The 58,126-nt window shown below is 34.3% G+C and overlaps 1 protein-coding gene across 1 annotated transcript; it reads right to left on the reverse strand.

The window, feature by feature from the left end:
* Positions 1–8,566: 8,566 nt before the first annotated feature.
* On the reverse strand, positions 8,567–46,815 carry LOC149790298 (uncharacterized). Its single transcript, XM_089973442.1, has 24 exons — positions 46,781–46,815; positions 43,377–43,468; positions 42,810–42,884; positions 42,305–42,434; positions 39,648–39,742; positions 35,238–35,303; positions 33,066–33,174; positions 32,378–32,410; positions 31,544–31,627; positions 27,798–27,889; positions 26,377–26,451; positions 25,431–25,560; positions 22,740–22,834; positions 21,421–21,483; positions 20,654–20,765; positions 19,389–19,421; positions 17,553–17,738; positions 15,564–15,646; positions 14,970–15,041; positions 14,100–14,187; positions 13,324–13,424; positions 10,180–10,251; positions 9,709–9,859; positions 8,567–8,712 (listed from the first exon to the last, which is right to left on the reverse strand). The coding sequence occupies exons 1-24, from the start codon at positions 46,794–46,796 to the stop codon at positions 8,708–8,710; spliced, it is 2,058 nt and encodes a 685-aa protein (XP_089829568.1). The 5' UTR covers positions 46,797–46,815; the 3' UTR covers positions 8,567–8,707.
* Positions 46,816–58,126: the final 11,311 nt, after the last annotated feature.

Raw genomic sequence — 58,126 nt, forward strand, 5'->3', positions numbered from 1 at the left:
TACATTCCCTCTTGTTATAAACGGATGCCTGCTTTTCTTCCTTACTTATCTCTGTCCAATTAGCTGATGCCTTTTCATGATTATTTCCATTCTGATGTAGCAGTTTTCTCTGCATACGTTTGAGCCATGACGATAGAGAGCAATACATGCATCTTATCTTGATCGCGTTCTCAGCCTAGATCATACTTTGTTTAGCAGTATTAGAATGTTAGCTTTTCCTCGGTCATGTAAAAAGCAACATAAGATTATTGTTGAATTTTTTTAAATAGTTTGGAAGATGTTAATACAACATGTGTACTAAACTCGGTCCAAACATGAGACCTCACTACTGTTGTCGGTGATGGACTGTATTGTCATGGAACTGATTTGTCAGCTCTTCTAAGAAAGACTCCGGTAAGTACGCAATAACGGCAGCTGCTTTTTCTACAGCATCTTGATACTTGAGCTCTTTAAATGACAGTGTAAGTGTAAAGTGTAATTGTAAGTAGTCATTCTAAACCTTCTGGAGGACATTTTGTGGTTAGCTGAAATAATAGAATAATCTTCATGGCTCTTTTTTTAGCTGATCTTGACTCTTTTGATGCAGAAGGTATTGGACAAGAATCACTCACACCCTGTTTGAAATCATTCAGGTGTCCTCTGATGAACAGATTCTCTGAGTTTAATGGAAACACAACGTCGTCTTTGCTTGTCGCATTTTCTCTCATGTGAAAGGTATATTCTCCTGATGCCGGTAGACGACTTAATTTTGATTTGACTAGGCTCTCTCTCTCTCTCTTTCTCTCTCGACAAAGTTCCTCCTTACGAGAAAACATTAATTTATTTTCAGTCTGTTTAGATGAAAGATTTACAGGAGATCATGGTTCTAGGCAGAAATATAGTGTCAATCGAAATTCTTATGGGGAAACTTCAGACTATTTATCTCGATATAAAAGTCAGGATACATGTTATGTCCCTCAACAAAAAGGGCTTTCGGCGACAGATTATCCAGAACGTTCAAGTAAATGGAATATCCAAGACATAACAAATCAGTGAAAACAAAAAATATATGCCATCAGTGCCAAGATGTAGGACATTGATCTTAGACTGTTACCAGAGAGTGAAAGAAGAAAAAAGCGTGTTTCGTTTGGAAGACGAAAGTAAAACAGCGCACAAACTGAAAGCATAAAACTGGAAGAAACAACCGAAGAACCCATTCGAGTAAATAATAGAGAGATAGAGAGATATATTGATAATACTGATAAAATATTAAAATATTAAACATATATTTTTGTGATGGGATTTCCTTGGCTTGATTTTTCAATAGATGTAGGAAGAGATACAAAATATATACTTCTCAATCATTACCAGATATGTATGTCTCTTATTAGTCTATGTCTTGCCCCTTTGTCTTTCAGAACGGAAACTAAACCTCCTCTCCACTCTTCTGTATTGAATCTGAAAGAATGATATCATTATTGTACATTTATCTAAATATCACCCCTACTCTTGTGTGTGATGGTACATCGGTATGTATGTATGCTTATTATTGGTATGTCCCTACCCTTTACACTATTTACACTTCACTGCTAATATCTTGGGTGCTAGAAGGGTGGTAGGGGCAAGTAGTTTTGAATTTCAGGGCATGGTAGGGAAGTTTTAGAGAGATAAGAGAAGTAGTGGAAATTTTAGTTTTGTTTATAAGGAGTTGTATTTCCACTTCGCTTATATCTTACTATTTGAGCGAGTAAATATAAGTGTTGATCTGCAACAGTGTTGATCAGTCCAAACTTCGTAATGTTGAGGCTTTGATCAGTAGATCATTTGTGTATTGGTCAGTAGTATGGGGTTTGACTAGTACAAGTGTATTTTAAACCCATTTTAATTGTTATTTGCAATATTTGATCTTAAATCTTTCTTCAACGTTGTTAGACGGCGAACTTCATGCGCATGTATGCTTCCATTTTGTCCCCAGTGTCATGACCTCAGAATATTGCTTCAACCGTTACTAATTATATAATTAGATGCTGCTAGTTTATTTGGACCTCCTTTCATATAAAGTTGTAACAGCGTTCCACATATTTCCTGGTAATACAATATCTTTATACCGTAATATATAGGTTTTATTTAAATGAATTCAATGGCATAACATCCGTGTTGAAAGCCTACTTAAATTGGTTTGTATCAATCAATACAAGAATCTAAAACAAGAGGTTGGTAAGTTAGCAGTATTTAAATATGATTTCATATATTGAATGTATTCATATTCCTCTAGTGTGTAAGTTTCGGGTCTTTCATTCCTTTCAAAAACATCAAAGGGCTCTCCACCTTCAACCATTTTCCCGTATATCTAATCGGACAGAATCTATAGCTAGATAACTGGACAAAGTTAGCTATAAATGTAATTCGAATTCTTAGACTATTTACATCAAAGCATCAAAGACGTAACATCTTGTGACCAAAAATAATTGTCCATACTTGGAGTATCAAAAAGAGGAATCTGAACTTGCTATTTAAAAATCAAACAGAGAACCAAGGAACATGTATGACTGAAAAGGAGCTAGAATATATAGACAAGAGACAAAGCAGCAGACTTACCAACTACGTATCAATGTCAGAGTCATTATAAGGTGCTTTAGTGTAACGTTCGTAATTAGCTAATTATTTCAAATCGATTAGCTGAATCGTTTATAAGATAACATGAATGATTAGTGTGTAGCTTCAAATATATCGACTTTTGTTGTTGTTTAAATTGATATTACTTTTATATGTACTGATTACTACTTGGATTCCATTCAAACATTTGTTTCAAATAGTCTCAGACAGAATTTAAGGAAATCAAAATTCAAGACAAAGAGAAAAATAAAATAATATAAAACTGTATATTAATACACAGTGTAACATCGGCAAAGCATAATTGAATATCATCTCTGAAATGAACGGGAATGGGTTGCGTTGTTGATTACGCATTCGAACGTGCGACAAATATTTTTATATCAGCTTTTTTGTGAGTGTACTGCCTGCACACAATAAAGTCGATAATGAAAAACAGACCAAACAATAATCTTAAAATTGCTCACATGTTGGTTCAACTTTATTATTTCTTTTGTTCAAAGGGTTTTATCTTTCGTATACCTGTTTTCAGATGTTAAACATCGTTTAACATTATCTATATATACATCTTCAAAGCTGCCTCCTTCAGGTTTTAGCAAAAGATAGCTATCTTTTATATCAATAAATGGATGGAATGCCTCGAATTTTCTATGTCTTGTCTGATTTAATGTTCTGTCTCCGTGGATAACAATCATATTTCTTGCCATGGGTAAACTCCTGGTATTATCATAACCATGCCACTCTTTTCTCGTGCTTTAATTATACAGTACTGTTTTCATCTCTCCATTTTGTGTTGTATTGTTCACGACTCTCTTTATTTCCTCTATAACATGGTTCGTTACTTTGGACATGATCTGCATTTATTTTGTTGTAAATGACCTTAGACATATCTTTGACTATTTGGTATTCAAATACATTTCTTGGAAACCATTAGCCTTTCTTTACACATTGAAATTCAAATAATTGTTCACAAACCAAATAAACCATACACGCGAGTTGAAAATAATTACTGCCTTGCTTTACATTAATATTAAGACAACATTTAAATTTCCTTCCAACTAAATGAATGGCTACCAGAGTGCAAATGAAAAATAATCTCGAGGGTAACAAAGAACCTGTAAAGGTAATTTCAGAAATCCACATGACCGACGTAGCTCTGACCTTGCAGTCAACATCAAAATCGTTCTCAAAAGTAAATTCTGCAGGCTGACATTTTGAGGAAAGAACAAAATAAGTCTAGAAAATCATAAGATTCTGCTTGGACAATACGTAAAAGAAACGAACGTAGTCAAACGTTGCCCAGTCTCCAACGTTTAACTAGCATTATATATTACACCGTGTAACAAATTTTGGTTTTGTTCCCGGGTAGTAAGTGTTATTTCCTAATTGCTTATGCCTCAAAAGTATAGAAACTGGTTATTATTACCCACAAATTTTGCTTTTGTGACCAGGAAAGTGATAGTTTGAAATTTACCTTTCCAGAACATTCGAGATAGATTCAGTACTGAGTAAACTTGGAGTAATTTCTAGTACTTTCCAGTAATATAAATATTAATATAAAGACAAGGTCCTTATGCCCATCAAATTCAGTTTAGTTCCAGCTGCCTAAGTGGATATTTATCTGCATTTTTCTGAGATGGCATCAAGAGGCTGCAAGCATCCTGCAGGCGCATTTTGCTATGTCTGCAGCCAATTTATCAAGAGCGAAAAGGTACTCAGTGGAAGCATCTGCTAAGATGTGTGAGGCCTACAGGGCATATTTCGGGGTCAAGACAAACCCTGAGCACCTCATTTCACCTGCAAGCACTGCAAAAGCTCTGGAAGGTAAGATGGATAATTGTTGCTCTGAATTTCATGTTATAAAATTTGTTAAAAGTTTAATAACTGTAAAATATTTAAATTATAAAATGTTTTAAAATTTTCAATGTTATTGAAAAATATGTCATATATGAAAACTTTTGCGAGAATATCTTACACGTTAGTCATTGGTAAAATAAATGTATTTTTGTAGGATGGTACAGAGGAGAAAACAGAGTCACGAGGTTTGCCATCCCAAGAATGTGGCGGGAACCCACTGACCACTCAAGCAAATGCTACGCCTGCATGGTGGACCCTTCCAAACGTCCGACTGGCATGATGCACCTGCTATCACGTATCCGGACCTTCATTCATCATTCGCCCCGTGCTACCCATACTACCCCAACCAAAAAGACCTCAACGAATTGATCAGAGATCTTGGTCTCACCAAGTCCAATGCCTAGCGTTTGACGTCTAGGATCAAGCAGGGGAACTTGTTGGATGATAGTGTGCTAGTCGCAAATCAGAGTAAGCGTTTCCAAGCTTTTTCTAGCTTCCTTACCCGTCAAGATGGGCTCTGTTTCTGTCACAATAGGACTAGCCTGTTTGAGGCAATCGGAATCACCTGTAACCAGAATGAGTGGCGCTACTTCACTGACAGCTCAACAAGGACCCTCAAAGCCGTGCTGCTCCATAATGCGAACACGTACCCGTCTCTTCCCCTGACTCGCTCAGTGCACCTCAAAGAGGATTACAACGGCATCAAGACCTTGCTGGACGCGTTTGTAGCATGATGAGTACTGCTGGTAGGTCATCGGAAACTTAAAAATGGTGGCATTCCTGATGGGTCTGCAAGGCTGTTTTACCAAGTTTCCCAGTTATATTTGCCTTTGGGATGGCAGGGACACCACAGCGTACTACCACAGATGGTACAGGCTACAGAGGACTGAGTTCTCTGTTGGGAGGAACAAAGTCAAGTGTGAGCCACTGGTGGACCCAGGAAGGTGCTGATGCTACAACTGCAGATAAAATTGGGCCTTATGAAGCAAATATGTCATTATCACAGCTCTAGATAAGGAATCGGCAGCCTTCAAATACCTTCAAGACTTATTCCCTAAGCTGTCTGAGGCAAATGTCAAAGCCGGTGTTTTCATCGGACCACATATAAAGAAGATCCTGGAGTGCATGAATTCCCCAAGAAGATCAATAGTAAGTAGAAAGCGGATTGGAACAGATTTGTCACATTGGTTCGGGGTTTCCTGGGTAATCACACGGCCGAAAATTATGTGGAGCTGGTTGAGTCTCTGGTGAAGAACTACTGCACAATGGGCTGCTGGATGTCCCTCAAAGTCCATATCCTCGATGCTCATCTTGATAAATTCAAGGAAAACATGGGAACGTACTCGGAAGAGCAAGGCGAGCTCTTCCGCCAGGATATACTAGACATTGAACGTCACTGCCAAGGATTGTTTTACGATTACATGATTGGAGACTACATTTAGGGGCTGATTCGTGGAAGTGATTTGCAATATAATCTTTAATCTGGATAACTACTCACTTCTAAATCTTGCGTGGTCATTTTTGTATTACTTTAGTATAAATACATGTTAATTTTGACTCATATGTTGTTTTTTGTCTGCCTTTTTGTGAACGGAGAGACACAAATTCCTCCGTTTTCTCACTGGAAATAGGTAAATTAAAAAATATCACTGTCGTGGTCACAAAAGCATTTTCTATACTTTTCAGGCATAAGCAATTATGAAATAACACTTATTAAAAAAATTGTGTTACATAGTCTTATTTGATATGTAGGTATACCTATTTGGGGTATATGCTTTAGTTTTGCAACAAAAATGTTGTCTTTTCACAGTCTTCAGGATATAATCATAGTTATACACTGTTAAAATGCACAATGAACAATCAACAAGAGCACACAAAAAAAAATTGTGTTGGAGGCAAAATCTTTCAGCACAAGGCCATAAATGCTTTAAACGTTTCAGGTATTACGATCGATAATTTTTGAGTAAACGAAGCGTCATTATCTGTACTTACCATGCATCACTTAAATTTACTTTCATATTTTCATGCAACACGTAATTTTGAAAAAGTTTAAAACATCAGTTTTTTTAACAATTAGCAATATACTTTTCACGTTTAGTTTGCATTGGCTTTCCAGCAAATGATATCAGTATTTTCACTTTTTTACGTGCATCAACAAATATGTTTGCTAGTACTAGTTATTCAATATCTTTTTCAGGTGTACCTTTCTGGACTTTGCGGTTTATTTAAGCTGCAAAATTAAAATATTCTCGTATGGTGTTATCGGTTTTGCTTCCGTGTAATAATACCATATTTGCAGGTAAGCGATTTTGATCCAGGTAAATTACATGGTAAAGACATTAACTTTGATCAATTCTTATAATTTTATTATTTAGTGACAATGACGTGAATGTCACATATTATACTCGAGTGTCTTAGCTTCAATATGCATGCGTGCGTCAACAATATTCATATTGATACTGCTGATAAACACGCAGAACCTTAGGAACGAACGAACAAGTTAACAATACCTTTTTCTTTTTCATCTTGTTCTGAGTCATTTCATGTATTGTCTTCTTGACATAGTTGTTACAAAAAAATAATGATATGACATGGGGAATAATCTATATCCATTTAAAATGCAATAAAATAACCCCTTCTTCAAAAATGTCGTTGAAACTAGTTGTCATTGCATCAGCAGTTGAAACATTGTGAGATCAAATTAGAAAGTGGCTTTAATCTTGGATTTATTAGCTGTAGAACTGTAGCATGTCACTGTAAATGGGATTAAGTTGAAACAAACACTTAACGCATATCGAGGATGGCATGAGGCAAGACTCACTCGCTAAGGACAAACTTATATCATCAAAGCAACAGAATTATGAAATCCATGACTGCAGATTATAAAAGACCTCAGCTTAAACTTCAGTTTACATTCGTTTCTGCTGACAACTGTGTCATATTCCAAATGCTCGTGGGACTGTAAATATCCTTTTTCATGTTATAAAAAGTACGGATTACTTTTCCCCAAGATGAACCGTGACGACGTGAAACTACCAACCAATCACAGCATACATGGGGGACGTTTCCAAACAAATTGGTATGCGAATGACACCACTCGTGTAAATTTCGTCACTGACTTTTACTTAGGAAGACACAGATTTTATAAGTTAGCGACCCATGATATTTTCGTGCCAGCTTATACTGGATTCTTGTGTTATGCAGATCTAACAAAATTTAATTCCTCGTGCATGCTTTTATTTAATTGTTTTAATTTGATTCATGGCTGTTAATTGTAATGATTATCTAAAGTAAGATTTTTCCTACGTTACTAGAGTCCATACAAATTGCATAGGGTCTATAAATAGAGAATCAAATATGTGTTAGCAATTACTAATAATTGTCTTATTGATAAGACTTTTTACGACCTTGGGTTAAATTCTCATTGCTTCATAGGGTATGGCGGTTCTAGACAGTGGCGTCACTAGGGTTGGTGTCACCCCCATGGAACTCCTTCCGTAACAGACCATACAGAATCCTTGGTAATGTTTTTATAGACAGTCATATTGGTGTCACCACCTCTGATGGTGTCATCCAGTGCGGTCCGCACCCTCGTAGTGATGCCACTGGTTCTAGAAGATTTTAATAAATTTGGTAGGGTTAGGTCACATGTCCGAGATAAATTGATTAGTAAGATCTGTCACGTGGAGTATGTTGCGAAATATAGTCGTAATAAACAGCACAGATACAAAGAGAACGGAGCAATCATATTTGACTATAATATTATCCTGGAACTGTTATGAATTATTCAAATGAATTCTGAACAACGCCATATTGACAGCGTTATGAATCCTGGCGGACTAGTAAATTTCACGTTTAACATTTATACGGAGCTTTATATTCCCTAGACCTTTCATAGAATTTTTTGAGGATCGAATTGGATTCACTTCATAATACTTTAAGTTCCTCTAACATTTTAATTTATAACTTTGATATTAAACCAGCGACACTTTCATTGGGTCAGAAATCACTTTACATTTAGAACACTTCTTGATTGGCTGATCATATATTTTTAAACTTAAATGCAAATTTATTGTTCTCTATAGCAGAATCATGACCCACTGATCACAATAACGAACATGTTTTAATTCAAATACAGGTCGGAGTACAAGGATACTGTTGAAACTAGCACCGTGTGATGTGTGATGACCTTTCTACAGAGTAAACGTGGTCAATTTGCACATCCTTGAATTTTCGTCAGCGGCTGTAACGAATGCACTTAACCTATAAATCATGAAAGAGGAATTGAATATGAAATATATTTTTGTGTGAAAAAAGTATGATAAACATATGAACAAAATAGGTGCAAGAGGGTATGTATCAAACGTGTTATAAATTAATGAAATCAATAAAAATAGCATGTCATGGAAATTTATACGATTCATCAATATCTACAAGTCAACTTTCACATGAAATTGTAGATGCCCAGGACATGTTAAAATGTATTCATAAAGCAATGCCTTTATTTGGATATGCCAAAAACCTTGACAGCCATATTTGTTTGTCTATATATAGTTGTTTTCCAGGAAATAAAAGTAATCAATCTGGCAGCAGACATGGCTAGATTACATATAGATTTCATCCTCCCTCGCTCGCCTATATGTAATATAAACATTTAATATTTCTAGGAATATTTTTCGAGGACGTCAATGGTATTAAGTGTTTACTTTTAAAGAATGTTAAAGATTTAAGTGTGAATGAAGAGCAGATTTATAGAGGAAAACTTGTACGTTCACGAAAGAATAAACCGTTGCACGTAATGAAACCTTTGAAATCAAAATTAGAATAAATTATGTCTCCTTAATTTACAGACTGTTTATAATTTCACTCTTTAATTTCCCACACATATGTCAATTACTAGTCAGTATGATGACAAGGTTGAACAGAAAAGGTAAGTAAATAAGTAAATGATTCATGAATAAAGCAGCTTTCAACTAGACAATACAATTGTCACTTTTTATTACATTTGAAAGAAAAAATTTCATTTGATAATGGCCACCAGTTTGTTTAGCATTATCGTATAAACAATTCCTGGATGTTTGATCCAATCAACGAATTCTAAAAATCAGATTTAAGAAATAACTTCTAAGGCCTGTTCTCGATATTGATAAAGAAAATTGATAACCACCACTACAGCTATCAACTTAAGGAAAATTAATAATCCTTTCTGGCATATATGCATACATACTCACATGCAACAATACTACCATGTGTTCGTACCTGTCAAAGGGATAAGACTGGTTGTACAGTTAAGATTACAGAAGTCTTCCTCACAGCACCTACTGCATGTTGGTGTAGATCGCCCTATTATAGGGGGTCGGGCTGTCCAAAAGGATCCAACCACAGGTTGACTGGTAGATGTGGTACAGTGCTGGCAAAGTATGGAGTGTCCATTAAATACGGATCATATTGATTTATAGACGTTCAGCAGACGCATATACTTGCATATAGACATTAAGCATGTTTAGGCACACACGTGTATACTATCGCATGTGTCCATCCAGTTTTTCATACATGCATACTGATATAGGTCAACACTCATATGGAACAACAAAATGTGTCTACTTTGGAGAACAAATATTAAAACGATATATGAAGCCAAAGTATACCTTAATAGGTGTATACTACAAGGGTACCTGCATCTTTTTTAAAGATCAGAAATATATACAGGGTAACTGTATATTTACTTACATCTTTTGGCTTGCACCCCATTGTATAGAGCCTATCATTTCCACCCCATGGAAATTCTGTGATATCACATACCTATAAGTAAACAAGAATCCTAGAGACAAAAGAAGAAAAACCATTACCCGTTCAGTAGCAATTCAACGTGGATACAACAATCCCACAACAAGACAATATGAAGCTTAATTACCGTTTGATCAAAAGGCCCTTGAGCATACATAAAATCATCGACACATTTAATATTTAATAGCTGAAGTGTACACACACATACACACACACCCTATCTGAAAATGATGCAAGTCCGATTCTGCAATGCATCACAGCGGGTTCATCATTCATTCTTGTCAAGGGGAAAGAATTTGACAGAGATGCGAATCGAGTACGTTCTAATATACTGATCACATGTAAAATATAAGGATATATTTTTCACATGTGAAAATTAAGGAATGAAAAATGTATGAAAACTATATTTCCAATGAGGCTCTTCATATTGTAACTGACGAAATATTGCAATATAACAGTCAAATATTATATGAGCATTGCCAAAATGCAAAATATGGAAACACCAAACATGACATGTCAAGAGACGTTATTTTGTTGCTTATTTAGTTCAGGACACTGAAAGGAAATATTTGAAATATGTCTGCAGTAATACACAAGATCCAAACGAAACTAAGTTTGGTTTAATACACGTTAGCTCATTTGCACTAATGCTTTGTAAGCGATGATACCCATTGATCCAATAGGAATCGTATACTGGAGAATATCAATGTCTTATCAAAATAGAACATATGTCCTTCGCCAGTATCTGTTTGATATATAGTTTCTAATTTGACAAGCAAATACAAAATTATACTCATCCTCAGATTCCATGTCAATTTTACAATATCCCCTTTCATTGGATCTATTCAACAGTTCAATAATATTCTTTGCAGTTGTGTATTAATACAGCTTATCAAATAATAACAACGGAATAATGACGCAGACAAATATTGCATGTTAACCATATTATAAAGTTCGGAACTGTCAAGGCTTTAGTTGTAGTGGTTCACATTATTGTCTCATATGCTGATTATATCTGTCACATTTTAAAATTCTGAATGTAAATTCAGTGAATAGGGGAGGATTGTCAACAGAAACAATTAAAATGTTAAATCCATTATTAGAAAGTGTCATTCCAGTTTTATAAAGGCCTTGCCAGTATCCTTGAAATTTGAAATGGAATGAATATTTCTCATTTTGTAGCCACACCATTCATTCGGCAACAAAATATGATTTTCACCAGGGATATGACAGATTTATTATATTGAAAACAGATGAATGTTTTAATAGCTTTGGCTAATTTATTAAAATTAACTGGATTTATTGACGTTTAAAATTTTTTGCAACTGAATTTATTTGTGGTAACGTTCCTCTCCATTCATATGATTCTGGAATATTTATGTCATTTCCGCATATTCGTTTAAATATTATCATATTATACATCTTTATTTGCATGTCTTTATGCGTGTCTTTATGAACAGCTGTTATGAACATATACGTTGTAACAGGTATATCAAATTCTGTATACGCAGGATGTTGGACACGTGACACATATCGAAAATCATTGCTATGTAAATCAGGACACCACATGGTCTGTTATATCCATGTTTTGGGTATTTTGAAATCTTGTACAAAGCAGAAATCATACTGGATATAGGCAGACAAAAAAAAACTTTAAAAGATTCCACTAAAAGCAAACCCGACACATGACATATAGTTATCATGCACTGACACTTAAAGCTGATACACTGCATACAAACAAACGTTTCAAAATGTATTTTTATTTGTTTTCTTCTGGCTAAAATTTATTTTTAAAGACTTGCTTTATTAATAACATCGTAATTAATGGCATTCCATGCATTATGTACAGGTGTTGTTCTTAATTTTAGTTAATGACGATTAAGTAATTTTAGTTTAGTCAAATCGATTGTGCATAAAACAATATGTTATTTACAAATTGTTAAATAGTACTTTTAATTAGATATGCATAAGTGCACAAATATGTATTCTTGATTTAGTAACAGAGGTGACTTCTATCAGCTATCCACATTATGTGCATAGATGAGGTTTTCATTAGTCATGAATATAAACTGTTCTAACTGACGCGATGTAAGTGTGACGCGAGGAAAATTAATATCGATCTAGAGAGCACTAGCATATGAAAATAACTAAACACAAAGCTTATGCAAGGAAAAATAATACTCAAGTTAAAAATGGGGTTGGGCACGAGAGCAGTCTATACGAAAATGTCAACATGTTACGGCAAAACAGCATGGGGACAAGTTTAGCGGTTCTATTCTATCATAAAGTAACAAACATGCTATGTTGATCAAGAACGTTTGAGCGATTCAGAAATGATAATATTTTACATTATTCCGGCCCTGCTGTCATTCACCATCACAATTTCGTTAATGTACTTAACATCACATCTTCGTGTATGTACTATATTAAAAAATATCACAATTCATCGTAACGAAGTTACAATAGAAAAATCGAAATTTTAGTTTGTCATAGGACAAATAGCTATTTATAATGACTCTGATTGATATAATACGTTTTAACCTTTTTACAGCGTACAATAAGTAACGTCCTATACCTCATCATCTTTACCTTGTACAATAACATGTATTTCCTTAATATTTTCCTCAGACTAAATTAACTGCATATATGGATCTTAGTTTGGGATGTTGCTGGTCTGAAATAGTGCAAAACTTGAGAAAATTATTTTCTACTGTTTAAATTTAACTCGTGGACACGAGCATATTCATTTGTCAGCTGACATTTCTGATACTGTAAACCTTACATGCTCTCGTTAAACATTTGTATTGCGCATTTTCAATCCATCAATATAACTGATCACACAATGGTGATAATTCTAAACAACTGTGGTCTATTTTCTATGTAGCGTTTTCCCTCTCGCAATGAAGATTTATTTTTCGATCGCTGGTTCAATTACGTTTTTAAAGAGCATGTGAGAATCATATTTACAGTTATACAGATATTATTTTATTTGGAGTTAAAGACAGGGAAAATCTTGAGTTGTCATTAAGTTAAAGACTGATCGCATATGTTGCTTGATATTTTAATACAACAGAAATGCATGCTTACTTCCTGTGGTGGACACATCTGTACGTTAAAGCATTCCAGTGGATTCCCCAAGTGGTCACATTCATAGCATATTGGGCCCCGTGAATCTCTGCTATCGAGTCCTTTGACACATATAAAGATAAATAACTGTTTTGTGGATTCGATATGACAAAGATTACTGACATCTGTATTAGCTCTCTACAATACAATACACGTACTAGAACAGGAGCAGACCAACCAAAGCCATCGAATCAATATCAAGAACAGGAGTAGACCAACCAAAACCATCGAATCAAATTCAGACATATCAAGGAGTCCAACTGGCTTTGACTGAGAATGGTATGAACTGCGCACAACTGGTCGCCTGTTGGGAGAGCTAATCACCGAGTCAAACAGGCAAATTTATTGAATTCCACAGCAACAACAACAACCATAAAAGCAATGATATACCGGGATCAAGTTTTCTCTTTCAAATATGCTATTCGCCGGATATTTTCTTCTTTTTTGAATAGATACAGATTTAAATAAATGAATACACCATTCTTTATTAATAACAAAATATGTGGTATAATTTCAAATATTAAGTACAATCAATGTTGGTGGGAAGAAACAAAGCCATAAAGGAAAGAAAAGAAGCGGAAAACAGTTAGAACAAATTACTGAGAAGTCTTTTTTAGAGGACAAAAATTAATGTAATCTTTTCTTAATATCTAAATATGTAAATAAATCGCAAGTTTTATCTTTCTATGAGCGTATTGGGTGATTTATGCAGAGAGAAAGCGGTATGATTATCTTACCAGGGTCACCACAACCTTTGCTGTTGCAATAAGGAGAATTGCAACAACTTGTACATCTACCGGATGCATGATCTGTGTAGTTACATCGCTATAATCAAATGACAGAAAAGCAAACAATCGTGATGTTAAGATTCATATATGTGAAATGACAAATGTGACAGTGTATAGAAAGTAATTTATAATTAAAATTTCCCTCGATTTATTCTTTTCGTTTCAATAGCAAACCATATCAAACATGTATAATTCGTATTTATTGCTGAGTGATCGACAGGCGATTCATAAACCTTGCATAATTGTGCTCACATTTCCGTATATAGTTTGTACACGCGTATGTTTACAACATTTCTCCAATTCCTTCCAATTTTTAAATTTGTGAGTGTGTACTCCTGATACCTTTGGTATCATAGGAACATTTCATCATACCTAACTTGTAAATATCAATCACAGGGTTTCTGAAATGTAACTATACAAATATTAAACTTTCTGTGTATTCGTGGTCAGGAACTTGCACTGATATCGATTCACATATACAAAAATAAAACAAGTTTTCAAAGAGTTAGAGTAACATAACACACACATACACGCAGCATAAAAATATATCTGCCATTCGTATTTCCGCAAAATATTGGGGAAGCCAATAATTATTTTTGTCAATTCTTGCCTTACAATGAAAAGAACATTAAACTTGTTAATATGATCTAAATCACGTTTCGAATTGTTTTAAGTCATGGGATTAAGAGTCTTGTAAATTAAAACCCATCGTTCTCATTTTAGTTAATTTACGATTTAGAACAATGTTACATTTTATAAATGCAAACAGTACATCGTTTCCAAAGAAAGCATCTGCATTAATGAATTAGAATTACTCACAAAGTTCGCTTTCAGACATCCTGAGTTGTAGCGCACGTGGGTTCCAACGTGATATTGTTCAACGTAGCATCCCTTTAATTCGAAAAGAAATAAATATAGGATGTAAGTAACATTTTTGTGACTGATACAATACAGAATGCCTGATTAAATATTTGGGTTATGAATAGCGCTTGTATCCTACCCTTGCACACGTACTATCCCAGAATGCATTTCCTGATCCGGTACAGCAAGAATGTGGTCGCTCATCATGATAGTGGCTTCCGCGAACAATATGCTTTGGTTCATTAAATATATATATTGCTAAACAATTGTTCATCGAAACGCTGAACTCTAAACCATAACATACTGTCGAAACATGGAAATAAAGACACAAAGATTTACATACTTCACGTTATCTGAAAAAGTAAGCTGGACGTTTGTCTTTGAGGGTTGTTTGGGAAGAAGATCCATGGACACAAAAAACGTTAACTTTAGGAATTAAAACCAGATGCAGAATAAGGTCAGATTAAAAGTAATCAAAATATACGTTTCATCTTTGAATATCCAAATAAAAACTATTTTCCTTAAATTTCAAGAGTTAATCTCAAAGCTTACCCGACTGTCTGGGCAGAGGTCTACCGTGTTGCAGTATTTCAAATGAGTCATGGCAGTACAGGAGAAGCAGACATGGTTCCCTCCTAGATAGAAGAATTGTATTAAATATCGTATATATGTACTATACGCCTCTAAGTTTTTGTCCAAAAATAATGTATTCACCTGCGTATAGCCATGCTGCCCATAGACAGACCAATATCGACGTGATATTATGCTTCTCGCAGCCGCCAACTGACTGTCGATTTCGTATATATTTCTTATTTTTTTGTTGTCTTTTGGCACCCCTACATTGGAAATTGTATTATTATCCTCTTATGCCATTTATAGATGTATGAAGGAGTAGCTTTTTTACTTTATTCATTAGTCTATTGTCGTAGCAGTTTTTTACGGTAATAGCTTGCTTGTCAAATTCCTTCAGACAACCTCTCTCGAATAAATAATGTGTTAAAATTAAGGTTCGGAAATTGTTGGAATTACGCTCTAGTTAGCGTTTCCACATAAGATTTGCAAGTTGTTTTATTTTAAAGACATAACAGGAAAGGTACTGATGAGCTGATAATTTGAAAATATGAGCAATTGCCTAATAATCATATCAAGCACCAGAGCTAAATACATATATGCACGGAGAGTAATAAGTTGTATTCAATAGTAGATATAACTTAAGGAAGTGTAAAGAGGTGTGTGGATCTCAGTTTTGGACATTGCTATATACATAAATTCCTTAATGACTATCAGTGGTCATAAGTTTCTTGAGCCTTTGCAAACCTTCAAGCTCTCACCATTGCATTCCTAATATCATGATTGTATTTATTTATTTTGTCATCTATATTTACATTTACATTCACCACTAAAGGTAATGAAGAATTCGATACGTCTAACTAATCTAGTGTGGTTTAATCGTCTATAGAACATTATGATATGTTGAGGACGAAGGACCAACACGAAATACATAATATTTACCAAATATTGCATACAAGACAGTTACACGATTACTTTATGTGCATTATGTTATGGAATGACAGTTACAACCGTGCTATTGTACATTATATTATTGGGAAAGAGACAGTTACAAAGCAGTTTATACATTATATTATTAAATAAGACAATTACAAAAGTACATTATACGGCATTTTATTGACTGAGACAGTTACAAAAATGCTTTGTTTACAACGTAAATGATATGGACAGTTGCCAAGTATTGTATACATTAGGCTTTTGAATAGGAGAGTCACAAAAGTAAATTGAATATTCTGCTATTGAATAGCACAGGTACAAACGTATTTTTCTCTTTATGTTTTAAACAGCTAATACGTATTTTATATTTTATGTCATTGAATAGAACTATTACGAAAGCAAATTGAACATTATGCTATCGAACAGATCAGTTGAAAATTCACTATGTTTTTAAATTGAAAAGTTCCAACGTATTGTATACATTATGCTTTTGAATATAACAGTTGCAAAAGTACTTTGAACATTATTCTATTGAATATCACAGCTATCAAGTTACGGTAAATAAGGACCTGCATTAGTATTCGTTAAGCATTTTATCCAAGTCATCGATACAGTCCAAAACAAATACAGACACTCAGCTGAGCTAGTTTAACACAAAAAGTGTATTGACAAGTAAACCTTAACATTGCTCATTTCATCCATGATATGATTATTATTATTATTATTATTATTATTTTTATTATTATTATTATTATTTTATAAAAGAAATAAAATATATAAAAGCATTACGCATGTGTGTAAAAGTCATTCTCAAAGTAAGAAGTAAAGATATTATGAGTTGCAAATCACTATTCGGTGTAAAGTGTAGTATACAAATGATTTACAATTCAGGCAATATTTTAATAAAATGTAAAATGTGACGCAAATCTGCAAGATATATATATATATATATATATATATATATATATATATATATATATATATATATATATATATATATATATATTGTGTGGGTCATAACAACTTTATACATACCTTCACCTGACGTTATCGTGACGGATTTTGCTGTTGTGTGTGTTGGCGGCATAGTGAAGGATTTTGTTGTTGTATGTCTTGACGTTATCGTGACGGTTTTTGCCGTTGTAGTTCTCACCGTTGGCTTGGTTAAATGCGTCATCATAGTCGATTTAGTTGTATGCATCAGCGCGTGTGTTGTTGAAACTTACCCATGGAACAAATTCAATTTTATATGCAGACTAATATTTCTAATCTACTTAGTTTGTTTTTCAGTGATAACCGTTAGTATATTGCTCTCACTTCTACTGACATCTAAAACATTAAATAAAAGTATAAACCCTAATATTTCGAAGTACTGCTACTACATACAGGATCTCAAATGGGTAATAATTCATAAAGAAATCAACAAACGAGTTGAACTGTGTCCAGCTTTTGCGACCCTTGGCGAGGAAATGTTGGACTTTATTCAACGAGTTTCATAAATATAATATTAAACCATTACCCATTTGAGATTCCTTTCATCACAGAGCGTTTATGTCAGTGGAAATTATTTAGATAGAAGGAAGAACAAATAATTTCGTTCATTCTTACAGACGTTGCACCTTTCAATTTTTGTCCCTAAAAATAGTCCAAAACAAGCGGAAATAGTATTAACGTGTGAAAGTAGATTATACGTTTCTTACAATACATAAGTCATAGAACAAACGTACTTCATAATAAACATAAAATTTTACACAGACAAAATCAATTTTCAATATAGAATATCCAATGTGCGTGATATCACATTGTTTGATGCAGTACCCCGTTAGATTGCAGAAAACGATCCATGTTTATTCAACCTAATATGACACTTTCACAACTGCGCAATACATTGTTGCAATATTCATGTGAATGAAGGTTTACTGGATGCAGACATTCTCATATCTGCTGCAATGTATTTGTGACCGGATATTTGCATTACGTGGAACAGCAAACTACAGAATATGTAAACAAATCACAGGGTGAGTCAGAATTGCATCACATATTTACTGCGGATATAGGAAGCGGTTGGATAAACTTCTGTAAATTTGGAGACAGGTTTATGTCCACATACTTCTGTGAACAGGGGTTAGATTTTTTTACTTCTGTAAGTTAACAATTAAACCACGCTTGTAGATAGGGTGGATTCCGTGATACAGGTTTACCCCCCCTCTCCAATCCCACCCTACACACCCGCTATGAACTGGGCATTACCCTTAGTTTTAATTGTTTTTGTTGCTTTTGTCTTGTGGTTTTAACCATTTTGCATGTTCTGTCATGTTATACCTGACATAACAAGCCCATGTGGTGGTAAATTGGCCATATTTAGATGGACGAGACCATTTTTACCCCAATTCCAGTCGTGAGTCGAAAAAAAAATGTCCGCCGCCAAAATATTCATTGAAAATAAAATAATTCAGAAGGTGGGATTAAAAGAGTTTTCCTATTTTGTGCAGTCTATCAGTAAAGAGAAGACTGCACAATGATTTAATGGGCATATTTGGACCACGCAGAATCACATAAAGTGATATATTCCCATCTTAAATATCAAAACGATGAAACTGCATATTCTATAGGCAGAGTGAACTGACTTTTTGATAATATATGCTACATATTCTTTCCATCGTTAGAATAATGACGAAAGATAACTCTCTTTCGCTTACAATCTCTCTCTCTCTCTCTCTCTCTCTCTCTCTCTTCACATACATGTACACGCATTGTCTTTCTCGCTGTCTCTGTCTTCCCTCCCACACACACACTCACACACACATACACACTCTGCCAGATCTTTAGAGTAAACGTCATTTGTTTTATTTGGAATAGTTAAAAGCTTACTTAGATCCTTTGGACACTCTGCCTCTGGCGTCACTGCAATTAAATGAAAAAGTTGCAATACATATTTTCCTTCCAAGACAATCAGCAAAGGCCAGATCTTCAAGGCGAAGAAAAAAAACCAGCTAAAATTGGTGTAAGCTAAAAATATACGGATAGGTGCACAGGCGCAAATCTGCCATTTTCGCAAGATTTGCAATGCACATCTGTACATTTCTTATCAGTTTCGAATTTATGTCACGATCAACATGGTACAACAAATGCTAAATTGTAACAGTAATGCTTTTGAGATATAATCGATAAAAGATAATCAAGAGAGTACTAAAGCGATTTTCCGCTCTTGGGCGTCAAATTTAGCATTCCTACGTCGGTTACAAAATATGAAATTCATTTTACGTCCTGTATACAGAAACTTAACATCCACAACAAAACTCTATATCTTGAATTTTTCAAAAAGCCATGTCAGGTATTACCGATTTACTCCAACAGAGAGAAGAACGAGCAGCCATTACTGCTGCACCTGAAGCCACAATGAGAGTAAAACGCGTTGGTTCATAATAGTGTTAGAGTTGGTCGCCACGTTGCCTAAAGAGTGGGTCAAAGTTGACAACCGAAGTTCATCTTGTTCCACCTATTTAATTATTTAGTTCGCCGATCGATTTCATCAACAAAAACAAAAGTTCACATTCGGTATCATCCCAGAGAGTATCAGCTACGGTACAGAGATATGTGGTCTCATCCCATACACTAAGAAATGCAGCCCCAATTTGGCCTTATCAAAAATAGTAACAATTACATCTAAATCTGCCTCATCCGATACACTAACAACTACAGTGGTCATTCGGTCTCATCCTAGATAGCAACAACTAGAGCGTTAATTCGGTCTCATCCTAGACAGTAACAACTACAGCGTTCATTCGGTCTCATCCTAGTTAGTAATAACTACAGCGTTCATTAGGTCTCATCCTAGACAGTAACAGCTACAGCGTTCATTCGGTCTCATCCTAGACAGTAACAACTACAGCGTTCATTCGGTCTTATCACAGACAGCAAGTACACGTTGTACTAATGAAAGTACAGCCTATCGACTAACGTTAGTGTACAACTTATTGACCTATAAAATCTTTTTCCTTTTGAGGAAGGTTGTATCAGAGTCAACATTGTATGTTTGGCTCAGTACTGACCCTTTGTCAACAATAATGTCAACAGTTACCTGGTCATATAGACCGGCATGCACACAGATAAAACAAGCGAGAAATTCTATCTACCAGTTGCATTGAAAAAGGCCTCGGATCCTGGACTGTTATTACATAAGTCTGAATCGCAGCACTTTGTAAGTGAATGGCTTGTATCACTCTGGCTGGATATAAACTGGCAGAACTGAAAGAGATACATACGGGTTAAAACCCATTTTACAAATGTAGAATAGGTGTTTAATCTACAACAATTAATAGCCGTTTGTAAAAAAATCAAATTCCAACTTAAGATATTCGATTTCATTGAAAGGCAATGCAGAAAATCAAAGACAGAAACTTTATATTTCTTTATTAGACATTTGTTTCGTAATCAATGAAACCGTTGCTTATCTTGGCTTGTATTGATCAATACAGTTGCATGAACTGATTCAGAGAAGTACCGTTTAAATGCCTCTTTAGATAAGCGAACATTAGGGTTTGGTTGTTGTCCAAAAGGGATTACTTGAATATGCATGTATTTTGCACCCAAGAATATTTGGCTGTAGTAATATGTGCGCCATCATCTGTCCACGAGATAAATCCAATATTCACATTGTGAATTTAATTAGGAACGTAGATATAAGGCACCTAAACAAACATACAACGGCCGTGAACAAATTCACAAAGCTCATAAAAGGCATGGACCTCTAATTTTCGTGAACATTCCTTCCATGAGCCTTGCATTAAAATGCTGCTTAGGAAATGAATATAAAGATCTTTGTTTCATACCAGAGAAATTATCTGATATGGTTTCAGTCCATTATTCAATGTGATAAAGCATGCTATATGCAAATTATTACCGGTCGTGAGGAACAACTGGAAGATAGATGCCCGAGACTAGGGTCCAGACTGGTTATACACATCTGTAGGAAGAGGTATGAATACATAAACAAGCTACAGACACACCAACCCCCCATATATATATATATATATATATATATATATATATATATATATATATATATATATATATATATATATATATATATGTGTGTGTGTGTGTGTGTGTGTGTGTGTGTATGTGTGTGTAGTGGGTCTGCAGTTTGTTTATATATATATATATATATATATATATAGAGAGAGAGAGAGAGAGAGAGCCAATTTTAAATACAAAATGTATGCACGCCTAAATATGTCTCGCTTGAACGACCTTGCCTGCTTTGTGTATTGAGAAAGCTCTGTATCTTTTACCTTTGAAGAAGATGAATTTGCATTATATTTTACAAAATCATGAAGATTGTCTCATTCTTAAACGAATGTTACCCGTATATATACCAACTGTATCGATAATGTAATTTGCTCTAGTTAACGTTTATACAATGACATAAATTGTTATCTCAGATGGAGAGGTACATTAATAGGTAAAATGTGCAATGGGCCGCTTTGAGGTGTGATGGCAAAAATTGCCTTGTAACAAAAGGATCAAATTTCTTGTATCGCTTTTAATATACCTTGATATTTAAACTGTCACCTGAATCATTTTGTAGCAGGATTTTAGTTTTAAGAAAGTTCAAATATGCTTGTTCTACCTCCAAAGCATTCAGCGACTTTTAAGACAAACATCCTCCATGAACAACAACATCCCCCACAAAAAATTACGTCTTATTCCTTATAAAATTGTACCTGTTAGGGTTGTAATCATTAAGATCGTTTGCTGTTAAGTTGCAATGTTGTACAAACCGAATCGCTCCAACTCTGCATGTTCATTTTGTATTAGCAGAGGAAAGTACGACGTGCTAGGCTATAGTCTGTTGTATGGACGTAGCACATACACTGCGAACGGTTAAGATTTTTTATATCTGGCGTTGTATATACCTCTTTATGAACTGTTATAGAAGTACATATTTATTTTGATGTGAATGTTTCTTCTACAAGATTGAACATTTATTTTATATATTTTTACATTTTAATTGGGCAAATATAATTCGGTATGTTATAGCCAGATTGTTGTTTATATATTTTCAACCCTATCCATATATACATACATATATAGGGAGCTGTCTGGAATGAGTACTTGGATGCGGTATGGGAAATCCTAATTATTCTGACCTTTCAAAGTTTAACAACATAAAGACACAGAGAAGAGGTAAATAAAAGCTGTTGAATACAATTAACTTACATCAGTAGCATCGTTACAATGATCCCAGTTCAGACAATGTTGCCCGTTAGCGAAATCATCACATTTCATGCACTTTCGAGTACGAGTATTAAAGGCTGTAATAAAGACGTATACGTATTAATTAATGTTTGGTGTTTTCGAAACAGAATCATGAGCAGGTTATGTAGTGCTGAACCAACTAGAGCCAGGTGCCTTGCCCAAAAAAGACACAAAAAAGTAGCCAACCCTGGCTGCACGAGGGTAGTATATATAAACCAGGACCATTTTGGTGCCCAGTCATTCACGCTAGTAACAGAGCCAACGTGACTACATATAAGCATTTGAGTATTAGAATGGTTTCTAAATTTAAGACTGTAATCTGTTTTGCAACTCCCTCATGTTGTCGATTCGATTAATGCGAAATTGCAATGCGCAATGAAGATTCAAATATTGACAAATGCAGTAAAGTTTAAGAATTTCAGATCCTATGAGAGTGTATTACTCGTGTATAGTCGATATACAAACGGAAACGGAAAACTGTTTGATATAACATAAAAGCCAGGTATTCACGGCCAGCGTGATCAAAGAGAACATAGTAAGATCATGATCCCCCATGCATGGAACATAGAAAATATAACAATACATGTAACAACAGACTTTCGATCAATGCATGAAACACTAAAACTCAGCAAAAGAAAATACAACATAGGTCTACATAAACTAGTTTGAGCAATACAACAGAATATGTCATATAATTTATGATGAAGTATACGTCATTGTGTAAATAGGATAGGGCAGTAAACATGTGCTCGTACAGCTGTTCACGATTCCATGTGTGAATAAGATCCGGGAGAATTTATGTTTGAGTACAATGGTTCACAATTCTATGTGCGAATATGATAGGGCAGAAAACATGTATGACTACAGCAGTTTACGATTTCTAGTCACTTTCAGCATATAAACTGAACGCATACAGGTGCTGGTTTGATTACATGTTGCAGTGGTCTCAACTGAAAGAATGAGACATATGGTATATAAATTATATTCCAGAGAGACTATCGAATACGATGAAATTACTCATTCCCGGAAAGCAACACAATATTTCCGAAAATGAGATAAAGACAATGCCAATGCATGGATAAATAGTGGCTTAAGTTTGCATGTAACATCAGAATTGACAGTACAAATTAATGGCAAGTTCAAACAATTATTATTCACACACACACACACACACACACACACACACACACACATATATATATATATATATATATTTACTATTGTAACGTCATAAATTTATCGAAGATGATTCTTTACGTGATTTATCATTATTCATATTCCTTTCGTTATTATACCAATAATTATGTTTTCTGGTGTGGAGATACCTATATACTATTTGTTTCCTTGGTATTACTTTTAAGTATTGTTTTTGATATTTTTACTCATCTTGGTCATACTGCCTCTACTATACATTATCATTTCATTGTCCATTACTGATGTACACCCAAAGTGAGATATTAATATTTTTTATCTCATATTCTGTACCTGTGTAAAATAAATCTTTTGCTACGTGTCACCTGCTTACAATGGCAACAACACACTTACAGTAAAAATGCTAAAGAAAGTCGTGCATCAAAGAAAAGGAGATAATCGGATACAAGAGAAAACAAAATAAATGTCTTTCCAAGTTCCTCAGAACGTTTTACTACTGCTGTTACAACTAACAAGAAATTCTTCAACTAGTTCAAATAATAATTGTAGTAATAATAATAATAAACAGACTAGAGTAAGAAAATGAGAAGTAGGCGCATTTAACATAAGCCTTATATTTCCATCCCAGCTAAAGATTCAAGTGGATTATCGTGAAAACAGAACGAAAGATAAAATTGATGACGATAATTATTCAGTATTCTAAACAATGACAGAAACAAATAAGCCTAAGATACATTTAAATGAGGACCCATGCTTTGACGAATGCACTGACTGAATAATATATCCACCTCAACAATAATTGTCTATAGAAGACAACGTCGCAACCAATCTAGTGCTATCAAACGCTAAGTCCAAGGCATTGCTTTGTTATGGCTACATGTACATATTGACTTTCCTGAAGACAAATGGGGTCTCAGAGGTACCAAGATGACTCTCAGGCAGTTTCTGCTGTTAATAGCCTTAATTGATTGAGGTATATTATTTGCTAACAGTCTCTATCCCATCGTGATCTGACCTATAATCTAGATAACTATAGATAATACTTTTTTGAATCCATTTTCTTGCATTCTGAATTGGTTGTTACAGCAACCATGAATATATAAAGATTGCGCCTGCATGTTTTAAACAACGATCTCGCTATTCGCTTTCAACAAATACCCAATGAAAATATATAAAAAATACACAGGTACCATCACATTACATATGCAAAAAAGCTATTACCAAATGTGAAAATATACATAGGTACCCACGCATAAATTAAACAAATAAGCTATACAGCACAAGATGAAATAATACACTTTTATAGACACACATATCTTTAAAAATAAGCGATATACACAAAAGATAAACATAATACAGAGATGCCAACACATATAATATATCAATAAGTGACAAACGTAAATTGAAAATAATACCCAGGTACACATACTAAATATACAAGTAATCGATATACTTAAAATGAAAAGAAAAACACAAATAGCAAGAATCAGCTAAACATACTGAGGCCACATCCATTCCTATTGCAAAGACTCGAGTAACAGCACTCCTCACATATAGTTCGACCGTGTGTTACACTCCCGGATGCATGAACTCCGTTGAGGGCTTTTTCGCATTCCGTTCGCTTGCATTGCTAAAACCACAAGATGCTAATATACAATTTACCAGTCTTTGAATAAAGGAAAATTTGTGAGGTAATTATGTTGTCTGAGACATTTACAAGAAGAACCAAACGATAAAACGTGTTCCTGCTTCAATTATTCTATTTATTTGCTATAGTTGACATGTACAAATTGATAAATATGAAAAGTGTTGCAAATTGTCAAATAAAGAATATGCAATATCAATTTTCAGGATGCATTTTTAAGGTTCACATTTCTATACATTTGTTGTCCCAGACAGAGGCATGGGCTTTATCAAAACAAATTCAGTTCCAAACGACGAACATTCGTTTGGAACCTTAACTACTCCTGAGATGGCTGCTGGGATATTTTTAAGTTTTATGTTTAACATTAAAATTAATCAATTTATAAATTTGAAATGGGATAAATAATTTCTTTTGACACAACGACGTTAAAGAAATGTCACCACTTACGTCTTACCTTTAATTTTTTTTAAAAATCTATGAATTACTCCTAGCTTGTGAGACGTAAACTTTTTAACTTGTTTATGCTAATAATCGTTTTTCTTGCTATCCTAATATACATTCCTGTTACATTGTTATATTACTTTAATGTACATTTGGAAGTTTTGCGGCAACAGTAACGAAACGAGTGATTGTTATCATAATTCTTTCTAGATCAATGCATATTCAACACAAGCTATGCGACACATTCATGCTAAAAGCCACATTGTTGCGGATATCGACGTATACTGTTTGCATGCTGGATAAATCTATGATAAGAATACATTTATAAATATATGCATATCGTTATGTTAAAAACGTTACCTGTTTGGACCTACAGCCCACGTCGATTAGAAGACCGGATGCAGTATCGCTTTGGTAGTGTCGAATATAGCAGGCCTATAATTGCAATATATATATATATATATATATATATATATATATATATATATATATATATATATATATATATATATATATATATATATATATGACTATGTGAAGATTTTATTTTTACATCAATATAATAGTGCATAGGGCTCTCAGTAATTGACTATATGATGAACAGCTATTGCAAGTCCATTTCATATGTGTATATTAGATAATGATATTTAGCAAACGGATCTACCTACCTACCTACATTTACATCACTGATTAGAAGACCAATATTTGTCAGCAGGTACATTTGGCATAATAAACTAGACAAGCCGTACAATAAATTAGATATCAATACTTAGAGCTAGAAACTCATTGTGAAGACGGATGCCAATAAAATAAAGTCAATTCAATAACCGTTGATAATTTTTCAAATGAACAACTTAAATCGTTTGTAATTTGATAAAATTGAATGAGATTATTAGACGTACATTTATGTGCATTGAAAACTCTCGTGCTATTCGAAGATAACAGAAGCAGCCATTTTAAAAAGATTTTTAGAATTCTCGACCACTTTATTACGGAGCGGTTGTCTTTATCACAATTGTTGAAAACCAAATATCAAATGCGGCTCGCAAATCATTTTAAATATGAATATTAGATGTGTAAAATATATATTGGCTTGAGTATCCTATCTTGCAATTTGAGGGAGGATTGTGACTCTAATAAACTGTCAAGTAACAAATTCCTCTTTCGTATCCTGGTAAAACTAAAAATTGGTAAGAACACATGAAATGCAATTAATGTTGAAGGCTTGTTTTAAAGGACACGAGCTTTGTAGCTTGGCGAAATCAAATGACCCTTGGACGAGGCAAACAGTGGTCAACAAATTATATTAGTCCAAATGTTAAGTTTTCTAATGGCGGTAGGACAGAAAGTGGTTTGGTACTGGAAGTGTGTAGCATGGAAATATGATCTGTGAAATTTCTTGGCAATAAAATGGTAACGGGTGTCTTTCTAACGATTGTCGGTTTCACGCATATACATATATACCTTATCGCCCACAATCATAAATATACCTGATTGCATAAAGTCATGTATTTGGTTACATACAAAGTCATATATACCTGATAGCATACATAATCGTATAACTAATTGCATAGTCATATATACTTGATTGAATATATGGTCATATGTACCATTTAATACAAAGTGATATATTACTTATTGCATGCATAGTTGTATACCTGATTGCACACATAGCATATGCACATTCTTGAATATATAATCATATGTACCTGAATACACACAGTCATCTGTACCTGATTATATAGTCATATTTACCTGATTGCACGCATGGTCATATCTACCTGATCTTGTTGACATATTTCGATTCTTCTGGCTTCATCCAAACTTTTTAATCCTTGCCCGGAAAAACAGGTTACGCGTTGACTGCTCACACCTGAATTATTATTTGGTAAGAATTTTAAGCTATGTTAACTTTCGACCTTCACATCTGACGTATATCTATATCTTATCTATTTAAGTACCTATATCTATATATATTGAGATATCTATCTCAATATATATATATATATATATATATATATATATATATATATATATATATATATATATATATATATATATATATATATATATAGAGAGAGAGAGAGAGAGAGAGAGAGAGAGAGAGAGAGAGATAATGAATCAAAAGTTTGAAAACAAAAAAAGGAATAAGCCAAACGTTTCCGGACTAAGAAAGATTACCTCGAACAGTCGTCGCCCTTGCCTTGTCAATGTTTTGAATCAAATGTTGACGACCACCATGACCCATATTATCTTCAAAGCAATACAGTGGGCACCACAATGTCATCAGCGTATGTGATTATATTAACAGGGAGAATACATTTTTGAATCAATCACCCAACAAACGCCTTAGCCGGTGCTGAAGTATTGATCACCCTGAGAGCAAAGCTGGTAGGTACACAATAGTTACTCCAGCAATTCTTTGAAAATCGTGATCACCTTGAGAGCAAAGATGGTAGGTACACGTGAGCTACTCCAACACTTCTTTTCAGATATTGATCACCTTGAGAGCAAAGTTGGTAGGTACACGTGCGTTACTCCAACAATTCTTTTGATGTATTGATCACCTTGAGAACAAAATAGTATGTGCACGAGATTTACTCCAAATATTCTTTAGATATGGATATGATTTTCATTCCACCATAATATTATTGTTGTAGGCATCAAACAAGCCTAATATATCTTTTCAATATGGAAATATAAGAACTGGGTTGTTTTGCGAACGGGCTCAGCATTTCTTACCTATGATATGATATCCAAAAGGAAAAAACCTTCAATTTGGCCTTTATGTTAACATAACGAATATCGTCTCGAAAGAAGAGACTCTCAACAACATAGTTACAGCGCTCAGCGTGAATGGGATTAAAGAATAATACTTTAGATTCGGCTATAGAAAATATACGATTACTGACTGAATCAGCATCGTCGGATACAAAGCTTAGACTGCCAACCACAGTACCTAAATTATAGTGCAAACTGTCCAGAGACACCGCCTTGACCCAACTGTAACTTTCTGACAACCCCAAACATTACAAGTTCACGTTGTACGTGCCACATCAAACTAAACTATAGTAGAGGATCAGGAACATACGTGAAACAGATGCAGTCTAAGATGCAATTAAATATAACGGAACACCTGTACGAAAGTTTCATTAACTTGAGTTACTTACAATAGTGTGGAAAAAAGAGTGAAAGGTATAAAGTAGGGTCATGATGGTCGGTTATAGCTAAGAATGAGAAAAACGTTTCGCCATGATATATCAATAGCTAGAGAGGCTGTTTTAGTTTTGAATTTAAGTACACAAGATCAATCCGGTATGCTCCAAAACATATCCAACTTTATTTTTCTCACTCAAAAGCAATAGATCTACAAATGGAACAAAACATTTTCCTCTAAGACCTAATTCTGTCTTTGTGTGCATAACTGACTACCATCAACGTGAATGACTGTTACCTTAGGAAAAGTTGTTGTATCACATATATTACATTTACTGATAAATATTTCATTTAACAAGCAGCACACATATTTCGTACAGTCAAACGTATCATTGACGTCGTGGATTCCTTGGGAGGAATTTATGGGTTTCTTTGCCAGTCTTTGCAGTTTGTACAATACATTTTGCCGTTCCATATGAAAAAGCACACAATTTAATGTTTCCACCTAACCTAAATTTGCTGATAATTTAATATTTGCGACTGCTTCTGAAAATGTGTCAGGCTAAATCGTGACTGGTATTGATTAAGCAAGGATGTACCGGTCCTTACACGGTGTATTGGTCCATACACGGTGAAAAGGTCCATACACGGTGTACTGGTCATTACGTGGTGTACTGGTCCATACATGGTGTACAGCTTCATACACGTTATACTGACCCATACACGTTGTACTGGTCCATACACGGTGTACTGGTCCATACACGGTGTAAGGATCCATACTAGTCGACCGCCAGTGAATGTGCATGCTCTGGTATCGGAGTTTTATCACCAGTGGAAGGGATGTTTATTGCATGTTAATGCAACCAAATACTCTGCAAATACAAATTTTGAATGAAAAGATGTATTCAATAATAAAATGCGAACTTTCATTAAACATTTGCAATTAATTGATGAACTAAATATTGTTTAAATGACTTCACACTTGTGTTATACTAAAATGGCTGAGTACAATGAGTGAAAATTATATTGCTTTAGAATACATTTGTCTTTTTATCTTTTCTAATGCAATTTTCATGAATGTGTTTTCTTTCCTGAAACATCTTGCTTAAATGTGCTTCCTCTTCTTGTAAGCTGTTCTAGATCATTTTGAGTTGAGGGACATAGGTAGCCGATTCTTGAAATGGTTTGGAATTGTACGCACATCAGCACAAATATGTTATTATGTGCCGACGTATCTTTCTTAAGGTGCCTTACCCAATAAGACACAATGTCTGCAGACTTAGGTTGATCCAAAGAAAGGATTAAAACCCACACCCTTTCACGAGTCTGTCACGCAAACAATTGAGCGACCTCATCCCATGTTGCCATTAGTTGCCCTTCCCACATGCATAAGTGTGTTTTGGGTCTGTTCTGTATCCACAAATGGACTAAAGTTATGGACCGTCGAAGAAGGTAACATTTGAGTATTTCTCTCTTCCAGGAAGAATGAGCTTATGTGCATGAGACTTTCATTTTGTGAGAGATAAAATAAGAATTCGCATTTTTAAAATATTTAACTTCTTTTGAATTCTAAATTTACATACAGTACTTGTACAGATCAAAGTGCAAGCCGCCGATATGGTCGTTACAAATGCTTCTTATTGTCAAGAACACATACCACTTCCTGGAGATAAAGACAGAATGCATCCGTATTGTCCGATTTCCGCAACCTGTCATGACACATCTGTCTCCAATACGGGAGAATTGCACATGCCAAAAGGGTGGACACTTTACACTACTGAGGCTGTGTTCAACGTACTATATTCCAGATCATTCAGGTTACGGAAACTCCCAAACGTATTACGGAACAACTACATATTAAGCGCGTATAAACTGGAGAATATTTCAGAAGCAACGCAAGAGTTGTTTCGTATCTTTTGCATTTATCTAGTATTATGTGTTATACAAATACAGCGTGATGTTTAACCCAGTTATCTCTTTAAGTCATGCATGTTTTTACGCCAACATTTATCACCAAAATGAAATAGGCATCATATACCAAGAAGTGGTTACAAAAGGGGTTATTGTCCAACGAAAGTTAGCACCTTGGAAAGATGAAGTGATATACAGACATATACAGCTATTAGTATAGGAACATGCAAAATACAGGTGATATAACGTGGGCAGGTGCCTTAAATGACAATTTTATTCAAATCGTATGTTGGCAGATAGTAGGTGATATTACCCGGGAATGAATTGCCTTGATTAGATCATTTGTTTGTGCCAAAAACGTACAAGTGCAACATACCAAAATGTACCTTATGGTGACTTAAATTGTAGTTAGTATACAACACATGAATCTATTAACAAAATGTTTTTGAACGGTGCTTACCTGAATGTAATGTTACCGATGGTGGCTTCATGGTGACAGTATGAGGAGTAGTATAAGCGTGTAGCGGGTTCTGTGTTGTGTAAACTGGGCATTAATATAAAATGGATTAATTTCCGTTTATATACTTGTACATATCAGATGCAAAACTTTCCACACGTTTTCTTCTACCTTCAACATTTATTCCAAAACATTCAAATTAATATTGATTGCTACTGCCATTACAAATACTGCTGCTGCTGTTGTTACTACTACTACTACTACTATTGATACGTCTATTTACGCTGCCATACTGCCAGTTTCACCACCACCACCAGGAACTCTAATTCGACATAGAACAGCACGTATACTAAGTTTGTATCGTTATCATCATTGTACCTATAGGTATGTATCATTATTGTCATTGTACTTCTAATTACGTATCGGTATCTTCACTGTTCCTATACATATATAACACACGTCACTGTATCTGTAAACATTGTACCTATGCATATGCATCACTATCATCACTGTAAGCATGTATCACTATCGTCACTGTACCTATAAATATATATCACTATCGTCACAGTATGTATTAGTAGGTATCAGTATCATGATTATACTGATAAGTATATATTTACTGTACTCACTGTACATTCAGCATTAGCTTTATTTTTTTTGTCGTTGAAGCTAGGACTTTGATCACATCTATATTTTACGCAAACTGTTAACGTCTCTCTCTCTCTTTCTCTCTCTCCTTCTCTCTCTCTCTCTCTCTCTCTCTCTCTGAGATACATGCTCACACATTTTGCAAAAGAAGCTAAGTATTTCCAACATAAATATTTTAATCTGGCTTACACTGATTACTTGGACAGGTTGCTAATGGTGTCACTGTAAATGGATAAAACAAAATCACATTATGCATGAAACGTATTGCACAATAAACATAGTTTTATCTTTATCCTAAGTAAATATATTTCAATTGTTCAATTTATAAAACCAATATGAAATTATTTTTTTTTTCAGTTAAACCTTGACTTTGCATGCAAAACCATGTAAAGTTTGTCACGTGGTCCACATTGTTCACGCGTCTGGAGTGCTTGCATTTGTAAGTTGCAGCTCAGAGTTAAAGTGTCAGCAAGATTTTTAAAAGAAGGTAAACTCAAGATTATCGTCAACTGATTTAATGAAAATGAGAATCTATTTGGATTTCAGGAAAGCTCATCATTTGTAATATCTCATTGTTTGAATATATTTTTCTGCATGAAATATTTTTTTGAATTTATAAGCATGGAAAAAATAAATCTGCCTCAGACAGAAAACAGACTTAGTTGCGGCCGCTAGGACAGAAAGCAGTCCTAAATGAAGATTCTAGGATGAAATTGAAAGCAGAAAATGCTGCTGGGACAAATATTATAGACCATTTTCTCCCTTATCCTTTTTCAATGTGAAATTCTATATTATAGTCACATGCCCATAACACCACATCCACGTGGTTCCTTCATTATAGGCACATTTTACTTTAGAAAGTGTGAGAATGGCTTACCAGTAGCACTAAAGAATTTTTCTGATCCGGGACTTCTGTTACAAAAATCAGAGTCACAACAAGTTGTATGCGAGGAACCACCAGTACTGTTGGCTATAAATTGGCAAAACTGGAACGAAATTTTAAAAACTGAAATTCACATGCATGAAAGATATACGAATATCCATACCCTTTAAAATACATCAAATCATTGCAGTTGTAGGCTGAAAAGAGCATACCATTTAATCCCATTGATATACAGAGTTGTATTTAGAAATGAAATAGAAATTTGAATTTTCTACAACTTTGATATATGCCCTAGTTCTCTCCACTCTTTGCAAAAGATTTTTGTTTAGTTGGAAGATAGAGAGTGGCTAATTAATTTTGAAAAAGGTCGTATACACATGCTACAGACAACTTAGAGGATGAACATCAGAGCACCAACATTCCTTTTTCATAGTATGTTTCCGTAAGCTGTGTCGCTGACTAGCTATAGTGCATGACTTCATTAGTACAATTCCTAATTACCTAACCATTTTTAATTTTTTTTATGACCGAATGTCTTGATTAAAAGAAATATATACAAAGCTGCATTGAGGACCTTGCTGCAGTCAATGTAATTTTACTCGTCACTTGTTCCAAACTTTACCACGGTTATCAAATTTTAACCCGAAGATGATTAACGCCGTAGCTGCAATTGCTGGTATCGATCGTATGAACGATTTATCATTGATATACCTCGATATGTATACATGTTTTCACTGAAAGCAAACGAGGCTTCAATGTACTATTGATCTTTGCCATCATTACGTTTTAATTAACATTGCACCCGATCATACGATTAATTTTATCTTCCACATCTCGAACTTTCCCTCTCCGTTGATCGATATGTCTGTAAAATGTATAGGTCCAGAGACAGATATCATCGTATGGCAGGCGAAAATCCGCTACGCATGTTTTTTTACGGTTTTACTCCCATATCGTGCCTCGATGGTTCATAGGTTGGTGGGGGGGGGGGGGGCTGAATTGCGGAGAATCCTTTGGACATGTTTAAAAAATAACGTTTGAAGAACCTCAGACACACGCTAACAAAGCAAGACAGTAAATTAAATAGATCACAATATGTGTTTACTTCCTAACGAAGAAAGCTACCATACTGTCTCGTCAGGCTATTGAAACTTTGCATTATTGGTGATGTGAACACTGTATGTAAATCCCAATGAAAGTGTACACATACATTTACGACGCCCCAGCTTCTGTTAGTCTACTTGGTGTAATTTCCGCTTACTTCGTTAGTGATAATCAGTGGAATGTCATAACTGATCTTTAGGGTTTAGAAGCAATAGTCTGAAACAATGTTGATGCGTGTATTAATATCCCACGGGTGGATATAGATATAACAACAATATCGGCATAACAAGTTGCTTTATACTAACATATCATCTTTAAATTGTTATTTCAGGTTGCACATATATATTTTCGTCAACTGATCGTTTCCAGTGGTGGGTTGGGTGTTGGTGGATGTAGCAAGGATTAAAAGGTTTTCCGCGTGAATTGTTGTGGTCACAAAAGCTAAAACAAACATCTGTTTATCTCTTACAAGCGTTTCTCATTATAAATTATCTTCTATTGATATCACGTATGATTGCGCATCCTTCCTTATCAGGATGCTCATCTGTATGCAACCATATCAATTTCTATTTGCTAATACAAAATTGAATTCCTTGTCTATTAAACACCTTAAAATATTGATATTATATACATCGTATCTGAATACATCGAACATGTTGAGAGATATAAAATGACAAAGCATCTCTCGACAGACAAATACTTTTGTTTTATATATGACTTTGTGTTCTAGTAGAAACTCACGATTGTCAGCATGACCACATATTGACATCAAATTCATCTCACAAAATAAAATTTATGCTGGTAGGCAGAATTATGCATTTTTAAAGAAAAGAGAAAGAGAAGACATTGACATTTATATATAAATGTAATGTAAACTTACGTTCATAAATATTTACCTTCATACATCCTTTCCTCACTCTTTACTTCGGCACATACATACCTGACATCATGCATATATTTAGATCGAACTACCTACTTACATCCACTTATGGTTATATAAGTATACATATACGGACAGACAGACATTTAAAGTTATCTAGTACGCAAAAGTGAAATATTTACCATCCTGCTGAAACAGCCCAATGTGGATCGGATACTAGTGACATCGCTTACACTGGTCATACACATCTACAAAGAAATGTGAAATAATTAGCTTTGTACATGGAACTGAAAACAACACAGATCTTCATAGTCTGTCATAAAATAGAACATCACATCAGGGATTTTATGTTGTGGCTAATGTAAAGTTTATAAAAACATGTAGGGTAGGAGATTAATTGTACGTGTTAATATCTTTACGATTCTTCGGTCAAAAACTAACGACATTAATCAAAACCAAGAAGTTTTGTAAAACTTAAAAATAATTTAATTATCAAAGATATAAATGAAAATGTGAATAGAACTTACAATATTATGAAGGGAATCTCAAATAATACGTAAAGGTTCTATTTAAGTCCAAAAGAAAGAAACAATCTTGTCTATATTACAGAACCGGAAACGTACTGGTCCACGCAGAATCGTAACGTCAAAATGGCGTTGTCCAGACCTCCTTTGAATAATTCACAATAGTTCCAAACTAATATTGCAGTCCAATAAGTACGTGTTATTTTCACTGAACAATCTAAACATGTTTTTTGTTTCCTCTCAAAGAATGTCTAAGTACAAACAAGCACTCATGCAGACTTGGTTTTACAACTGGAATATAATAAATAAAATGTACTCCAACATAGCAACACATTCTCAATGATTAGTTCTATCCTCATATACACTTTCAAAAGTCTGTTGCTATTTCATGTTGCAAGAAACAAACCACGTGACAGATGTTAATACTCAGTCTAATATTTCAAAATGCCAATTCATGTGACTTAACTTATCACGTAGGAACAAGCTTCTTCTAAGATACCACCTGACTGATCTGTCCAATGGGAAAACGACCAAATCACGTAACATATGTACTAATAATTTCACTATTAATCACTGTCAACACATGCATCAGCATCTGTTGATAGGTCCTATGTAATTTTGCTTTCTTTAATATTTTAAAATGGATCATGTGCATCTCACCTACAAAATCCCGCTTAGATAGTCAATAAAACTTACAGCCATAAATAAACATCGATTTTAGTAACTTTGCTAATTGACTAATTCATCCTGTTTGATCATTATGTGCTTTGATAAGAAAGTGAAAATCTCTTTCATTATAAGTTATTAACTTTCTATCATGCATAAATAAATAGTATCAGAAAAAACAGAAAAAGCCACTATAAGAATGTTGCTTTTGTTGATTTCACTGTTGAATATTAAAGAATAATATACAAATAAATGATACCAGCAAATGAGGAGGGAGGTATTTTATGTCGTTGAAAGCATTGATCTTCTGAATTGTGTACATGAATGTGACATATAAAAATGTGAACAAAAATTGGAGAAAGGCAACATGGACGCATGAGATGACCGAATGTGCAGGCAACCGAAGAATGAATATCCTATGATAAACATAATGGAAGAAAGGATAACATCCCGATCTTAAATGTGAATTTGGAAAAATCAATAAAACTTAATTAAATGAGTTACACTTAACATTAATGTATAATATGCTAGAATGTATTACAGATTTTAACCGCAAAATGCTGTATACGTTTCGCAACATAAATCAAAGGATGCTTCAGATGTGGATAAAAGTGATGGGCGTTCGATAATTTAGAAGATGAAAAAACAAAACGTTCTAAACGTTGTCATGGATTATATTGCGGTGATTTCCAATGCAAAAACAGTTCATATAGTTCAACACCACTCATTAGTAGTGGAAGGTGGATGCTTGATGAAAATGAGAGAGACAGAGACAGAGATGGTGGGGTGTGGACGGGACAACAGCGATTTTCCAGAAGAATAAAGGCTGGAGAAATAATAAGTTTAAAACAAGATCTTGAACGGTTTACAGAAAAGGCACAAATAAAGTACAGCAAGAGAACACGGAAGTGAGGAAGAGTGTAAAAGTATCAGTCTGAGAAGACAACAAGAACAAGATGGAAGAGAAATCATGAATGAAAGGTAAATAGAAACAATGATGCCTTCTATATTTACTTCAGTGACCTTAAAACGCGTGCCGAAATCATTGTCAAAAGTAAACGTGTTCAAAACTATGTTAAGGGTACATAGATGAAACAGAAACAGGAACACGGACCAAATAATATCTTTGAGGAGGTTTCGATCATTTCGCAACCCCCCCCCACCCCCGATGATAATGAAAAGGATAGCGTTTGAAATAATTTGTTTGAGGACCACATCACTCAGTTTTGGCGTAAGATCGCAGAACCAACGAAAGGGGTTTGAAACTATTTATAGTCTGCACATGAATATCGCGTTTTAAAAGATACATTGAACAGTGTTCCATTTAGAGTTTCCAGCCAGCTAAAGTCAAATCTATATTCGTTTAGTACTGACAACCAGGCCAGTAAAGTATATATAAACAATAAACACAAAAAAGAAATGCTTAGTCAAACAAATTATACTATTTGTATATATCCAGCAACAATGCACCATGCTTGGGCATTCAATAAGAAAGACAACTATAAGCTTATTAATCTGTTGTGGTCATCAACGTTTAACATGCTGAACTTTAATCTGATCATTATAGTTTTGAAACAGTGATGACAATAGATTAATAATTAACAATTTCAGCTTATAACCTTGGAGTTACGAAAAAATAACAACATTAAACATAACATCAATATTTTAATTCAGCTACATGAAACATCAAGGATATCTGCACAAATGGTGTTTGTGCGAAGGACAAACTTTACCGTCCTCATTAAAAGTTTAAAATGTGTCACTTGTTAATAAGATTGTTTTAGAGCCTGAATGTGAACGTAATATACAATGACCTTATTTCTCTGATAACATGGATAGAGAAACGTATTACAAAATCTTGAAGGAGTTTGAAGAAATTCGTTATCTGTATATGGTCAATAATTACCAACAAACAAAAGCTAATACTATGTATGGCAAAGATAACATTTTCTTATAGAAGTCAGTAAACAAATTACCAATTGGTTCAGACGCAGCACTTGAATAACTAAATTTGGGAAATGTTTTGTGAGGTAATAAAAGGCGATATTTAATTAAGATTTGTTAATGTTGTGCATCGCAAAATGAAAATAATTTGGAGAAAGAAAATTTTAATATTCTATTTGCATTACAATAAAATACGTGAAATAGTTTTTAAAAACACATCTGATACTTGATTATTCCAAATTTTAATATGAAGGACCAAACTGGAATGTGCTGAATAATTTGTTTCCTGTCAATGCGCTAATGAAATCGTATCCTTTAACGGTTTATCGTACTTTCTTTTTCATTATATCAGCTAAGTATTCGATGCATCGTTACTAAATATAATAGAAAATGTTGGACTTCTTGAACACGAATTTGATTTAGATAAGCAAAATAGTAAAATAATACTATTCAGATCACTGATGGAAAGATGAATAATTTACGTTATTTATGATTTACTTTTATCGATTCAGATTGTTACAAAAGATACGCAAAATTGTAGAAGTTTTCTTTATTCGTAGTTGTTTGCTTGCGTCATACTTTTGACTAATATATATATATATATATATATATATATATATATATATATATATATATATATATATATATATATATATATGCAAACACTTCATCGAAGATGAAATAGTCGTTCACATAATGTTTTGCATTTTTCTATTTAACATAACTTAGCGGGTCATTTTGAATCCAACCTACAATGGTGTTTAAAGCGCACTTGTGGAACTTAGATTTGTTTATGTAGGTGAGTATTGAAATAGTTCTGTCTAATTATACGATTGTTGGTAGTGGTATGTTTCAGGCAAGTTTTGGGTCAACAGGGTCGGTTTTTAAGAAAAAAATATTCTTCGTTAAAGTTGTTGCTTTGTCAACATTACGTTTCGTTACTATTTACACGGTACTTTGAGACAGCGTAGTTATTTCGTTATCAGTTGCATTTTAAAGCATTTAATAGTGCACCGACAAACACATAACATCTTGTAAATTAATACTACCCCCACTCCACCAGAATCAACCTAACGCATACCTCTCTCATCACTAGAAAATAGAGGATATTACGCGGGTGCTAATTTAATAATTTTATCTGTTAATTTAATAAAAGTACCTGTTCGACGCTGCATTCTGGTAGTAGTATGCTATATTATTCAACGTGTTAAGTTTATTTTGTACTGGATGAACATGACTTTAAGTTTTTTTAAATATCATGAAGAACTTTGTATTAACTTGTTTGCTGCGAAACGTTTTATCAAATTGCATTGAATGTTATGCATTGCACTATTTGATGTGGTACATTTATTAGATTTCATTGAGCGTTATTCAACAGCAAATGCGGTTTCCATGCTTGACAGTGTTCAAAATTAGTTTGGACGGTGTCTTGGGAATTATTCAGTATTGACTACTTACCTCATTAATATCACTACAATATTCCCATCTAAGACAGTAATAGCCAGAGGAAATATCGTCACATTTCATGCATTTCCTTATACGGGTATCGGCAACTACAATTAGAAATGACTCACGCATAGCAAACGTGAACAACTGATGCACTTCTTTGTCTTTACATAACGCGACGGTAGATCGGACACTACGGTGTTTACTCTAGTGAAGGCTTCATAATATGTGAATACTATTACACAGTGTGGCAAACATGCCATGTTGTGGGCGTGGTTTTAATATACATTGTGGTTAGTTCTGTTATAACCTTCATGTGTGAAAGGGTGGTTGCGAAAAGACTGTGAACATTGTATGTCGTTCAATATTCATTTGATCGAACGCTGTGGACGAAGAAGTAATAAGGACTCACATGTCAAAATCACCATTTTTTTGTTGTTTTGTTTATAAAAATGGGGCACATTTAGCTTTAAGAATTAAAGACTGGCTGCATATGCAGTGTGTCAGTTTTTATATTTCCACAGAAGAATAAATATTCATCTCGTACACGATAATGGTTTTTAATTGATAGAATGATCAATGGATAATAATACTTTTTTTTCTTATGCGAAAGAGACACTATACGTAAGACTTTAAACAAGATGCATCGATCAATTAATTAAAGTTGATGTTAACTGCAATATTACATTATGATTAGAACGGTAAAAACTAGTGTCCTAAAAACTCAAAATAATTTATACTACAGAAATGGAAGGCATTATTGCGTATTACCAGCTTATACTATTCATTTGAATGCAGGGTGTTTTGAATGTACTATTTAATCAGACAATATTTTGTTTCTTTTTTTCTTTCAAGTATTCATCTCAGTTGCGGTAAAAATCTTGCGATCGCCTATCAACAACAATCTCTAAAATAACTTTTGTTTATTCGAAATTCCAAAAAGGTAGCTGCCCACTCTTAACTCTGACAAGAAGTCAGTCGTTACGTACTGCCATTTGCTGCGCTTTATTTGCTTAAGTGGGTATATGCAGCTTCAATGTTCAAGAGACGCAAGAGTTTACCGTGTAACAAATTAGTTATTTTTATTTCATAGCGAAAGCACAATCCAGTCTCAATTAACAATGTGTTTAAATAAAGTGATACAAATTGTTAAAAAAAATAGATGAGTTCTATACAAAAAATGGCCATAGTAATGAGTAGGCATATCATTTTTGTTCAGCTTATTCATTTTATCAAATTTCGAGTTTAGCAAACAAAGACGTCTACAGCCAAGACGTTCAGTGAAATTAAAGTTTATGTTAGTGCGTTATCTACATAGTAATTGATCTGTAATACATTAGTGTGCGAATTACAATGTCCAGGAAAGCAATCGTTTAAAAAGTCGCCAGTTTCTAAGAAATATCATTTGTATTTATTGTACAACAAGCTAACAATGAACAGAAATAGACAATCCCCTACCTATATAATTTATATATTTCTGAGATTATGTCATCAAACCATTCATTATTAATATTATTGTCACAGATAGCAATCACAACTAAATAACTTACATGTATAAATTAAGGCAATAACACACGCGTAAATTAAGGCAATGACTTTCATAGATAAATTAAGGTGATAACATATGTATAAATTAAGGCGATGGCGCACATGTATAAATTAAGGAAATACACTTTATAAATTAAGGCAATAAGACATGCATAATTAAGGCAATAACACATGTATAAATTAAGGAAATAACACATGTATAAATTAAGGAAATAACACATGTATAAATTAAGGCAATAACACATGTATAAATTAAGGCAATAAAGCGTATCAATTAAATCAATAACACATCTATAAATTAAGGCAAAACCACATGTATAAATTAAGTGAATGACAAAACATTACATTCAGCTACTAAACCTTAAAACATGAAAAAATGAAATTTCGTCAGGTGCTTGTTAACACAGCACAACATTTTTAATTTCCCCTTGCGTTATTAAATAGACAAGGCTGACATTTATTTCAAAATATCGAGAGGAAATGTTTGGTCTTGTATCAATTGTGTCACCTTTCTAAATTCTAAAACATATCTTACTAACCTTACGTAACTGACTGAAATTCACGCGTTAATCCTGTCTTCCGTTAGCTGGCACGAGTTTGCTACATGATATATACACTCCTTATTTTAGAACAGTTTCCACATATGCACATTCCAGTACCAATCGGAACGTACCCGGCATTTTCTGTCACACACAAGAAAATGATACTCGACTCGCATAAGAAAGAGACGAGGATGTTACAACCGAGTGTACTATATGACTTTATACTGATTCTGAAAAATGACATCAAACGGTCGACAACATTTGCAATTTCAATGTCAATCATACAGATCATACCTCGAATGTATATCGACGATAGCTGTTATTATAAGTACTTCGGCTATTTATGAAACAACGGTTGAATGAGTTATTACGAATGGTCGATTTTCTTTTATTTATAACTTTTTTGTCAATAAGAATAGATTGTTTTTGTTTTATTTTTGTTTCTGTAGAGAAATTTCCCGTGAACGAAATCTGTGATTTGTTTTGAAAAATTACTGCTCCAACATATATTCGAGGCATACATTTGACATGCATATACGCTATCCGGATGAGTAATGCTTGAAAGTAACAGGAACCTACCTAAGCCACATCCTCTTGTATTGCAAAGTCCAGAATAGCAGCATTCTTCACAAATGGTTTCGCTGTCTGTGGAATTTCCTGAAATATGGCCGCCATGGAGTGCCGCCAAACATTGCGTGCGTTTGCATTCCTGGGTTACATTTTGGACAAAAATTATGAATAGAGACATATTAATTTGTATAATATTCACTCTTGACTCCTGCAGATGGCATAATTGTACTGAGCAGATATCATTTCTCTGTTACATACATGTGGATCATACCCAAAGAATCCCAAAACAGCGAACTCGTCCAGACATTCTTCTTAAATACTAAGGTCATTTAACAACATACAAGCTTGATGACTGTATAGCATTCATCTCTGTAATGTTTGATGTTTTTGTTTTCCTCCGTACAATAAGAATGATATATCTCGTGGTTTCTCATTTTACTGATATTTCATTTTCACTCATTAAAACAGGAAATGAGGAATAAGTCAAAACTTGTAGAAAACACAAAAATGTTACCTCTTTTGTTTTACAGCCAACATCAATAAGAAGCCCGGATGTAAGCTTGCTCCGATAGTGACGAATATAGCAGGTCTACAAATATAAGTTAGGGTAGAAATGTATAAGATTTATTTTAACGAGAGTGGTAATCACTCATGAGTTTATGTAAATAATATATATGAGATTTCCAATAAGTCATAATTGTTATTTACGTGTTTGTTTATTAACCTAGAAGCGTATGCTATATATATATATATATATATATATATATATATATATATATATATATATATATATATATATAGATAGATAGATAGATAGATAGATAGATAGTTAGATAGATAGATAGATAGATGCACGCATGCTTGCATGCACGCACGCACGCTGTTGGGCGGGCGGGAGGAACAGTCTTACCTGCCTGCCTGTATACCTAAATACGGACACACATACATGCATAACTTCACACAAATATGTACATAATGATATAAGCATGGGCATATTTCTAATCAAGCAGAACTAGTAATCAGCCACTAATGCAATTTTTAATTGGCTGTATCGTAATATCTTAAGCAAGGCCATACTGACCTGACCATCCGGACATACGTCAATCGTGTTAGCATGTTCCAACCTATCCAGTCCTGTACCTTGTAGACATGCAATAGGAAAACTTTGCACAGCTGAAAAATTGTTTCTACATTACGATATATATATATATATATATATATATATATATATATATATATATATATATATATATATATATATATATATATATATATATATCTCACATACTATAATTTATGTATATTATGTGCACTGTTTCATTGATATTCCACGAGATGCATACATTTTCGTTAAACGAAAAATGTATACAACGAGTGATATATCGAAGAGATAGCGTACATTTTATAACTATATATTATTTATATCACACAAAAATGTACATACTTGCGTTTGTCTGGCCGTAATATTGACTCCGGCCAACTGTGTATTCAACGACTGAATAAACAGAGGTGAAAATGTATCTTGCATCGATGTGTGTGTGTATGTGTATGTGTGTGTGTGTGAGAGAGAGAGAGAGAGAGAAAGAGAGAAAGAGAGTGGGAAGGATTGGAGTGGGGAATTTCGATGAAATTCTGCCCTATGCTTTGTTTGTTTAAAAGACGGAGATTATGCATATTTTGTTCAATATTGTATTTCAACGCTAATGATTAATCAGCGATAATTCATCACAGATTAAAAAAATATAGAAGCGACAACCTACTGTTGAAAATAACCTCATATTGAAAAAAATACTGAGCCATGGGCGGATCAAAATTTGATATACGAACAGTATTGGTATATCAAACTTTACACCAACAATTTAAAAGCCATGCTAATTTCAATGTATGTGGTGTTAAACGCGAAGTCAAATTCAAACAGCGTAGATCGAGCAACGAAAGATCAATCTGCTATCGCAAATGGGCTAGTGGGTCAGGGCCAGACTTGTTTAGTGTCCTTATGAATGCAGACCAATGATACTGATGCATATCTACCGGCGACGTATCCGACTATTGTTTTAGGGTTTACATTGACGTATACTGTAGTTACGTATACGCTATGGCTGCTAAACGACATCAGTAACACATCCAGCAATGCATACATTGCTATGATTATAAGTGTAATGTTTGCGTGGAGAACATGAACGACGCAGACACAATAAAAACTATCTGAGTACGTCTATTTCAGTACATCTAGCGATCAGCAGGTATTGTCTGTGTACAGATTATGCCAATAACAGAGACTTTGAGAGCGTGTTTGTGTACGTTATAATAATTTGCTGCTCAATCGACGTTGAATAAAGTTTAGCTTAAGCTTAAGCAAAGTAAAGGGCACAAAAGAGAAATAATCTACGCTCACGGATCTTATATGACTTGATTTTTTGAAAACATTTGTATAAATATTAATCATTTATTACAAGTGCGAGCTAAACACAGAACCCATGATTGTTTCAAACAAATGAAAACGTTTCGTATTACTAGAATATCAGGGACAACATATTTATAATGCCCAGTAGATGAAGATGTTCTTCTGCTAATGATCTCGTGCGTGATAGGTCATGGTGTGCAGTACGAGACGGGGGAATTGTGCTCTTTTGCAATTGCTCGTGCCTAATATTCTGGCCCTTTAATATTTCCGTTTGGTTTGAGGGTCATTTGTCATGTGCACCTAGTATATCATCTTGCATCACATACGTTAACGTTTTGGAGATCTATTTTCATATCACAATTAAGCCAGTCATACATATATCCGAACATTTTGACGAGACGTTTAGTTTTAGTAATTTTTACGATATTAAATTATGCTAATCCATGCTCTGTTTGTGTTAGGAAATTTCGACACTCTATGTGAGACAATTCCTTACTCTTTTACCTTCGTTGTTACTTCTACATTAATGTTTTAATCTTAATATGTTAATGTTATTGTTGTTTTCTTTTGATTCGAAGTACGGAAAAGTTATTTTCGTGTTAGTTGATGATGACGACGATAGCGATGATGACAACAACGACAATCATGACAACGATGCTGGAAAGACCAATAGTTTTATGAACCGCTTGGTGAACTCAGCTATAATTTTAAGGACAAAATTCAAAACATGCCACAGTCAACTCTTATCACAACGATAGTTATTATAAAGGAATAATCGGGTTCCGACAGAAAATTGATAGAAACAAACTGTAAATGTGAATTCGAATTTAATAATAGCTATTTGTGTATGTATTTTTCAACGCATACTCAACATCTAGTTTGTTTGGGCACAGCCCGTTGTACAATATGCTGCCTTATAAGCCTTTGGTTTTCTTCGGGAAGCCATCCATAAAGAAGACAGCTCACTGATAAAACTCGATATATTGCAGTTTAAAACGGAATATTATATAATATTCAGCTCCAGGCTCCAACCGAAACTGTGTTATAACAAATGGGAATATTTTCTTTATATATTTTTCTCACCCATGCGACAGAGCAATAATATAGCTGTTTTGCCAACCTATTGCTTGTATCAGTCTGGTCTCAGTCCGGTCGTCTCAATTATGGTGTCATAGCGCAAAGAACTACTTTTGAAAATAAGAAACCCTTGTTGCCCTCTGCTGCGCCTGACTGAGTTGTTATAAAATCAAATAGAAAAACTTTCACTCATACAGCAACTTATTTTTTCTCCAACTTTCGTATCACATTATATAAAACATTCAGAGAAATTAATATACAAGCACCCGAAGTCGAGCTATTTTGTATGTTTTCCATACAGCAAGGCGAATTTTAATCTATCTGCAACCCAGCAGTATTAATAAGCCATCGCACGTTGTTCCAGGTACCCATTGTTTCAAACATTCAACACGTAACAACTTATAACTTTTTAAAATATTTATTTCTTATTTTCTAAGAGTGGCATATATAGCTAGATTCTACGTAGATAATTATTTGTTGTTTTTTTTTCATAAGAGAGCATAAGACCTGATGGCCTTTGTATAAAGTGAACAACAATAAATATTAATTAATATGTGTTGAATCTGCTAATTAAAAGCAGGTTTACTTTCTATTTAAGTGGAGAAAAAAATTGGGTGAGAAAAGTAATCTATTTCTGTGTTTGTACCAAGGTAAGGAAATCCCAGTATACAATATAAATATAGTGAAGAACGCAATTTCTGTTCATTTTTTGGATCATAAATTATGTTTATGTTTTATTTTTCTCATTAATACACCCTGGTTTGACCATGGTAAGGAAAGAACGGTAACTCATCTACACCGATAGTTTCGTTACTATGACAAAGTGGCTGGAAACTAAATTAATTGTTGTTTTGTGATTTGACAGCACTTTCAAATATTTTATCATTATATTACTCTATTAGCATATTTTTTCTATACATCAAACAAAAACACAAGCAAACCAAATGACACATTATAAATACTGTCTGGTGATTGAGTGGAATTAGGAAATGATGAATACTTACACAAGGCACAAATCATCCATACGACCAGAAGCAGAACACCTGAAATTAATACTACATTAGTATTGTACTGTCTATTGTCACGTGTTGTGACTATGCATTCATTAAGAAAAAAGAAATAACATTTGTTAACATTTTGAGAGCTTGCGTTGATCCCTTTGATTTTATAGAACCATTTGAGCGCTATGGAGGGAGTTAATTCTCAACGAATTGCTTCATTTGGCTCCAATATAAATGATCTGCCATTATCCGTACTTCATAAATGTGTAAACTACAATGCATAATTGAACATGTCTTTGACAGACTACCACGCTTTTGTTGATCACCTGACCATTACAAAGAAGGAAATTTACATGTGGTTTTTTTTAAAATATATTTTTTTAAATCTACATGTTCATAAATTTAAACAGCATCATGTAACTCAGATCGTATTATAATGTGTATTTTTTTTGTATCAAGTTTCCATTATTAACGTCCTTTTACTTTGATAGTTACATATATTTAAATTAAAAGTTACTGGTTTTGTGAAACATAATCTACATATCTCACATACAACATACCTTGCTCAATTCCCATGGTAGTCAAATAATGACAGGAATAAATAAATGTAGGACTCATAACATTATTCTGAATCATGGAAAGTTTGCCATCTGGAATGGTTTATCTTAGCAACTGGTCGACAATCCACACGTACGGTCACGACTAATGGTATTAGGCTCACGACACATGTAGTATAAGAGAAAAAGGGGAAAGTAGGAAACAGACGAAAGTAAAAAGCATTCGGTCTTTGATTACTTCACTTGCTTGTTTTGTGCTCTGTTTTGAATAATTTTCTCATACTTCATTTTTTTAGAGAAAACAAAGTATTAACAAGAAAGAGGAAGACAATGCCCCTACACATTTAAGATACCGCCCGATACTTACGTTTACGGAACATTCGTAAAACTTTTCACCAATTCTGTATTTATGGAGGCAAAAATACATTTATTATCTTTTACCTTTTTCACTTGTTCCCAAATTTCGTTTTAAAATAATAAAATCTGTAAATAATTAATTTGTTTATAGCTTTTCTGGAACTGAAATTGTCACAATATTTCAACTCACCTTAGTATAACAGGGGTAATGCCAACGCATATATTTAGTTGGGGGTGGGGGGTAGGGGTGGGGATCGAGGTTGACAACTGACATAAAAACAGTTCTCAGTGACAATGTAGAAATGCCACTTAAAATATTTCCCCGGGCTTCTCGGTAGTGGTACTACTAAATGAATTTGTCCCTGGCGCATCGAACCCTCGTGCCCCCTCGATGATCTGCATGTAAATCATAATTAATTCAATTAAACTAATGTCAGTGACTATCGGGGAAGATGAATCAAAACAGGAGCTGGAGCTGGAACCGTACATTCGAGGTAGCCTAAATGAAAAGAATATAGGCTGGCTTAAATGAATACAAAAAACCGCCACATCGAACGTCTGCATGTAAATTTTTAACAGTTATAAAAGATCCATATCTCAAGAAAATGCTTTTGTCTGAGAAGAAAATATTTAAAAAACCTGTCGAGTGGAATTAATAATTAATACTAATTTTAGAATATTTCCAGAAATGCTGGTTCACCTTCATTTTCATTAGTTGTTGAATTTAAAATGATTACATTCCACCACTTTGTTTTAAAAAAGCTAGGTCACTTTATTACTATCAAAATGGCTCACTTGGCTCAGAATTTTTTTTGACCATCAATCATTTTAAAATGTCTACATTTTAACACACCAACCCTTAAGAAACCCAATTAAAAATAATTAATAAAATCGCTCCTGTATGATAACTACCTTTAAAATGTAGACAAAAGCTGGCTCACCGTCCTCCTAATTCCGTCACCTAGTTTAAACCATTTGATTAGGTCATAGTAAAAACTGAACATACTATATTATAAACCAACTAAATTAAGTATACAAAAATTGAAGAAAAAAAAAACATGGTATGAATGATAAACACACGAAATATGTAACAATTCACTTGCATAACGTGATATTGAGAGTCCACAATTTGTATTTTAATGAACATTTAGTTTGTAATTTGTGTTTGACCTTTATCTGTGATTCAGGATATGTGTTTTGTGTGCCTCTTTTTGTCTTGTTTGTTATTTATAAATAGGTTGTTTACAGATATCTGAGTTCAGGACCTAGTTTTTGTAAGAAACTTATCATGTTTTGGAAATTAACTTTGGACCCGCATCCGGGTTATTTATTGTGTTTTCTGTTTTTTTTATTACATTGTTGTCAAGAAAATTAGTCATTACGCCTTTAATTTCATTTTGTGTAAGTATTTACTGGCACTTTCAGACATAATTTGAGGACAATGATTTATTTAAAAATTATTTATTGGAAATACAAATTGGTCATAGACATTTTGGACCAATACTAGAAATATATTGTGAATTCATTCGTAGACATTCTGGATTATATCATTGTGATGCCTAGAGAAAGTTTGCACATTAACCTATTCAAGACTATTGGTACATCAGTACATTCAATACTTGGATTCATTCATAACACTATATACGTTTGAACGAGTGATATAACTTTGGGACTATTTGAGATTTAGTTCAAAATACTGCAAGTTCCTCTTAAATGTTTACTTTGTAAATTTATTTTAAGAAATGTTTTGGTTTCCCTTCTATTACATAGTTTAAGACTATATATTTAAAATTGTTCTGACATGAACTGTATTATATTGATTTTAAATCCTTTAAGGCTGAGAAATTTAGCGATAAAAATAATGAAATGGAAATTAAACACACGTTCATCTCTTCTGATGATGGTATCTCACACAATCTTAGTCTAAAACACATTTTATTAAATTATAATTTTGTACTGAATTAATTTAAACTGCAATGATATCGAGTTAAATATTAAACAGAATAATGCATAATCTTGGAGACAAATGTTATGTATGTGAAATTAAAACCAAACATTTTTAAAATCTGCCAGAAGAAAGCCCTGATAGCGGCAGATAAGATAAAACGATCAAATGTAGACTGTTCTGACCTAATGGAAATACGGCCAGTAATATCCAACAAAGGAAAGCATTGACCTTGACCTTTTTATACATTACGATTAAGCAGGTCTTGGCGGGAATATTTAATGAAAGAGATTTAATGCATAAAGAACAATATACAATCGGTTAAAGATTCCGTTGGATATATGATATATACAGATAATGATGTTGTAATAAGGTTTATAATCTGATGGATTAAAATAATTAACCATCTAAAATATACAATTTACCTATATGACAATTATCGTTAAAACATGTCATCAAATAGAAAAATGGCACATTAACTTTGTACAGCTACCATACAAGAAGTGAGATGCTATATTAAATGTATGCAAAATTATGATAAAAGCATCCTCCCCCATAAGCACAGAAACATATAAAAGAAAACAAAGAAAAGAATCAAAACTCATTGTGCGTTTAATTAACAGGATTGTAGCACAGTCTCTAGAGTTCACAATAAATGGAGCGTAGAAAGAGATCTGCTGTAGAAAATGGTATCTTCCCATTGGACTGAGTAGTTATTATTTCGATGCACTTACTCCCAGCGCCAGATACAACAATTGTATAGCATACACACTTCCAGTGGCAGACAAAACAATTGCAAAATATAAGTACCTCCAGTTGTCGCAATTGTAAAACATTTTCATCATAATATTTCAATTCACATGTACGTTAGTGAAACATATTTCAGCAAACTGTAAAGCACGGTAAGATTGGATGTATGGTATAGATACTTTGACTTTGGTCTATTTGCAAGCATGACCACTTGTCGTAAAGAACACTACGTTAAAATCAAACTTGTCTTTTTTATTATATAATTGCAGTTGCATCAATTGATAAATGTAGGGAAGATTTCCACTATTCAGAACATAACCATGTGATCAGACCCAATTGCCTTATTTCATAAAAAATGGAGAACTACTTTATACTTTTATAAATAGTGCCACGTGCAAATAAACTATTATAAATACTGAATCGGAAGGCATACTCAATGCATGCTTTTAAACCAAAACTAAAACGGTGGATTTATACTTTGTTTAGAATTTTAATAAATTTATTTGACAATATCAAATAGCAAATATTTATAACTTTTCTGAAGATACATACTTTTTCTTTGATAAAGTTTGATGAAAAAACTAGAAAACTCCTCCAAGAAGTGTACTTGGACAATGTTGTACAGCACTTTCATTGTTGCAAATTAAAAATGCATGTAAACCTATATGTAAATGAATATAGAGATTGGGAGAAAGGGTTTTAATGACTAAGATTATAACAATTTGATTCACAGTCCTTCTATGTAAGACGCCGACACTGATAGTTAAGATGGGGTGGTGGTGGTGGGGATTAGAAATCCCGCTACTCCCCCCTCATAACTGTCATGGTAGATATCTTGCACTTTTTTGACCATTAGACCCCCATCACTATAACCATTTACCGATAGTCTTAATTTCATTGGTAAGTAGCCTCTGTAGGTAGCCTAAACTGTTAGTCAATACAAACATAGATGCAAAGAAGCAAATATTGGTTACTCACGTATCTGGACAGTAACTAATAGACCAATGCACAATGAACTCATGATAGGATCAAATCCAAGAGTCATTTGTATGTCAAAAAAATGAAAACATCCTTCGCTTGGTATATTAAACTTTAGTCAGACCAAATATGCCAATATAGATTAAAGATTAAGACTTTGCTGTGGAATATTCGAAGCCTTAGATCACTTAACATTAGTAGAATTTTTTTATGTTGACGTACCTATTACATTGCAGATTGATCAAACCCCTTGTTTGTTAAATTGCTACGTAGCAAACGCCCTCAACAAGAATTCATACCGTAAAATAAAGCTTGAAGCGTATGGAAATTATGTTTAAAAAAAATAACAACCACTAAATAAATAAATAGATAAATAAATAAGTATTTTTTTATTATAAAGAATTGGAATTATAAGATTTTAATCTTGTTTTACTTCTAAGTTTATCTTGGAATCAACTGTCAGTTGCCGACTAAAGCAGCTTACATAACGCCATTCTGGTATTATTGTCTATGTAATTCGGAAACGGACATGTTTATTCCACGATACACTTGGGATAAATAGGATTATTCTCTTAATTGTTTTCATATTGTTGCAGTTTTATTGTACTCTTTTGTCTTGAATTGGAAATATAATTATGTTGCCAATGTTTTTTCCATGCTAATATATTAAAACACATCAAAACATAAACAGTAAACACCTGGCATTATCGCGGGGTAATTGTAACAGATCTAAAATTTAATTTATTATACAAATTATGAGTAAGCACATTTGAATATAAAACAAAAGCAAACATTGTTTGTTTTGAGTCAGTAACATATATATTTAAACCACTCAGTAAAATACATCAGTTATTCATTCGATACATGTATATTTGTTCTTTGTAATTATAATTAGGTCCAAATTGGATGTCCAATAAGCCCTTTAAAGAAAAGCAATTTGTTGGTCTAGCCCGATTTATTTATAGAACAAAGAAATAAATCCCTCTGTTTGGGTTACGATTAATACGTTTGTCTAAGCTTCTATATTCTTCTTTCATATGTTTGTATATAAATGCAACTTTAAATCGCTTCCTTTCTGAGTATAATATTTTACTCATGTGCAGACGCAGATCACAAACACATATCAGGTAAATTATTTAATTTGTTTTATTCCGTATCTTGAGCTTCTTCTCAATACTACAACGATATGTAATACTGCTACTGTTGCTACTACTACTACTAATAACAGCAAACACATCAGCAATATCAATAACAATAATCACGACAATGTCGTTAGGGCTGCATGTTCTCCTTATATTTGTATTGGGGCATGCACAATCTAAGTGATTTTTCTTGTGATAAAAACAATTAAATTTAAGTGTTGAACTATATTTGAATGAATAACTAAATACAATATTTTATAATTATACTCTACCAGAACTTCGTAATTCAGTCATTAGCTGAACCAGTCATTGCTATTCTTCTGTGTGTTAGTAAGGCAGTACACTGAAGTCATGAACATGTAAGCCCTGTTGTTTCCGTAATATGTGCGGAATTATTTAATTATTTAAAAGATCTCTCTGATGTGCATCATAATTACCAATGTTTTGAAAATTGAAGGAAAACAGAAATTACTCTTTCGTTTTCCATGTCATAACTGGTGACAGTGATAAAATTACTGCCATCTGTCCTTTATGATCAATTGTCATTTGACATCAACATTTAACCTCTTACCAGTAAAACGAAGATCCCAATTCCCCACACCACTCTATGAGCCCTTTTATACCTAAAGTAGAAAACGTCTAGCCCCTTCTATATGGTCCATTAGTTACCTCCCTTTATCACAGCTACCTACTATCAATAAACCAAGCATCTAATTTAAAGTACCCAGTTATCGACTATCAACACCCATTTGTCTACTATCCAAATGTTTACCATTCACAACCATTTATCTACTATCCACCAAGTAGTTATGTACTACCTACATCCAGCTATCTACTATCCAGCACTGAGTCGTCTAATATATAGGTGCCTTATAATCGCCGTAAAAAAAGTTACAGTCATGAGACTCTTCTATAATGTCCCTACCATCCTATTTTAAACAGAACTACCAGCTTATTCAAAGATAGACTAATTGAAAAGAATGGGTATACATCAGAATGTAGTTGATAAAAATAACGTCCCTATCTCCTAGGCCTCTGTTGGATGCTTCTTATAAATTAAGCTATACAAAGTAAAACGTTAGTTTTGAAAGACGAGGTATAAATAAAAGATAAATAACAACCACCACCATATCCCATATGAGCCCTCTTACAAATAAAGGGGTAATCACTATTATTATTGTTCTAACCACTCCATATTCTCCGATTGTAAATAATACGACCATTCCATTAGCATATGTTTATTTGTTTCATTTTGCTTGCAAAACAGTTTGAATTTGTCTGCACTGTAAATTATATTACATATTACAACTCTGCTAGTCACACATTTGCCTCACTGTCGGGAGTGTACCAACTAGGATTCTTAAATATATATTACAATATTCTGCCAGAAGCACTTTTGGAGTCTTCCAGATCTGAAATATGTTACAATTATTACATACGTACTTCTTGGTCAAGGTTTATTTCATCAAATTTGATAGAATTGTAAGAAAGAAACATCTTAGAGTACCTGTCTTTATGGTGCATGTAGGTCGATATGATCATAATATGCCAGATAAGCTATGCAAGAGTGACAGCTAATCTCGCCTCCACTAAAGCGGGTCTACAAATCTCCATCCGCGTCACCCAATGCCGGATCACGGACTAGTGTACATTGGGGGCATACGTTCAACTCGTAGCGGGTGGCAGCAGTGGTAAACGGTGTCTAGAAAATGTGGGAGATAGACACGATTAACCGGGACCCTCTAAGGGACGGAACCAGCTTTCTCACGGGGCGGGTGCTTGAATATTTTGAAAACGCCACAACAAAGAGAGAGAGAGAGAGAGAGAGAGAGACAGACAGAGAGACAGACAGACAGACAGACAGACAGAGATACGGTCATAAGATAGAAAGGTTGAGCGGGATAGAGTAGTAAGAGAGAAACAGCCAGAAAGAAAGTCATACAGACGGACAGAGAGAGAGAGAGAGGTTGAGTGGGATGGATATTAAAAGATAGAGAGAGAGAGTTTTTTTTAGAAACGTTGTTGAAGCCATCAAACCTAGTCAATTATACACCTCATTTTTCGAAAACCAAAGTGCGGTTAGGGTCTCGATTTAAAACTGGCATATGCATACCTAGATTCTAAATATGACAATGGAAATAAGTTGTCAGCGTGGCGACTAATGTTAATTAAATTTATAAAAGAATTACCAAACAAATGAAGAATATATAGACAAGTTCCACGTATGAAATTCTTCTGTTATACGTATATATTTGGTGTTCATAGTTAAACTATTTAATGTTAACGAAAGAAGTTTGAAGACACCACTTTATAAGTTCCTGCGTAAAAGCTGTCAATGCTTATATTATTTTCCTAACCCTAGAGACTAGGAACACGTCTATGGCAGTAGAAGATTTACCATTTACAGTTGAATAGATCTTCCGTGTACTTTTCTCTCTTCTTTGTTTGTTTCTAACACTAAATCTATCATATGTTGTTATCATAAATCATGAAGCACACCATATGACAGTTTCTTCAAATAAATTTAAGTTACTATAACAGCAAGAACAGGACAGTACGCCGGACTACGACTGTTGTGGGTCTAAATCAACACTCAGACAATCCAAGTTCTTCGGCAGACATGTGCTTATTACAAGAAACCAAATGCGGTCAAAAAGAAAAATACGATTTTGCTCATTACAGCTAATTTAAGAATCACTCTCCGAGAGTTAAACAGCAAATCTGTCTTGTCTCAGACGTCATCATTGTAGTCTGGTATGCAATTTTGTTCTCAAAATTATTGTATGAGTAAGTTTATGCGGTATTTCAGTTTGATGCAATTTGCACCCCTTTACAAGAAGTTTTATTTAAAGGAAAATAAAATGAGTTTGGATGGAGTCAGTTTTCATAAATATGGCAATTAGCATTGGCCGATGATATTTGGAAACTAGTAATTATTTTTTCAAGGTCATTTTGTGAAGAAAGAGAAAAAATATCAATGAGGACATTCACACGCCACATTTTAGCCATAGTTTTGACGGAAACGTTTATGAATTTATAGTGAGAGAATTAAATCGGGGTGTACAGGACGGAGAAAGTCACATCGAGGCCTTATAGACCAGTATCAGTGAAAAGAAGTAAGATAAATCATTAAAAGTCTTAATAAATCAAAAGCATCGGGCCATGATCAAATTTGCAATGAACATTTGATCTGTGGCATCTATTACCTCATCGAGTGTATAACAATTTTATTTGCTCAGATGATTGATGGCTCTTACATTGTAGATTACAAAAATGGGTTAGTAATACCACTGTACAAAGGTAACTGAAATCAAAGAACTTACTCGAAAGTTAGAGGCCTGTTACTTTACTGCCTGTTATCGACAAAACGTTTGAGAAAATTATTCATGAACGTTTGGTAACTTGGCTCAAAGATACTAATTCTAATATATCCAGTTCACAACAACATGGTTGCCAAAAAGATTTATGCTGCACAACTGCGATTTATTTTGCTGTTGTAAGCAGTACAATATAATGTAAACATGGGTTGACGGTTTTTTGCTACTTTTCTTGATACAAAGAAAGGTATTTGATACCGTGTGGCACAAAGGGTTACTTTTTAATGGAAATTACGGGTAAATCCCTTTAATAATTTTTAACATGTATACAAATTTACAGAGCAAATTTCTTGCCAATGGGCAATTTTCAGACTGGTTCTAAGTTGGCCAAAGAGTGAGACAAGGGGGTATTTTGTCAACCTTGATATACACAATATTTATAAATGACTTGCTGCTACATTGAGAAAATAGTGGATTTGGAGCGAAGACTGGATCCGTAGCTGTGGCAAATCCAACCCTAGCTGACGACATTTCACTTTTGGCTATATATCCTAGCAATCTACAAAAGCTGTGTAGAAGTCACTTAGACTACCTTAGCTTGGGGTGGGGTGCTCCCAGTATTATCATTAATTATTACAAAAGACCCACCCTGGGTCGTTTTTGTTAGAAATTAAAGTAGTGATAGAGATGCAAAGCTCCGAGCCCCCAGTCAGCGATGCCGACAGTTAAATTACTGAATACACAAAAGGTGGAATTCAAATAAACAACAAATTTTACGCCATTCAATAACAGATAGTCCTTCCTCAAATGAAATTCAATATTCAAAACCCTAATACTCGTCTTTCACTCGACCAAGTGACGGCCTATTTAATCATCTGACTTAGTGTGACAGATTTTCCTATTGTTTTGTGTTTCCTCTCATCTGTAGTATTTCTTGACTGGTACTCAGTCCAACAACCACGTCCTTCACCCTTCCACTTCCTCCACTTCCGTTCTCTCCTTTTCTTGTCTCCCAGAGACTCGGGATCAACTGTACCATGGTATTTCTCTTCTTTGTATCCTACTGTTCCTCTGGTCTCTAAAAGCTTCCTTGCCGTAATAGATTCTCCTGTGCGAGTCAACAAACTTCCTCCAGTTTGTTTCGTAAATCCGCGACGTACTAATAGGTAGTACGTACCTCTGCGAAAGCGTGATCGTCCGTCCACAGCTGTCTCAGTACGGCGATTGGACCACGTATAGTCCTCACGTACAAGAGTTCAAAGGGACAAAAATCAAAACTCGCTTGGGGTACTTCCCGATATGCGAAAAGCATTGCAGGAATGTACCGATCCCAATCCGTTACATTGGGGTGCGGTGGGGGGGGGGGGGTTAATACGGTGTAGTCGTAAGGTGATTAATCAACATCAGTCGGTTTACATCTGCCATTACGCGACTCATAAATTGTGTCCTTTGATCGGTCAGGATCTCGTCGGGCACTCCGACTCTTGACCAAATCCCAAACAGCGCTTCCGAGACGGTTTCATAATCAATATCACGCAACGCGACGACCTCCGGATAGATTGTAGCGTAATCTACGACCGTTAGAATGTACCGATTTCCGTGCGACGACGTGGGTTTTATTGATCCAATAAAGTCCATCGCAACGCGTCGAAATGGTTGATCGATAAGGGGGGTACTCCCCAAGGGGACGGATTGATGATACGTTTTCGGTGCCATTCTCTGACACTTGTAACAGGATAGATAGAACCTCTTGACATCTCCCTGGATCCCCGGCCAGTAAAATTCTTTGATTAGAAGGTCACGCGTCTTGGCAATTCCCATGTGTCCTCCCATAAGGCTTTCGTGCGAGACTTTTAACACTTCGCCTCGCTTCTCTTTCCCCACGACGACTTGCTTAAAGTGTTCGCTGACTTTCATGTTTTGACGATACAAGATCCCCTTCTTGTATGCGAACTTCACCTCGCCATTAGGAGTTTCCTTCTCCGTTTCCTCTGCAGCGTATTTGTGCAACTGCGTCAGAGTTTCGTCTTCCGGCTGAAGCTTCCTCAATTTGGCCGGAAGTACTTTACTGACTTGTGTCGACGTAACTGCCATCGGCGTCGGCTTCGTCTGTCGACTCTTGGACATGGTTTCCACAGCACTCACCGGCATCGGTGTGCAGGTTTCAGAGTTCGGTTGTGGCAACAGATAACGACATCCCAGTATGACGTCATGTGACAGTCCAGCCAAGCACGCAGCTTCAATTTCCTTATTCACGTACGCTGAATCGAGGTCAATGACTGCCACTGGCAACGAGTCATGCG

This window comes from Sinohyriopsis cumingii, chromosome 10, assembly GCF_028554795.1.
Source record: "Sinohyriopsis cumingii isolate HCF-2022 chromosome 10, ASM2855479v2, whole genome shotgun sequence".
In the NCBI taxonomy this organism is placed as follows: Eukaryota; Metazoa; Mollusca; class Bivalvia; order Unionida; family Unionidae; genus Sinohyriopsis; species Sinohyriopsis cumingii.

What these genes read in the sequence shown, in the direction of transcription:
- LOC149790298 (XM_089973442.1), bottom strand. An exon ending in AAAATTCTTTAGTGCTACTG is followed by an intron (nt 32,411 to 33,065) that starts GTAAGCCATTCT and finishes ATCCATTTACAG; the next exon opens with TGACACCATTAGCAACCTGT. An exon ending in GATGTCTGAAAGCGAACTTT is followed by an intron (nt 14,188 to 14,969) that starts GTGAGTAATTCT and finishes ATTTGATTATAG; the next exon opens with CGATGTAACTACACAGATCA.